This window comes from Pleurodeles waltl, chromosome 1_1 (assembly GCF_031143425.1).
Source record: "Pleurodeles waltl isolate 20211129_DDA chromosome 1_1, aPleWal1.hap1.20221129, whole genome shotgun sequence".
Classification (NCBI taxonomy): domain Eukaryota; kingdom Metazoa; phylum Chordata; class Amphibia; order Caudata; family Salamandridae; genus Pleurodeles; species Pleurodeles waltl.
The window spans coordinates 720,825,175-720,897,263 of NC_090436.1; positions in this window are offsets into that span (position 1 = coordinate 720,825,175).

Here is a 72,089-nt window from a genome sequence, read left to right on the forward strand (position 1 = left end):
GATGGGGGGCCACTCACATCGAGCATGCAGAAGGTGATGACAATGTTTCTCTCCCTGTACATGTCACATAGGTCAGCGCCCACCAGAAAGTCGCTATTTGGTGTGCCATCGCCAAGGACATCCGGACCCTGGGGGTTCACAACAGACGGGGCACCCACTGCCGGAAGAGGTGGGAGGACATCCGAGGCTGGAGCAGGAAGACAGCAGAGGCTCAGCTGGGGATGGCCTGCCAACGTAGGAGGGGTGCCAGTCGACATTTGACCCCCCCTGAAGTCCCGGATCATGGCGGTGGCCTACCCCGATTTGGATGGGCGCGTGAGGACATCACAGCAGACACAAGGGGGTGAGTACAAATACATTCTGCTGACTTTGCGCGCAGTGGAGGTGTCTGGGTGGGGGAGGAGGGCTGTGGGTATCCCTAGGCCAGGGCAATTTCTGTAGGCTAGGCCCCTCCGTAAGGCATGGCCCTGTGCCCCCACCCCCCACCTCTGTAGGGTGCCAAGTACAGGTATCCATGGCCCTGTGTCATCTATTTGTGCAGTTGTCGTCCATAGGCTTGTAGGCCATGTCCCACGGATTGCGTAGTGGACCCCAAGTGCGCGGCGTAGTGCAGGGGGCTTCTGTGTCTGTCCTCTCCGCCAACGATGTCGCCAATGCATGCACTCAACATGTCTTTATTTCTCCCCCCGTGCAATCACCACCCCCACTACCATTTACACGTCCCCTGTGTCCTCGCCCAGTGTGTCTGTCACCCCCTCTTCCAAACTACACAAACGCAGGCAGCCACCCACCCAACAGCCATCCACCTCACGACAGCCTCCAGCCCAAACACCTGCACCCAAAGACACCAGACTTCACACTCCTACAACCACATCCTCTTACTCCACTCCCATACCCACTACACCTACCCGTCCCTCTCTTTCCAAATTGCTTTTCTTTTCCAAACTTGACCTCTTTCCAACAACTCCCCCACCCCGTCCATCTCATTAGACTCCAATCAGCACCTCAGCCACCACAAAACCGGGACCTGTAAAGACTGTTTGCCATGGACTGTGGAGTTCCCCACCCTCAAGGGCGGACAGTTTAGCTAGGAGCCAAGGCACGGCCAGCCCACCCCCGGAAAAGCATCCGAAGATTGCCAGTGCCCGGCGCGAGAGACCAATGACACCAGGGACAAAAATCCCTACATTGGCTCCGGCAGGAAGTCAGGTGCCATCTGGCACACCGCCAAAGGTGGGAAAGGGCCACAGGCGAACAGGGAAGGGTGGGAAGGGCAGCACGCCTGACAAGTCCGGCAGCAGGCCAGCTGCCCAGGAGGGCCCCACCAGCCCCATCCCAGGTGTGCAGGAGGACACCCACAGGCCCGGTACTGCAGCCCAGGAGGGCCCCGCAAGCCACGTCCCAGATGGGCAGAAGGACACCCACAGGCCCGGTACTGCAGCCCAGGAGGGCCCCGCAAGCCACGTCCCAGGTGGGCAGAAGGATACCCACAGGCCCGGTACTGCAGCCCAGGAGGGCCCCGCAAGCCACGTCCCAGGTGGGCAGAAGGACACCCACAAGCCCGGTACTGCAGCCCAGGAGGGCCCCGCAAGCCACCAGACAGATGGGCAGGAAGGCCCCGCCAGCCACATGTCAGGTGGTGAGTGACATCCATGCCAGGGCCGGATCCGCTGACCAGGATACTCATCTCAAGCACCGCTCCGCTGGGCACCGCCGTCTCAAGAACCGCTGAACAGGGCACCGCCGTCTCAAGCGCCGCTGAACTGGGCCCTTCATCTCATGCACCGCTGAACAGGGCACCGCCGTCTCAAGAACCGCTGAACTGGGCCCTTCATCTCAAGCACCGCTGAACAGGGCACCGCCGTCTCAAGCACCGCTGAACTGGGCCCTTCATCTCATACACCGCTGAACAGGGCACCGCCGTCTCAAGAACCGCTGAACTGGGCCCTTCATCTCAAGCACCGCTGAACAGGGCACCTCCGTCTCAAGCACCGCTGTACTGGGCCCTTCATCTCATGCACCGCTGAACAGGGCACCGCCGTCTCAAGAACCGCTGATGTGGGCCCTTCATCTCAAGCACCGCTGAACAGGGCACCGCCGTCTCAAGGACCGCTGAACTGGGCCCTTCATCTCAAGTACTGCTCCGCTGGGCCCTTCATCTCAAGCACTGCTCCGCTGGGCCCTTCATCTCAAGCACTGCTCCGCTGGGCACCGCCGTCTCAAGAACCGCTGAACTGGGCCCTTCATCTCAAGCACTGCTCCGCTGGGCACCGCCGTCTCAAGCACCGCTCGGCTGGGCCCTTCATCTCAAGCACCGCTCCGCTGGGCACCGCCGTCTCAAGAATCGCTGAACTGGGCCCTTCATCTAAAGCACTGCTCCGCTGGGCACCGCCGTCTCAAGCACTGCTCCGCTGGGCCCTTCATCTCAAGCACTGCTCCGCTGGGCCCTTCATCTCAAGCACTGCTCCGCTGGGCACCGCCGTCTCAAGAACCGCTGAACTGGGCCCTTCATCTAAAGCACTGCTCCGCTGGGCACCGCCGTCTCAAGCACTGCTCCGCTGGGCCCTTCATCTCAAGCACTGCTCCGCTGGGCCCTTCATCTCAAGCACTGCTCCGCTGGGCCCTTCATCTCAAGCACTGCTCCGCTGGGCACCGCCGTCTCAAGAACCGCTGAACTGGGCCCTTCATCTCAAGCACTGCTCCGCTGGGCACCGCCGTCTCAAGAACCGCTGAACTGGGCCCTTTATCTCAAGAACCGCTGGCCCATTGGCGGAAGGGGCAGGCCCGCATCTGTGTCGGGCAGGGCTGCACGAAGCACTCTGGGCACTAGTCCCCCTCCAGTACCAGTGGAGACTGTTATCCACTTGAGAGACTGTGGCTTTGCACTCCCCAGGATGGTCTAGTGGGCAACCCACCCACTGTAGAGACTTGAGAGACTGTGGCTTTGCACTCCCCAGGACGGCACAGTGGGCAACCCACCCACTGTAGAGACTTGAGAGACTGTGGCTTTGCACTCCCCAGGAGGCACAGTGGGCAACCCACCCACTGTAGAGACTTGGGAGACTGTGGCTTTGCACTCCCCAGGATGGCACGGTGGGCAACCCACCCACTGTAGAGACTTGTGAGACTGTGGCTTTGCACTCCCCAGGATGGCACGGTGGGCAACCCACCCACTGTAGAGACTTGTGAGATTGTGGCTTTGCACTCCCCAGGATGGCACAGTAGGCAACCCACCCACTGTAGAGACTTGAGAGACTGTGACTTTGCACTCCCCAGGATGGCACAGTGGCCATGGAGGCCCCTCGTGGATCTGGCGTCGTGGACTCATCTGGCTGAGGTGCCCCCTATTCCCTTCCCCCTGAGGTGCCTGTAGTTTTCCTATCTGATGCCCCTGCAATGTTCTCTCCGTTGGAGGCAGGTATCCTGTGTGGGCTTTGCCCATGTGTTTTGGCCCAGTGGCCCACGAACAATGGCTGATACACATATCAGACTGGACAATTTATGTATATAAAGTTATTGATGTGTGATATATTTTATACTCTGTCTTACAATATAATTCTAAATTTATAATCATTTCCTTTTGTGTTTGCATTCTTCGGGGGGCTTGGGGGGGGGGTAACTGTGATGTGTTGCTATGTATTGATGTGTGTGTTGTAGTGGGTGAGGGTGGGGGTGGGTGTGTCGCGTATGTGTGTCCCCGTAATATTTTCTCCTCCCCCCTCCCCTGTGTCGTAGGTGCAGTACTCACCGTTGTCTTCTGCGCTGGCGTTCGTGCTCCTGGTTGAGGAGCAGGAAGTCAATGGCTGGTAGGATGTGGAGTTCGGGTTCCATGCTGTCCAGATTCCTCGTGGGGTGTATGGAGGTGAGCGTTTTCCATTTGAAATGGCTGTTTCCGCAGTGTTTTTATCGGCGGGGCTACCGCCCCGGAAAAGGTAGCGGATTGGTGGGTTGTGATAGGGTGGGCGGTACATTGTCTGCCGCCTGTCTGTTGGCGGTGACCGCCGCACTGTTTGTTTGTCCCGCCGTGGCGGGCGGTGTGTTAAAGTGGCGGTCTCTGTTGGCGGTTTCCGCCAGGGTCGGAATTGCATTTTTTTTACCTCCAGCCTGTTGGCGGTTTTGCCGCCGCTTTAACACCGACCGCCAGGGTTGGAATGACCCCCTATGTGTCAACTTGTGACAAATGTCAAAGAGGGAAATCAAATAGAACAGCTTCACAAGGTCTGTTAAGACCTTTGCCCACTGCACCCCATGCCTGGCATACTGTTACTATGGACTGACGTTCATCATCTCTCTGGCAGTCTCTCTACAATCCCATTCCCCTTTCCCCCTCCGGGGTACTCAGCATGAAGGATTAAACTTCGTTGTGAGTAGCTCGGGTCGGGACTGAGGAGTTATCTTCTGCTTCTGAGGAAATCGAATTGAAGTATCCTGACACCTGGGCACATGTAGTGCTCTTTACTGGGGACTTACAAGTAGATTAAATAAGCCAATTGGGTATGAACCAATGTCGCCATGTTTTAAGGGAGAGAGCATATGCACTTTAGTACTGGTTAGCAGTGGTAAAGTGTGCAGTACTAAAAGCAGCAAAAACAGTATCCAAAAAGTGGCTAGGGGTGACAACCCTAAGGCTGTCAGGTATAACACTACCCCCAAACCCTGCCCCATACCCAGCCCTATATACCTCACTGCAACCTCTCCCAATCCTTACTGCACTTATCTCTGCACCACTAGACCACTCTCTTCCTTATCTCTGCCTTAACTATGCATATGCATGGTTTAGGCACATGCGTGTTTAAGACAGAGAAAAAGGCAGTTGTGGTTTATGCAAGCGTTGTTCCGCTTGCGTGGTAAACATCTGTGTGGCTTAGACAGAGTTAATTAGGATGTTTCTCCTGGCTTTGCCAAACTGTTGTCTGGACGACATATCATGACTCACTGTGTCCTTCAGGTTGCCACAAAAGCCATGAGCCACATTGCTGATGGCCACATGATTTGCTGTCATGCATGGAAGTGATAGAAATATGAGTGTCATGTAGGTTCTATATGCTCAGCCTGCAAAGACCAGGGCCTATCGCTTGTATCTCCCAGTATGGTACATACCCCAGGCTGTGAGAGTCTCACTGTGGCTATGAAACTATGGCTCTGTGCGCACTCCCTGTAGACCTGCAGATCCTGTCATGTGGCCAATATGAGGCTCTATTGGCAAAACTTGCCCTGAATACCTCAATCCATAGACTAGATTTGGAATGGGTACTGAGGTAAATCCATGAACCAGTTCATATGTGCATTTTGAGTCATTGTCAATGTGTGTCTTTGACTCATGAAAGGTCCTTTACTCCCACAGCTCTGCTGTCACCTTCGCATAAGTCATAGTTGTCTAGTACAGGTGTATTGCACAACTGATAAACCCACAAAGCAGATAGTGTGTAGATTCCAGGGAAGACATGACATGTGGCTCAGTAGCTTGGTTACATAGCAGGAATTGAAACAAACATACCTTTGTATGTTGGATGCCACCTCTGCAGGTTTGCCAAATATGTTCAAAGATGTGTTCTGTGTTACAGATACATACCACAGAAACCAATCCTGAAGTGGCATAAGTCAGCATTTGGTAGACCATATTTCAATACATGAACAGGCTAGAGACTTTCAGTTCCCACAATGCCAGCCCTATCATTGTCACGTAAGTCTTAAGATAAAGTCTCTACTATGGTAGTTGCCGTTAGGGACTTTATGCAGTGAGTCAATGTTGCAGAGTGTAAATATATTGGACCAGTCAGGCCTAAGGAGTTTACCCTTCAGAAACCACATTAGTGTGCAGTGTTTCATTGTGGCTTGCATCACAGTACATGTTGCTAGAGCATGGGCTACCTGATGTCAGTATGCCAGCTTAGCGATTGTAGGTCATGAGCAGGATAGTTGGTTATTCTGCAGATAACTCCTTGAGTGTTTAATCCATGTCAGCATGTGTGCCTTACACTTGTGGTGTGTTGACAAATTGCCCATTTTGTGCTTTGTGTTTCTGACATGTGTTTAACACAACCATTTGTGGCAAAACTTATGTTTGTAATCTTTTGATTTGTCTCTTGCATCCATACAGGTCAACAACAATCAGAAGATAGGTATTTCGAAAGACATTATCCGGAAAGTGGGGACTCTGATGAGTCCATACCTGTCAGAAGAGGTGGAAGGACCTGAGACGTAGGGCCCGGAAGATTGCAGAGGCCCGGAAAATAACAGAGGTACAGCTGGGGCTGTCCTCCCAAAGTAGGTGGGGTGCACATCAGAGCCTGTTCACTCTAGTGGGGCAATAGCCCGCTTTCTGGTACTGGCCTGCCGCAAATTGATGGGTGTTTGAAGAAAGCACAGCAGCCGCAAGGGGATGGGTACAGGGCACATTCCTGCCTGTCACATAGCCAAGTTGATGTGTTAGGTCCTGACATCTCCTCCTGATGACCGGGATGGGCCATGTGTGAAATACAAGATGATTAACTACTTGTGTAGGTGTGGAATCTGGTGCATACTGATGTGCCTTGCGTATTAGCCCAGGGACCTAGGAAACAACCAAGTACAGTCCACATACAATTTGCTCTCCAGGGCCAGCACATGGCTGTGTACAGTTATCAATCAAGTAATGTTGGTTGTTGTTGTGGGTCTAAACTATACACAGCAGTCCACTACACCTCAGTGTTAGAGCCCATACAAAATGAAATGATGGATCAATGTCCTCAGCCATGTGTCTGCTCAAGTGAGTAAATTGGCGTCTGCCTTCCAAAGGCCACCTGTCTTCAGTGTTTAATGAGTGCTTGTGCCTCACTACTGTCTGTCATGTGAAGGTGGGCATCATTCATTTGACAGAGCATACATTGTTCTTTGGGTGCAGCTACAAATCAATACTTCCCTTTGTAAGTGGGGAATGTTAACTGGCATGATTTGTGTGACATCACCGTTGCTAACATTCCTTGTGCCTACATGTTAGCATGTGTTTCTTTCACTTTTGATAAATTATCCTCAATGCTGTTTCATGCATGTTCTTCCTGTGTTCATGGGATGATTTCTGTATTCCCTCACATATGTGCATGCCAACATGTGTTTGGCATTGAACATTTGTGATGGGGCTACATTTCGTGTGGCGTCACAGACAGGAGTGTGTCACCATTGATTGCTGGCTCACACATTCCCTCACCCATCATTGCATTTCATTTGGCATGTACAACTGCAGTACAAATGAGTGACATGACAGGTAGGACTATACATTTTAACCACAAGGTGCATTTACATGGCATTGATGTGGCATCATGTAGCAAAGTGCTCTGCAGATGTGAAATGGGGAAGGTTCATTACCTGACTGATGGCATGCATCATGGAGTGAGTTGCATTTATGTGGGAATCATATGTGGCTGTGTATGACCATTCATCCACAGAAATCTGGGTTTGCAGGACCAGAATGTTGACAGTGATTTAGCTTCCCATTAGACAACATGTTGAGGGGCTTTTACAAGTACTTGAGAAACCTTGGGCCTCTCCAACATTCAAAGGACTATTGGCTACTACTGATGCAATCAGAGTATGTAATTGTACGGTCTGCCATACAAGAGAGGTGATTTCCCTGGGCCTAGCTGATTCATTGTGCTGTGGAAGACTTTGGAGACATATCTCCCTGACAGTTTGCACAATTTGTCTACAGTGTACATTTCCATGCTAGATAGTTTTTCTGAGCAACATTAGTGCAACCTACATGAATCCATTATGACAACTTACTCATGGTGAAGTGACCATTGTTGATTTGTTTCCAGTGTGGCATGGGTATTTCCATGACTCCTTCAGGCTACTGTACATCTGTCCGCAACATGGCATGATTTTGGACCAACATTTCTTATTATTGTGGTATTAGGTATGTGGCAAATAGATGTATTCATGACCTGATGTGGGTTCGGTGGGAATTAACTTTGGATCGGCCTACTGTTATATGGCATATGTTAGTATGCTACATGAGGCAAAATCATGTTTCCTACTTGTTCGATGGTTACTGTGTTGCATAACTTCACCCATGTAGTTGGAATTGCCTGAGATCCTGATTTACCTGTCGGCAACTGTTGACAGTTCATGTGGCATGAATTCATATGGTGTGGTAAATATAGGAGACACTTTGATTGAGTTTGCTGCTGGGTTCTACTTTATGTCCTGATGTTGCTAATCACAGCTGTTGTTCAAGTGTGATCAGGTTCATGTAGTGACCCTATTTCTCTTTGTATTTGCAGCATACTCCCAGGCAGGCAAAGGAGACAGGGCAGAATAAAGTGGGGAATCATAAATCCCTATTCTCCTACCTGTCCCAAGCACACAGCCACATCCACACACACCCACCTAAACACACACAAGCAGCACACATAGACACAGGCACCACAAGACAGACCAGCATTCAAGCACTCAACAGTCCCCCACAAGCACCACAACGGCCACCCTGTCCACAGACACCCCTACACCCCAACACCTCCACTGACTCACACACCACAATCACCGTACCCACAGACACCACCACAAAACCCAGTGACATCCAGCACACCCACCAAACACCCAGATAACACCTCACAACCCACAGACCCATACACCTCAGACACCATACCCCCAGACACACCACAACACCCACAAAAACATCCACCACATCAACCATAACCCCAGACACCACCCCAACACACACAGACACATCCACCACATCCACCATACCCACAGACACCACCCCAACACACACAGACACATCCACAACTGCCACACTCACAGACACCACCCCAACACACACACATACACATCCACCACTCCCACATCCCCCAGAACCTCCACCTTCCAGCCCCAAGACACTCAAATGCCCACACTCACACACGCAACAGACAACACCCAAATACAAGCATACCTCAAACACGCACACACCAAAGGCATCAACACCCAAAGACAATACCACAACTCCTTCAACCTCCAAATTCCCAGTCCCTTTTGATGACCCTACCCTTTTTCCAAATGAACGTTTCCTTTATGACTGTGTCCTTTCCTCTGTTACCTCTATCCCCCTTTCAAAACTCGAGGCCCCCACACACATCCTATCCCATCCCTCCCACATCCACGTCCTCCCCTGTCACACGTGCCCCTACTGCAAGCACTCATACCTCTTCCCCCAAGAAGAAGCCCACTCCCCTGAAGAAACAGCCTCCCTCCCAAACCCAAACCACCCATCCCAAATGTGACCCTACCCAACCATGATCCCTGAAGTGCCTGCATGCTCACTTGATGTCCCTTCTTGTGGAGGTTGCCTAGCAGTGACTGGAGTGATTGAGCCCAGTACTGTGCTGGGACTAATATCGACTGGATAACGGCCTTTGAGCTATATTATTTGGTGTTAATACACCCAAGTTGTGGTTTTGTTTGGTGCACATTTGCCCTACCATTATGGTTCTACCTGTTTGTTGTTCCCTAATGTTAGATCTGACTGCCTTAGGGTGGTCACCCCCAACTTTTTGCCTGCCTCCCTCCACTTTCTGACACTGTTTGTGCTGATTCTAGGACTCTGCAGACTTTACAACTGCTAATCAGTGCTAAAGTGCATATACTCTTGCCCTTAACACATGGTAACATTGGCTCATACCCAATTGGCATCTTTAATTTACTCGTAAGTCCATAGTAGAGTGCACTACATGTGCCCAGGGCCTATAATTTAAATTCTACTAGTGGGCCTGCAGCACTGATTGTACCACCCTCATAAGTAGCCCTTTAACCATGTCTCAGGCCTGCCACTACAAGGCCTGTGTGTGCAGTTTCACTGCCTCTTCGACTTGACATTTGAAAGTACTTGCCAAGCCTTAAACTCCCCTTTTTCTACATTTGTCACCCCTAAGGTAGGCCCTTGGTAACCAATAGGGCAGGGTGCTATGTAGGTAAAAGGTAAGACATATACCTGTGTGGTTTATATGTCCTGGTAGTGGAAAACACCTAAATTATTTTTCCAGTCCTGCGAGGCCTGTTCCTTTCATAGGCTAGTATTAGGTCTGCCCTCATGTACTGTTTGAGTGGTAGATTCTGATCAGAAAGGGGTAGACAGGCCATATTTAGTATGGCCAGAATGCTAATACAAAATCCTGCTTACTGTTGAAGTTGAATTTTATATTACTATTTTAGAAATGCCACTTTTAGAAAGTGAGCATTTCTCTGCACTTAAATCCTTCTATGCCTTACAATCTACGTCTGGCTGGGCTTAGTTGACAGCTCCCTTGTGCATTCACTCAGACACACCCCAAACACAGGATACTCAGCCTCACTTGCATACATCTACATTTTGAATGGGTCTTCTTGGGCTGGGAGGGTGGAGGGCCTGACACTTGCATGTCAAAGGACAGTAGCCTGCCCTCACACAATGGACTGCCACACCCCCTACTGGGACCCTGGCAGACAGGATTGAACTGAAAGGGGACCTTGTGTACTTCTAAGCCACTCTTTGAAGTCTCCCCCACTTCAAAGGCCCATTTGCGTATTTAAACAGGGCTTCTGCCCCTACCAACTCATACACTTCCTGGAGAAGAAATCTGGAACCAGAACCTGTATCCTGCCAAGAAGACCTGCCTGGCTGTTCAAAGAACTCACCTGTCTGCTTTCTGTGAAGGACTGCTGCCTTGCTGTTGCCCTGCTGCCTTGCTGCTGTCTGGCTGTGGTGAAGAATTGATCTCCAAGGGCTTGGATAGAGCTTGCCTCTTGTTCCCTGAAGTCTCAGGACCAAAAAGACTTCCTCTCCTCAAGAAAGACTCCTTGTGCAGCGAAATTCGACGCACAGCCTGCCAGAAACGATGTACAGGCTGTACTGCAGTGAAAATTAAAAAGTGAGCATTTCTATGCACTTAAATCCTTCTGTGCCTTACAATCCACATCTGGGCTGGGCTGGTTGACAGCTCCCTTGTGCATTTCACCCAGACAACCACAAACACAAGATGTTCAGTCACACCTGCACACATCTGCATACTGAGTGGGTCTTACTGGGCTGGGAGGGTGGAGAGCCTGACACCTACATTTCAGAGGACAGTGGCCTACCCTCACACAACGGAATGCCAAACCCCATACTGGGACGTGGAATACAGGGCTGTACTGAAAGGGGACCCAGTGCACTTCAAAACCACTCTTTAAAGGCTTCCCCACTTCAAAGGCACTTTTGGACACTGTGACCCTACCAATTTAGACACTTCTGGACACTTCAAGACGCTTCCTGGTAAAGAAACTCTGAACTAGAACCTGCAACCTGCCAGGAGAAGCTGCCTGGTTGCCCAAAGGACTCACCTGGAGTGCTGTGCTGTAAAGGACTGCTGTCTTGCTGTTGCCATGCTGCCTTGTTGGCCTCTGGCTCTGCTGAAAAGTGCTCTCCAAGGGCTTGGATTGAGCTTGGCCCCTGTTGCCTGAAGTCTCAGGGGCAAAAAGACTTCGGGGGTCATTCTGACCCCGGCCGGCGGCAGAAGCCGCCGGCCTGGCTGGAACCGCCAGAATACCGCTGTGCGGTCAAAAGACCGCCGCGGGTATTCTGGGTTTCCCACTGGGCTGGCGGGCGACCGCCAGAAGGCCGCCCGCCAGCCCAGCGGGAAACACCCTTCCATGAGGATGCCGGCTCCGAATGGAGCCGGCGGAGTAGAAGGGGTGCGACGGGTGCAGTTGCACCCGTCGCGATTTTCAGTGTCTGCATGGCAGACACTGAAAATCTTGGTGGGGCCCTGTTACGGGGGCCCCTGCAGTGCCCATGCCATTGGCATGGGCACTGCTGGGGCCCCCAGGGGCCCCACGACACCCCATACCACCATCCTGTGCCTGGCGGCCAAAACCGCCAGGAACAGGATGGCGGTATGGGGGTCGGAATCCCCATGGCGGCGCAGCAAGCTGCGCCGCCATGGAGGATTCCCCAGGGCAGCGGAAAACCGGCAGAAAACCGGCGGTACACCGCCGGTTTTCCGTTTCTGACCGCGCCTGTACCGCCGCGGTCAGAATGCCCAAGGGAGCACCGCCAGCCTGTTGGCGGTGCTCCCGCAGTCGTTGGCCCTGGCGGATTTTACCGCCAGGGTCAGAATGACCCCCTTCATCTCTGCAAAGAACTCCTTGTGCGATGAAAAATCAATGCACAGCCTGCCGTAATCAATGCACAGCCTGCTTAGCGGGGAAAGAATCCCCACATCGCCGAACCGGAATGACGCAGCCCGGCTCCCCGAGTGGAGATCAATGCAGCGCCAATTTTGTGACTGAAACTTCGACACACAGCCCATCGGATCAACGCATCGCTGAGCCGGAATGATGCAGCCCGACTTCCTGAGAGAGAAATTGATGCAGCGCCTGCCGTGAGACAGACACTCCAACAAAACATCTACTGGATCAATGCAGCACCTGTGACTTCATTCTGCGTGCCCCTAATTTCCACGCATCATCCCTGGGCATCAAAAGACCCCGCATTGTGAAGTGGATTCAAGCCAGCACACCGGAATTCGCCGCAAGGCCCTTGCCATGTGGAAAAGAATCAATGCATCATCTGTGTGCACCTGGAAATCTGGCGCACACCTAACTTTTTCAACGCATCTCCTCCTCTACGGTCTTCGCACGTGTTATTGTGACGCAAACCAGATACTTTGTGCTTCCAAGTGACCATTGTTGCTTTTAAGAACTTAAAACTCATCATTACAAAAGTGATATTTCAACTTGTATTTATCCAATCTTGATCATTTTGACCTTAATCTACATAGCTAAATATTCTATTTTTTTTTTTTTTACTAAACCTGTGTGGTTTATTTTTGTGGTGTTTGCACTGTTATTGAATGATTTATTAAACAAATACTTTTCACTTTGTCTTCTAAGCTAAGCCTGACTGCTCAGTGCCAATCTACCAGAGAATAGGCACAAAATAATTTGGATTGTGTGTGACTTACCCTGACTAGAGTGAGGGTCCTTGCTTGGACAGGGTGTAACCTGACTACCAACCAAAGAGCCCTATTCTTCCATCGAGTAACTTATGTTATATGCCTACAGTTGTGTGTGTTTCACCCTGATTGCTGTTCCATTTTCTGTTGTTTGCCAAATCTGACTTTGTGGGCAGTGCTAGTGTCACCCAGGACAGGTGTAGATGTTCACTGTATGGATATGTGGGTGGTAATCCAATTGGGGTGATATTGCACTGTGCTCCCCCCTATGTGGAGCAGCAGTGGTAGGTCATGTGTGATCGGGCCCATGGTGGCAAAGGGCATGTGACGCTACCTGAAGGTTAGTTCCTTCCTTTGCACTTTCCATTTCCGCCTGCTTGGAAGTGGTGGATGGACCCCAAAGGTAAGCCTCAGCGTAAGGCAACATCATAATTTGTCTGGCAGAAACAATATCTCTGTCAGCCTCACTAATCTGTCTCACCACTGCAACAGTCTGGACTGCCTGGCAGTGCCGGTGGGACTGTTGGGTCTTTCCCCTATGGGACCGCATGCATAGTAATAAGGTGGTCTGACCGCCACCACCATCGTGGTCCATGGACCACCAAACTCATAATGAGGCCCTTAGTCATAGGTGCTGGTTTTGATAATAGTTTGATGTCACTCTGTAGATGCTGTAGCACAGTCATCAAAGTATGTGGTCCACCAAGAGGTGTTCAGGCCTGAATCATCAGCCAAGGGATGGGTTTAGTTACTCAAGCATCTGAGTGACCATCGGGCACTTGGGGCCTGATTCACAGAGGTAAGATTAAACTTTTGTATAAATGTACTATTTTTTGGCTATTTTCAAACTGCAAGTTAATAGTAAGTTTATGACTGCGGAGATTCCGCAGTTGAGGTGGAGAGCTCTGCAAATAAAAAGAAAGGACATGCCTGTCTTTTTATGTGCAAAGTTCTCCACTCAACTGTGACGTCTCTAAAGTCAAAAACGTACTAATAATGTGTAGTTTGTGAATAGCAAGAAAGTAGAAAACTTTCACAGACGTGTAAGTTTTCCTTTGTGAATAAGGACCTAAGTCACTAATGAAGAATCAATAAATTGTACGGGGTATCATGGCAACCAGACCTTAGAAAGTTGGAACATATGAGCTGATACTTAAAAGTGATGATGTTGTAAAACACTAACCCATAAAACTATGTAGCTAAGTTTAGGTGACCATATAGAACTGCTCACTGTTAGAGAAATGTTAAAAATAATGAGGAGTGGGTCAAAACCTGCAGTGCAAAGAATAAGACCCGAAGTCATTAATGAGGGATCCATAAAATATACGGAGTTTCATGGCATCCGGACCTTAGAAAGTTGAAACACATGAGCTGATACCGAAATGTGATGATGGTGTAAAATACTAATAAATAAAACTATGTAGCTTAGTTTAGGTGACTATATCGAACTTCTTACTTTTGTAAGGGAAATGTTAAAGATAATTAGGAGTCGGTCAAAACCCGCGCTGTAATGAACATTTTTAAAACAGGTAATTCTACCTAGCAATCTGATAAAATGGTAACATGCATGCATATCGTTTATTAACCTGCACATACTTTATAGAGTAAGATTTCTGCTTCCTTGAAAACAGGGATTTTTGCTTTTGCGTTCATTTGATGTCATGACTAATGTGCAATGAGAAGATCTGTGCATGCTTTTGTCAAGTTCTTTTAGTGAAGAAGACAACACAAATTACTTGCCAGGGACGAATCATCAAACATTCCACATGCTACAGAAGTGTTTAATCAACCTGTAAGTTATATTCGAGCCAAATGATATGCTTAGCTTGGAACGTTCATGAGAGCTCCCACTAGAAATCGTTATCACTAATTGAAACTGATCACTGTGAAACTTGAGAAGGACTGTGTAGCGATAATGACGCTGATGGCGATGTCTAGTGGCATCTGGTTCTTTGAAATACACCCTCTTATCAACATGTCCACCTGAATTGCTTAAATACATTTCCCAGCAGCAAGCATATTGTTTATCCTCAGAACAAAACGTGTTGAGTGACATAGCAGATCACACTCTTTAAATCTTTTTATTATGTGCATTTGTGTGCAGCTTAATAATCATGGTTCCTCAGGGCACCTTTGATTCAGGCTTAGATACAAGGTAGAACCATGTGAAACATCAATCACAAGTCTAAACTGGAAACTGACAGTACAATGTGAGACGTTATAAATACAACAGCAACTCGGCAGCAGGTTACTGGGGTTTAATGCTTCACACAGAGACACGTGACGTGGATGCAACACTTTGAGCTGAAGTATGGTGAAAGGTGTAAATGACTGATCAGTGCTCTTGGCCATTGACATTCCATATCCTACTTATTTTCTGGGTCTACCATCTTTTAATATTAATATCAATCCAATGAGTCTTTTTCTTCTTTCTAATATACCGCTCAAGTAAGGAAATGTCGCTTGTATTATTAAATCTATTCATCCATCTAAAAAAGCTATATCACATAGTCAAACTAAATTAGGTAGAGTGAAAGGAACTCAAAAGTTGGAAGCGATAAATCCACTTCCAGGTCGAAATCAGAAGACTGATTCAACCTTCCTTGGCTAAGCCCCACCCAATTTCCTCATCCCTTCTCAGCAATACCTCACACCAACTAACTCATTTTAGGGAGTATCCCATTTTTTGATTCTTCCTAAATTGTGACAGTCCACACCCAACCGCAAAGACACTTTTTGGAGGTAGATGATGCCTGTTAGAAATGGGGTCTTTGGTTGGCAGTCAGGTTACCTTCTGTCCAAGCAAGGACCCTTACTCTAGTCAGGGTAAAGAAGAATCAACCTCAGCTAACCCCCGCTCACCTCCTTGGCAGCTTGGCATGAGCAGGCAGGCTTAACTTCAGAGTGCTAGGTGTAAAGTATTTGTACCAACACACTTAGGGGGTTATTCTAACTTTGGAGGAGGTGTTAATCCGTCCCAAAAGTGACGGAAAAGTGACGGATTTACCACCAGCCGTATTACGAGTCCATTATATCCTATGGAACTCGTAATACGGCTGGTGGTATATCCGTCACTTTACCGTCACTTTTGGGACGGATTAACACTCCTCCAAAGTTAGAATAACCCCCATAGTAACTTAATGAAAACACAACAAAATGGAACAACACAGGTTTAGTAAAATAGAAACTATTTATCTAAATAAAACAAGAAAAAAACTACAAAAATCCAACATACACAAGTCAAGTTAATAATCAAAAGGCAAAAACAGTCTTAAATCCTTGAGAAAACAGGCTAAACACTGTTAGCAATGAAAAGTACATGGGTAGAGTCAAAATAACACACACAGGTGAGTGTGCGTCGAAAAAGGTAATCAGTGCGTTGATTTCTCACCCACAAGCGAGACTGTGTGTCGTTTCTCCTTCTCCGGTTGGGTCGGCATGTGCTGTTTTTACTCCCCTCAGGGGAGCGATGCGTCGATCCGGGCAGCACCCGGGTCTGGGCAGGCATTGCATCATTTTTCCATGCCCACCGAGAATTGCATCGAAACTCCTGCTGCACGGTATCAGCAAAGGCGCACAATGTGGGTTGACATTAACAGCCTCCGTCAGCAGGTGCTGCGCATCGTTCTTCCAGCTCCGTGTGTCGATTTTCCAGCTGCGATGCCGGTGGAGCGTTAATTTCTGCCACAAAGCCGGTAGTGTGTCGTTTTTCAGCCACGTCTCGGAAGGTGCATCAAATTTTTTCCAGCACGGCGGTCTGTGTGTGGGTCTGCCAGCTTCAGCTTCCAAGGCCCTAGGAACTGGATAGGGCAACACTTGGCAGGGCAGGATTCACAGCAGAGAGCCTAGGTGCTGGCCTGGCAGAAGAAGTCTTTGATGGTCCTGAGACTTCAACATCAGGAGGCAAGCTCAGGAAAAGCCCTTGGAGGTTTCTTCACAAGCAGGAAGGCACACAAAGTCCAGTCTTTGTCCTCTTGTACAGGCAAACACAGCAACTGCAGGATAGCTCCACAAAGCACAGTCTCAGGCAGGGCAGCACTTCTCCTCAGCTCTTCAGCTCTTTTCCAGGCAGAGGTTCCTCTTGATGTCCAGAAGTGATCTAAAGTCTATGGTTTTGGGTGCCCTTCTTATACCCATTTTGGCCTTTGAAGTAGGCTTGCTTTAAAGTAAAGTCTCTCTTGTTTGTGAAATCCTGCCTTGCCCAGGCTAGGCTGCAGACACACACCAGGGGGTTGGAGACCGCATTGTGTGAGGGCGGCACAGCCCTTTCAGGTGTAAGTGACCAGTCCTGCTCTCCCTCCTAGCACCAATGGCTCATCAGGATATGCAGGCTACACCCCAGCTCCCTTTGTGTCACTGTCTAGAGAGAGGTGCAAACAGCCCAACTGTCAAACTGACCCAGACAGGGAATCCACAAACAGGCAGAGTCACAGAATGGTTTAAGCAGGAAAATGCTCACTTCCTAAAAGTGCCATTTTCAAACACACAGGGGGTGATTCTCACCCTGGCGGGCGGCGGAGGCCACCCGCCAGAGTTCCCCCCTCCAAAATACCGCTCCGCGGTCGCAAGACCGCTGAGGGTATTTTGGGTTTTGCACTGGGCTGGCGGGCGACCGCCAAAAGGCCGCCCGCCAGCCCAGTGCAAAACAGCCTTCCCACTAGGATGCCGGCTCAGAATTGAGCCGGCGGAGTGGGAAGGTGCGACGGGTGCAGTGGCACCCGTCGCGTATTTCAGTGTCTGCAAAGCAGACACTGAAATACAAAGTGGGGCCCTCTTACGGGGGCCCCTGCAGTGCCCATGCCATTGGCATGGGCACTGCAGGGGCCCCCAGGGGCCCCACGACACCCCATACCGCCATCCTGTTCCTGGCGGCAGAGCCGCCAGGAACAGGATGGCGGTATGGGGTGTCAGAATCCCCATGGCGGCGCAGCGAGCTGCGCCGCCATGGAGGATTCTACAGGGCAGCGGAAAACCGGCGGGAGACCGCCGGTTTTCCCTTTCTGACCGCGGCTGAACCGCCGCGGTCAGAATGCCCTGCGGGGCACCGCCAGCTTGTTGGCGGTGCTCCCGCCAACCCTGGCCCCGGCGGTCCATGACCGCCGGGGTCAGAATGACCCCCACAATCTTAAAATCAACTTTACTAAAAGATGTATTTTTAAATTGTGAGCTCAGAGACCCCAAACTCCACATGTCTATCCGCTCCCAAAGGGAATCTACGCTTTAATCATATTTAATGGCAGCCCCCATGTTAACCTATGAGAAGGATAGGCCTTGCAACAGTGAAAAACTACTTTGGCAGTATTTCACTGTTAGGACATATAAAATACATTAGTATATGTCCTACCTTAAACATACCGTGCACCCTGCCCATGGGGTTACCTAGGGCCTGCCCTAGGGGTGTATTACATGTAAGAAAAGGGAAAGTTTAGGCCTGGCAAGTGGGTACACTTGCTAAGTCGAATTGGCAGTTTAAAACTGCACACACATACACTGCAGTGGCAGGTCTGAGCCATGTTTACAGAGCTACTATTGTGGGTGGCACAACCAGTGTTGCAGGACAACTATTAGTATTTGATTTACAGGCCCTAAGCACCTCTAGTACACTGTACTAGGGTAAATACCAGTACCAGTAAATCAAATATACCAATCAAGGAGGTCCAATTACATACACATTTTATATAGGAGCACTTTCACTTTAGCACTGGGTAGCAGTGGTAAAGTGGCCAGATTAACATAAACAGCAAAAACAGAGTCCAGCACACATCAACAACCTGGGAAACAGAGGCAAAAGGATAGGGGAGACCACACCAATTAAGAAAAGCCTATCATGTGACCCCTCAGCTGAAAGTGGAGAGCAACTACCCAACCTCATGGGAGTTCTCATCACTAAGGTGGAAGAATCCGGACAGACCATCAGCATTGATGTGTTTTGTGCCAGGGCAGTGTTCCACCATAAAGTCCATCCACTGTAGGGAAATGAACCACCTCAACACTTTTGAATTCTCACCCCTCATCTGCATTAACCATCTGAGGGGCTTGTGGTCGGTGTGAACCTGGAAGTGAGTCCCAAACAAGTAGAGTCTTAGCTTCTTCAGTGCCCAGACCACATCAAAAGCTTCACGTTCTATGGCACTCCACCTATGTTCTATGGAAAGTAACCGCCTGCTAATGAAGGCTACAGGTTGATCTAGGCCCTATTCAATAAGCTGTGAGAGTACTGCTCCAATACCATTCTCTGAGGCATCTGTTTGCGCAGCAAACTCCTTGGAGTAGTCAGGTGCCTTCAGCCCAGGTGCTGTGCACATGGCAGCCTTCAGGGCATCAAAAGCCATCTAGCAAGACTCAGTCCAGAACACCTTTTCTGGGCTGCTTTTTGGATATCAATTCAGTCAAGGGAGCAACAATTGTGCCAGACCCCTTGACAAACCTCCTATAGTATCCTGTGAGCCCTAAAAAGGCTCTCACCTCTGTCTGAGTCTTGAGGGACTCCCAAGCCAGAATGGTATCAATCTTTGGCTGTAGAGGTGCCACCTGGCCACTGTCCACCTGGTGTCCCAAGTACACCACAGTACCCTATCCTATTTGGCACTTGCTTGCCTCAATAGTGAGTACTGTCTTTTGCCGGGCCTCTAACACTTTACTGAGGTGTTGCAAGTGTTCCTCCCATGTGGAAATGAAGACAGCAATGTCATCCAGGTAGGCAGCACTGAACTCATTTAGGTCAGCCAACATCTGGTTGACCAACCTCTGAAAGGTGGCAGGGGCATTTTTCATTCCAAATGGCATCACCTTAAACTGAAAGTGCCCATCTAGGGTAGAAGAAGCAGACCTCTCCTTGGCCCCCTCAGTCAAGGCAATCTGCCAATACCCAGATGTTAAATCAAACGTGCTGAGGTATTTGGCAGCTCTCAACCGATCTATGAGCTCATCAGCTCGGGGGATGGGGTGCGCATCAGTTTTAGTGACGATATTGAGACCCTGGTAGTTCACACAGAATCGGAGTGCTGGGGTGGCACCAGGAGCAGCAACCTTTGGGACCAAAACCACAGGGCTAGCTCAAGGACTGTTGGAATGCTCAATAACCCCTAGTGTTAACATCTTGGATACCTCATTCTTGATGCTAGCCCTGACCATGTCAGTTACCATATAAACCTTTTGTTTAATGGGTGTACTGTACCCAGTGTCCACATCATGTGTGCACAGGTGTGTAACCCCTGGGTTAAAGTAAAACAGTGAGGCGAACTATCCCAACACCTGGCGACAGTCCCTCTGCTGCTCTGCAGTCAGGAAGGGGGAGAGGTCTAGTCCCTCCACAGACCAATTTTTCTCTCCTGCAGACAGTAGGTCAGGAAGAGGCTCACTCTTGTCCTCTACGCCATTATCTGTCGCTAGGAGCATGGACAACTCTGTCCGCTCAAAGTGTGGCTTGAGCCGGTTAACATGCAGGACCCTTAAAGGGTTCCTGGGTGTCTGCAAGTTCACCAGGTAGGTGACTTCACTCTTGCACTCCACCACCTCAAATCACCCAGTCCACTTGTCCTGGAGCACTCTATGCTCCACTGGTGCCATCACCCACACTTTTTATCCAGTTTGAAACTAGACCAGAGTGGCATTCTGGTCATACCAGCGTTTCATGTCCTCCTGGCTTGCTTCTAAGTTCTCCTGTACAAGACTCCCAAAGCAGGCAGTCTGGTTTCTCAGAGCCAGCATGTAACATCCTTGGTGGGTTTAGTAGGAGCTTTTTCCAAAGCCTCCTTGACCAGACGTAAAGGTCTCCTCACAGAGTGGCCATAAATCAGCTCAAAAGGACTAAAGCCAAGTCCCTTTTAAGGCACCTCCCTGTAAGCGAACAAAAGGCATGGCAAGAGGATGTCCTACTTCTGCCTCAAGGGCACTGACAAGCCCATAATCATGCCTTTCAAGGTGAGGTTGAATCTCTCAATCTGACCATTACTTTGGGGGTGGAAAGGTGTGGTGAACTTATACGTCACCTCACACAGCTTGCGCAGAGACTTCATATATGTTGATATGATGTTGGTACCCCTATCGGACACCGCTTCCTTGGGGAACCCTATGCGGGTAAAAACTCCCATTAAGGCATGGCTCACTACAGGGGCAGTGATTGATCTTAAAGGAATGGCTTCTGGGTACTGGGTGCCATAGTCCACCAAGACCAGGATAAACCTGTTGCCCATAGCTGTCTTTGGATCCAGAGGCCCCACAATGTCAATGTCAACCCTTTCAAAGGGGGTACTGACAACAGGAAAAGGTAGGAGGGCAGCCTTACATTTCCCACTCACTCTTGCCACTTGCCTGACAAGTTGGGCAAGACCTGCAATGAGCATCAAAGTGCCTGCGCATTTGGGGCCAATAGAAGTGGGTGACAAGCCGCTCAAAGTTCTTATCCTGCCCCAAATGACCAGCTAAAGGCACATCATGAGCCAGACCCAGTAGGAAGGCACTGAAGCACTGGGCTACCAGCAGCACACGGGATGACCCAGACTCAGGAACCTTAGGCTCGCTATATAGGAGGCCAAACTCCCAGTAAATGAAATGTGGTCCAGGCTCCTTGCCAGACGCCTGGTCTGCAGCCTGCTGCCGCAAACCCTCAAGAGTAGGGCATGACTTCTGTGCCTCACAGAATGCTTCCCTGGTGGGCCCCCCTTCCTGCTGCCACTTTGACAACTCAGGGACCTCAACCAGTTCAGCCACCTGTTTCCCTATGGGCTCCAGGGCCTCCTCCTCAGGTTTAGCCTCCTCCTTGACCGCCAGAACTTCTGGGCCGGTTTCCCACGCCCTTTGCCCTTTCTTGTTCTGGCAGACACCTGGGCAACTCTTTCAGACTCCAGGGTCTCATGATCACCCTGACAGGCTGCCATAGACCTGGTGGAAACGCATACCCAACATCTCCAAGTGTGACATGTGTTCCACCTCCTTCCAAAGGATATCCTCCATGTCATTGCCAAACAAACAATCTACAGGCATGGTTGGACTCATAGCTGCCTTCAAGGAACCTGACACTCACTCCATTCAAAGAGAGCCTCTGCCACTCTGTACAGGCGCTCTGACTTGTCTACCGCAACTACTTGGTAAAGTACTCGGGGATCTATCTGCTCTTCAGACACCAGGAGACTCCTCACTGTTGTCACACTGGCTCCTGTGTCTCTCAGAGCATCCACCCTCTGCCAATTGATGGTCACCCACTGCCTGTACTTTTTAGTGTTCTCAGGCACTAGAGTTCTGTGGACCATCTCACTGTCCCCTAGTGAGACGAGGGTCATCTCAGCTGGCCCCGCCTCGAGCGCTACACTAGCCAAACCATGGGACTACGCACCAGTGGTGCCAGTGTATGCTTGGGGCATTTGGGGTCCCCCTACACATGACCCACCTGGTCACATGCATAGCACTTATGTGTGTTAGAAATGGAGTCTTTGGTTGACAGTCAGGTTACCCTCTGTCCAAGCAAGGCCCCTCACTCTAGTCAGGGTAAAGGAGAATCACCCTCAACTAACCCCCGCTCACCCCCGTGGTAGCTTGGCACGAGCAGGCAGGCTTAACTTCAGAGTGCTAGGTGTAAAGTATTTGTACCAACACACACAGTAACTTAATGAAAACAATACAAAATTACACAACACAGGTTTAGAAAAATAGAAAATATTTATCTAAACAAAACAAGACCAAAATAACAAAAATCCAACATTCACAAGTCACGTTTTTAATTAAAAAGCAAAAAGAGTCTTTCATCCTTGAGAAAACAGGCAAAACACTGTTAGCATTGAAAATTACTTGGGTAGCGTCAAAATAACATCCATGGGCGAGTGTGCATCGAAAAAGGTAATCGGTATGTCAATTTCTCACCCGCAAGTGAGACCATGCGTCATTTTGCCTTCTCCGGTTGGTTCTTCATGAGTCGTTTTTCCTCCCCACAGGGGAGCGATGCGTTGGTACGGGCAGCACTCAGGTCCGGGTAGGAATTGTGTTGTTTTTGCGTGCCCAACAAGGTTTGCGTCGAAAATCCTGCTGCACGGTATCAGCACAACTGCGCAATGTGGGTTGCGACATTAACAGCCTCTGTCAGCGGGTGTAGCGCTTCATTCTTCCAGCTCAGTACATCGATTTTCCAGCTGTGATGGCCGTGGAGCATTGATTTCCGCTGCGAAGCTGGCGACGTGTCGTTTTTCAGCCACGTCTCAGAAGGCGTGGCAAATGTTTCCCCGCACGGCGGTCTGTGCGTGGATTTTCTGTCTTGGTCTGCCAGCTTCACCATCCGAAGCGCCAGAAAATGGATAGGGCACCACTTGGCAGAGCAGGATTGTCAGCAGAGAGCCCAGGTGCTGGCAGAAGTCTTTCATGGCCCTGTGACTTCAACAATAGGAGGCAAGCTCAGGACAAGCCCTTGGAGATTTCTTCACAAGCAAGAAGGCAGACAAAGTCCAATCTTTGTCCTCTTGCACAGGCAGAAGCAGCAACTGCAGGACAGCTCTACAAAGCACAGTCTTAGGCAGAGCAGCACTTCTCTTCAGCTCTTCTCCAGGCAGAGGTTCTCTTGATGTCCAGAAATGATCTAAAGTCTGTGGTTTTGGGTGTCCTTCTTGTACCCATGTTGGCCTTTGGCGTAGGCTTTCTTCAAAGGAAAGTATCTCTTGTTTGTGAAATCCTGCCTTGCCTATGCCAGGCCCCGGTCACACACCAGGGGGTTGGAGACTGCATTGTGTGAGGGCAGGCACAGCCCTTTCAGGTGTAAGGGACCACTCCTCCACTTCCTCCTAGCACAGATGGCTCATCAGGATATACAGACTACACCCCAGCTCCCTTTGTGTCACTGTCTAGAGAGAGGTGTAGACAGCCCAACTGCCAAACTGACTGTTAGAAATGGGGTCTTTGGTTGGCAGTCAGGCTACCCCATGTCCAAGCAAGGACCGTCACTCTAGTCAGGGTAAGTCACACACAATCCAAATTATCCAGTGCCCAACCTCTGGTAGCTTGGCAATGAGCAGTCAGGCTTAACTTAGAAGGCAATGTGTAAAATATTTGTGCAATAAATCATACAATAAAACCACATAGCACCACAAAAAATACACCACACGGTATTTAGAAAAATATTTAATATTTATCTGGATAAATGCAGGTCAAAACGATTAAAATGCAATAAGTAAATGTTGGGATATCACTGAAAAGTGATACAAAGGGCCTGATTCCGATAGAGGCGGGCGGCGGTAGCCGCCCGCCTCGCGGGAACCGCCATATGGCCGCTCCGCGGTCGAAAGACCACGGAGGCCATTCAGGCTTTCCCGCTGGGCTGGCGGGCGACTGCCAGGAGGCCGCCCGCCAGCCCAGCAGGAAACCCCTCCCCACGAGGAAGCCGGCTCCGAATGGAGCCGGCGGAGTGGGTATGTGCGACGGGTGCAGTTTGCACCTGTCGCGTATTTCAGTGTCTGCATTGCAGACACTGAAATACACAGTGGGGCCCTCTTACGGGGGCCCCTGCAGTGCCCATGCCATTGGCATGGGCACTGCAGGGGCCCCCAGGGGCCCTGCGGCACCCCCTACCACCATCCTGTTCCTGGCGGGCGAACCGCCAGGAACAGGATGGCGGTAGGGGGTGTCAGAATCCCCCATGGCGGCGCAGCAAGCTGCGCCGCCATGGGGGATTCCAAGGGCAGCGGAAAACCGGCGGGAGACCGCCGGTTTTCCTTGTCTGACCGCGGCCAAACCGCCGCGGTCAGAATGCCCTGCGGGGCACCGCCGGTCTGTCGGCGCTACTCCCGCCGACCCTGGCCCCGGCAGTCTGAGACCGCCGGGGTCAGAATGACCCCCAAAGTGTCTTAAGTCTTTTAAAATCAAACAAAGTCTCTTTGAAAAACAAAGTATCTGGTTCGCGTGAAAAATCTCCACAAAGAACCGCAGAGGAGGAGATGCATGGAAGCAAAGGGGTGTGCATTGTTTTCTCAGGCTGCACACAATGATGCGTCATTTAGTTTTCATGCAGGGACAGCTGTGCGTTGATATCTGGTGCTCAGTCGTGGATCCTCTTCGGCTTGTGGGGTTTTCAGATGCCCCGGGGATGATGCATGGATTTCCAGTGCTGCTAGGATGAAGTCACTGGAGCTGCGTCAATCCAGTAACCGCTGTGTCAAATTTTATACTCCATCGATTCCTCTCTGGAAGTCGAGCTGCGTCGTTCCGGCTCAGCTGTGCATCGATCTGGTGAGGCCATGAATCAAATTTCCGGTTGCTACACTGGCGCTGCGTCGATCTTCTCGTTGTGAAGTCGGGCTGCGTCATTCCGGTTCGGTGTGTGGTGAAATTCTCACTGCGGTACAGCCTGTACATCGTTTCTGGCAGGCTGTGCGTTCGCTGCACAAGGAGTCTTTCTTGAGGAGAGGAAGTCTTTTTGGTCCTGAGACTTCAGGGAACAGGAGGCAAGCTCTATCCAAGCCCTTGGAGATCAGTTCTTCACCACAGCCAGACAGCAGCGAGGCAGCAGGGCAACAGCAAGGCAGCAGTCCTTCACAGAAAGCAGACAGGTGAGTCCTTTGAACAGCCAGGCAGGTCTTCTTGGCAGGATACAGGTTCTGGTTCCAGCTTTCTTCTCCAGGAAGTGTATGAGTTGGTAGGGGCAGATGCCCTGTTTAAATACGCAAATGTGCCTTTGAAGTGGGGGAGACTTCAAAGAGTGGCTTAGAAGTACACAAGGTCCCCTTTCAGTTCAATCCTGTCTGCCAGGGTCCCAGTAGGGGGTGTGGCAGTCCATTGTGTGAGGGCAGGCTACTGTCCTTTGACATGCAAGTGTCAGGCCCTCCACCCTCCCAGCCCAAGAAGACCCATTCAAAATGCATATGTATGCAAGTGAGGCTGAGTATCCTGTGTTTGGGGTGTGTCTGAGTGAATGCACAAGGGAGCTGTCAACTAAGCCCAGCCAGACGTGGATTGTAAGGCACAGAAGGATTTAAGTGCAGAGAAATGCTCACTTTCTAAAAGTGGCATTTCTAAAATAGTAATATCAAATTCAGCTTCACCAGTCAGCAGGATTTTGTATCACCATTCTGGCCATACTAAAAATGACCTTCCTACTCCTTTCAGAACAGCAGCTACCACTCAAACAATGTATGAGGACAGCCCGATGTTAGCCTATGAAGAGAGCATGCCTCACAATAGTGTAAAACTAATTTAGGAGTTTTACACTACCAGGACATGTAAACTACCCAGGTACATGTCCTGCCTTTTGCATACACAGCACCCTGACCTATGTGTTACCTAGGGCATACCTTAGGGGTGTCTTATATGTAGAAAAAGGAGAGTTTTAGGCTTTTTAAGTACTTTTAAATGCAAAGTCGAATTGGCAGTGAAACTACACACACAGGCCTTGCAATGACAGGCCTGAGTCAAGGTTAAAGGGCTGCTTAAGTGGGTGGCACAATCAGTGCTGCAGGCCCACTAGTAGCATTTAATCTACAGGCCCTGGGAACATATAGTGTATCCTACTAGGGACTTAGAAGTAAATAAATAGTCCATTTGGGTATGATCCAATGTTACCATATTCAAAGGGAGAGAGCATATGCACTTTGGCACGCGTTAGAAGTGGTAGTGTGCAGAGTCTTAAAACAAGCAAAAACAGTATCTAAAAAGTGGAGGGAGGCAGGCAAAAAGTTAAGGGTGACCTGACCACCCTAAGGCTGTCAGGTCTAACATGTGTCCCCCCAGCTGAAAGTGGGGAGAGCTACACAACCTCCTGAGAGCTTTCATCGCTAAGGCGAAAGTATCTGGTGAGACCATCACTGTGCTTTATCTCAGGTGGGCTGTCTGAGACGTCTATCCCAACCTAGAAACTTAAAGTATACATTGGAAGACTCAGTACTTAAGGTGAAACTAGCGGAGGTGATACATAATTATTCTTCTAAAAATGTGAGGACAGTGTCATTACCGCTACCAGGGAGGGGAATGTTTAAGGTTGTATTAAAAGCAAATTATGGTGGTCATAATGAACATGCCGGTCCAGACCGCCATGCCTGCGGTGGCGGAAATCACCACCACTGGCATTTCGGTCTGGACTGCCATATTATGAACAAAGGAAGACCGCCACAGGCGGCCCTCTGCCACTGCCAGGCTATCCTCGACAGGCAGCTTGACGATGGCGGATTTCTCTGTCCGGCAGGGCAGCACTGCAAGCAGTGCTGCCCTCTGGATAAGGAACCTGTGTTCCTCCACACTTTCCCTGGCGGTTTCCCCCCCCAGGGAAAGGCTGGCGGAAGGGTTGCTCCTGGGCCCCCCTGGGGGCCCCTGCACTGCCCCTGCACTTGACATGGGCAGTACAGGGGCCCCTGTGCACAGCCCCGTCATGCATGTCACTGCCCGATTTACAGGCAGTGATATGCATGATGGGTGCTGCTGCACCTGCCGCTCTGCGGCATTGACAACGGCTCCAAGTCGAGCCATCAGCAATGTCCTGGCCCAGCATTCCTCTGGGCCGGCTGGCAGAAACAGTGTTACCACCTGCCGTCCCAGTGGAATGTTTATCCCGCCATGTTCATAATGACCCCCTATATATTGACCATGGTGGGATGAAGTTACATTTACGTAATGAGATATGAAGGGAAGGGGATCTCGTCAATGACCAGGAGAGAGAATCAATTCACAATCCTGCAACTAAAATTCAGTTAAGAGATGAAAGAGAACAATTGCTATCACTGAAAGATTGATTGAAAGAGTAAAAACACTATCTTTCTAAAGACATGATGAAAAGGATAAATCTGGGAAATTGCTGGTGTGGTTATTGACCCAGGAAAGAAGCAATAAGTGATCATGGTCATCGAAACTGAGGCAGGCACATTATTGCTCCCTCAGACTGAAATTAATGATGAGTTAAAACCTATTATGATGCTCTCTATTGTTCAGGTTGTGATGCTGTTTCAGCAGATTTGCAGGACTATTTGTCCAATATTACCATAACTCAGTTGTCCCAGGAGGAAGTAGCATCTTTGGGTTCAAAAATTCAGGTACAGGAGCTCAAGGCCACTGTTAAAGAATGAGCTTGGGGTAAGACACCTCGCTCAGACAATTACTCCTTGAATATTAGGCAATCTTTTGGCTACATTATCCCCTAAATTGATTGAACTGTTTTTCATTGCCAGGGAAAAGGGTTGTTTTCACCCTACCATTAGAGAAGCAATTATTTCTATCCATAAGAAGGATATGGATTATATAAATACCTCCTCCTTTTTACATGTTAAAAGTCTCTGTCTCCCCCACTACAGCACTGCTGAGTGTCTAATGCCACAGTAATACTCGAGGCCCCCAGGCCCCAGTCAACCACAGGGTCCCATCGATATACCGAAACATCCCATCCCAACATGCAAGAGAGATTCTTTACATAGATCTTTCCAGAAGAGCTCCACCACTGGACACTCATAAAACATATGAATATCAGAAGCAAGCTGTAAGTCACATTTAGGACACTTAGGCCCTCATTACAACCCTGGCGGTCGGTGGAGAAATGGCAGTAATACCGCCAACAGGCCAGCGGGGAAAAAAATGGCATTACAAGCATGGCGGTAACCGCCATGCTAAACCGCCACTTCTCCACTCCAACCACCAGGGTGGTAACGACTTCTGCCCTGGAGACTTCAGTCTCCAGACCAGCAGGTGTCACTACACCGCCGGCAGTATCACAACCCCGCATACCGGCATGGATTTCGTGGGGTTCTGTACCGCCACGAAATCCATGGCGGTAGGCACTATCAGTGCCAGGGATTTCCTTCCCTGGCACTGATAGGGGTCTCCCCTACCCCCGAATCCTCCCCCCACACCCCTGACCCCCCTGCCGCCCCCCAAAAGTGGCAGGAATCCCCCTCCCCACCCCCCCAACATTGACACACACACACCCCCCTACACGCACACATACACTACAACTACATATACCTGCACACATACAAACAGACATTCCAACAGACACACACACAGACATATACGCACACATACTCGCAGACATATACGCACACATTTTCAAAACACACATTACACCGCCCGCATGCATACACGCACTCATACCCCCCCTCTACACACTCACATGCACACAACACACAACACCCCCACACTTCTCCCCTAACGGACGATCACCGTACCTCCGTGAGGGAATGTGATCCATGGGGGCTGCTCCACCGCCAGCTCCCCATCACCATAACACCGCCACACCGAATCATGAGATGTGATTCGGTGGGCGGTGTTCTGGTGACGTGGCGGTGGAGGTGGAGCAGCCTCCACTTCCCCGCCGACCGCCAGTATGGCTGCTGGCGGCTATACGTTTGGAAAAGGACGGAGAGCTGCCAGCAGTCATAATACGCTGCGCGGAAAACTGCCTGCACTGGCGGTCTTCAGCACAGAAGTACCCCGGCGGTCTTGCAAAAAGACCACTGAGGTTAAAATGAGGGCCCTAATTACCTTGCTACTGCCTATTTTAGAGAGCCTTCCTGGGGATAGGTATGCTCTATGTATCTTATACAAATGATTTCTCTGCAACGATGCCGGCTTTGCTATCCTAAACAGAGTTAACATAGAAGATTCCCACCACTGCACAACTTTTCCTTGTGGCATAACCTTCCTCCAGAGGGAGATGGTCAGTGTAAATTCCCCATCCAAACCTTCTGATATCTCCCAATACCAATTTGAGACCTGCTTCAGTCTAGGGGGCTCTGCTAACATACACTCCTCCAAAAAGCCAGCAGTCCCACATGATACTCAGGATTCCTGTAACCAACGTTTTATTTGAGCATACATCAGTCTAGAGAAAGCACCCCCTAGCTTAACCTCAAGATCCTCCAGAGAGATTACCTCTCCTTCACTGAATAGATCCCCCCAAGACACTATACCTGCGTTCTTCAGTGGCAGTGCTAAGACGTTCCTTAAGCATTCAGGAGTACCTGGGGAGTTCCAAATCGGAGCATACGGGCTGTAATAGCTGACTCTTGCCCCCACCCTCTAATGGTACCAACTTGCCGCAAGATCGCAGAGGATTTAAAATTTTATTTTTTTAAAGAATTTTGGATCTCCAAACTTGTAAAGATATCCCTTAGAGGCTCCCTTAACAGTGCCCAACATAGCTTTATACATTATGCCAATAGCCGAGGAGTCAGGAATGGGAAACAGCATTTTTACGGGGTTCAATTGGAATGCCCAAACATAATAGTTTAAATCCGGAAGTGCCAACCCCCCTTTTTCTCTCTTTCTCCTCAATTTTTTCCATGAGATCCTAGAGCCTTTTGATGCCCAAATAAAGGAAGTAATAGCCTGTTGAAGCTTAAGCAAATACTGCTTATGCATTAGTAAAGGTATAGAGCTATGCAAAAAATTAAGTTTAGGCTGAATCATAATTTTTACCAAATTAACCCTCCCTACCAATGTCAGTGGGAGATACATCCATCTCTGAAGAGATATGCACCCTTCCTCTACCACTGGTTTTAGATTTGTCATTGCAAGCTGATCAATGTCTTAAGTAACTGAAATCCCTAAATATATGATTAATCTCTCCAGTTTTATTTGTCCCGCCGACATATGATTCCAAGCCATAGCCTCTGTTTTCTCCGTATTCACCCGAAACCCCGAAACTTTACCAAAGTCTTCAGCTAAGGTCAGCAGCATAGGCAAGGCGGATAACATGTCCGCCGTATATACTAAGAGGTCGTCAGCATACAGGGCCACCTTTTTCACCCATCCATTACACTTGAAGGGTACAATAACCAAATTCCCTCTTATTTTCCTAGCCAGTGGCTCTATATACAAGTCAAACAACAGCGGGGAAAGAGGGCATCCCTGCCTAGCACCCCTCATAATCTTCAAAGGCTCAGTAAGATTGCAGTTTACTAAGACTCCAGCAATGGGGTCTCTATATATAAGACCTACTGCTCCACACAGATTATCTCCTAGACCAACTGATCTCAAAATGAAAGACAGGTATTTCCAGTTCACCCTATCAAAGGCCTTCCTTGCATCCAAGTTAACCACAGCCAAAGGCATTTCAAAAGATGTGGCCATGTCTATTGCCCCCACCAAATTATACGTCAATTCATGTACAAACCTACCCTTAATAAATCCTTTCTGATCAGGATGAATTAATTGGCCCACCACTCTGCTGAGTCTATCAGCAAGAATTTTAGCAAATATCTTATAGTCGCAGTTCAGCAAGGAGATAGGCCTATAAGACTCACACTTAACCGGACTCTTACCCGATTTCAGAATTAAGGCAATCGTAGCCTCATTCCATGAACCCAGGATAGGGGCCCTATCTTCAAAGATCGCTGCAAATAACTCTACCAAGACTGGAATTATTAACTCATCCATCGTTTTATAGAATTCCATAGGAATGCTAACTGGCCCCGGTGCCTCACCATCCTTAATACCCATCAACACCTTCCAAATTTCCCCAGCTGAGATCAGGCTATTAAAAGCAACTTGCTCTTCTTGTGAGATAGTTGGGAGTATATCATCTGCCAACCATTTACCAATGCCCTCCCTCTTACCTCAGCCTCTTCTTTATACAATTCAGAAAAGAAAGACTGAAAAGCTGCCTCCATTTGCTCGCTATTTGATGATCTCTCACCTGCTTGATTTACCTCTACTTCCTTGATATAGTTCTTCACTAAATCCCGCTTACACTTCCAGGCTAGTAACTTCCCTGCATTCTCACCGTACTCAAAGTGAGCTAGTTTAGTAGCCTCTGCTCTTTTGACGACCCTGGCTTGTAATACCTCGTCCAACTGAAATCCCAACTCCTTCAACCTGTTCTCCAGAACCTCACCCTCCTCCTTCTTAGTATTCCCCAATAATTGACTCCTTACTTTGAGCATTTCCTGTTCCAACTGGGACATAGCAGCCCTAAACTGCCTTTACTTATAACTGGCTATATTCATAATTTTACCTCTCATAACTGCTTTAAAGGTATCCCATACCATTGCCATGGAAGCTGAGCCCAAATTAGCTTTACAAAACACCTCCGTCTCTGTTTTGTAACTGATTGAAGGCCTCCAAATCTTGTACTAGCTTACGGTTGAATGTTCATCTACTAACACCCGACCCTCCCACCACCCTTAAGTCTAAAATCACCGCTGTATGATCTGAGAGGTGGGTGGGCAGATTAGTAATGTTGCCTACCAAGCCCTCGAGCCTCAAGTCATAAGAAAATAATCTATACGAGAGGCATGTTTATATTTTTTATTGTAAAAGGAGAACTCCCTTAGATCTCTCTTTCTCTGCCGCCATAAATCCCTTAACCCCCACTCTTTCATCATTCCTTTAAAAAAACATTGAGATTTTGGAGTCCCTAGTGACCAGCACTTCTCGGATCTATCTGGTTTGTTATATAGCACAACATTAAAGTCTCTGGTGATTAAAACTGGATCCGGAAAATCTACCAGCTGTGAGAAGCATTTTTCGAGAAGGCCAATATCGTCACAGTTCGGGCCGTAGAACCCCGCCACTGTGAATCTTCTGTTTTAAATTTGTAATTTAACTATAAGCCATCTTCCCACTGAATCAGATCGTACCTCTAATAATCCTGCCTTGATCCCATGCTTAACTAAAATAGCCACTCCCTTAGTGTTGAAATTGTGCTTGGTGCAGGCATAGGAGTGTAACCATGTTTGATTTTTAAAGAGTTCAACCCCCTCATCTCTGGTCAAATGGGTCTCCTGTAGAATTAAAAGTTCAGCTGGGGAGTCTTTTAGATATTTTAAGATTTTATCTCTCCTACCCTTTGTTCTTAAACCATTAACACTCCAAGAAAGAATCTGGAAAGAACTGGGGTCCTGTCATTCACTACTCTCACCAGCCATTATCCCCTGGGTGCCACATTGATTGAGGTGAATGAGGTACCTTTATTTTGTTTTTTTCCCCACATGCTCCCCACCCTGTGACCCACCCCCTCCCGCCTCCCACCCTTTCCATGGAGACACCCCTTCGACTAGTGGACCGAAATATGTCCACAATTAGAGAACACGTCTCTCCTGGGCAAGGGCCACAGATGTCACTTTCCAGTCGCACTGCCCCCTGACTTGAACGCTGCCAGCAACTCATCCGCAGCCTTCCTATCCCTCACGTTGTACATCTTATTATTAAACATGAACCTTAAGAATAGCAGGGAACTTAAGTTGTGAATAAGCTCCCAATGATCTAAACTCCTCTAGCTGTTGCCCCAACTCCCACTGCCTGTTGATGGTGATTCTGTAGAGGTCTGATTTGATCTAAAAAAAATAAATCCCGTGCTGAGCCCTTTTTTGGCTATTTGGGGTAGTTCACGCTTAGGCCTTCATAACTTTTTGTCCACATAAGCTATCCACATCAAATTTGCATCTCTTTTTTCCAACATCCTGGGGATTCTAAAGGTACCCAGAGTTTCTTGGTTTCCCTGGAGGAGACCAAGAAATTAGCCAAAATACACCTACATTTGTGTTTTTTTCAAACAAATGGGAAAAAAGGGCTGCCGAAGAAGGCTTGTGGTTTTTTCCCTGAAAACGGCATCAACAAAAGGTTTGTGGTTCTAAAATCACCATCTTCCCAGCTTTCCGGAAAAGGCAGACTTGCATCAGAAGACCACATTTTTCAACACAATTTTGGCATTTTACTGGGACATACCCCATTTTTACTATTTTTGGTGCTTTCAGGCTCCTTCCAGTTAGTGACATGAATGGGTGTGAAACCAATACTGGATCCCGGACAGCTAAGCATTTCTGAAAATTAGACAAAATTGTGAATTCAGCAAGGGGTCATTTGTGTAGATCCTACAAGGTTTTCCTACAGAAAATAACAGCTGAAAAATAAAAAATATGGAAATGGAGCTGAAAAAAACAGCCATTTTTCTCAGTGTTTTACTCTGTAACTTTTTCCTGCAATGTCAGATGTTTTAAAGCAATATACCGTTACGTGTGCTGGACTCTTTTGGTTGCAGGGATATATAGGGCTTGTAGGTTCATCATGATCCCTAGGTACCCAGAGCCAATAAATGAGCTGCACCTTGCAATGGGTTTTCATTCTATACCGGGTATACAGCAATTCATTAGCTGAAATATAAAGAGTGAAAAATAGGTATCAAGAAAAACTTTGTATTTCCAAAATGGGCATAAGATAAGGTATTGAGCAGCAGTGGTAATTTGCCCATCTCTGAATTCCGGGGTGCCCATACTAGCATGTGAATTACAGGCAAATCTCAAATAGACATCTTTTTTACACACTGTCTTACATTTGGAAGGAAAAAATGTAGAGAAAGACAAGGGGCAATAATACTTGTTGTGCTATTCTGTGTTCCCCCAAGTCTCCCGATAAAAATGGTACCTCACTTGCGTGGGTAGGCCTAATGCACGCGACAGGAAAGGCAACATGGACACATCACATTTTTACATTGAAATCTGACGTGTTTTTTGCAAAGTGCTTAGCTGTAGGTTTTGGCCTCTAGCTCAGCAGGCACCTAGGGAAACCTTGCAAAGCTGCACAGTTTTGAAAGCTAGACACCTAGGGGAATCCAAAATGGGGTGACTTGTGGGGTTCTGATCTGGTTCTGTTACCCAGAATCCTTTGCAAACCTCAAAATGTGGCCAAAAAAACACTTTTTCCTCACATTTCAGTGACAGAAAGTTTTGGAATCTCAAAGGAGCCACAAATGTCCTTCCACCCAGCATTCCTCCAAGTCTCCCAGTAAAAATTATACCTCACTTGTGGGGGTAGGCCTAGTGCCTGCGACAGGAAATGCCCCAAAACACAACATGGACACATCAAATTTTGACAAAGAAAACAGAGCTGTTTTTTGCAAAGTGCCTAGCTGTGGATTTTGGCCTCTAGCTCAGCAGGCACCTAGGGAAACCTACCAAACCTGAACAGTTTTAAAAACTAGACACCTAGGGGAATCCAAGATGGGGTGACTTGTGGGGCTCTGATTAGGTTCTGTTACCCAGAATCATTTGCAAACCTCAAAATGTGGCCAAAAAACACTTTTTCCTCACATTTCGGTGACAGAAAGTTCTGGAATCTGAGAGGAGCCACAAATATCCTTCCACCCAGCGTTCCTCCAAATCTCCAGATAAAAATGATACCTCACTTGTGGGGGTAGGCCTAGTGCCCGCGACAGGAAATGCCCCAAAACACAACATGGACACATCACATTTTGACAAAGAAAACAGAGCTGTTTTTTGCAAGTGCCTAGATGTGGATTTTGGCCTCTAGCTCAGCAGGCACCTAGGGCAACCTAGCAAACCTGCACAGTTTTGAAAACTAGACACCTAGGGGAATCCAAGATGGGGTGCCTTGTGGGGCGCTGATCAGGTTCTGTTATCCAGAATCCTTTGCAAACCTCAAAATGTGGCCAAAAAAACACTTTTTCCCCACATTTCGGTGACAGAAAGTTCTGGAATATGAGAGGAGCCACAAATTTCCTTCCACCCAGCGTTCCCGCAAGTCTCCCGATAAAAATGGTACCCCACTTGTGTGGGTAGGCCTAGTGCCCGCGACAGGAAATGCCCCAAAACACAACATGGACACATCACATTTTGACAAAGAAAACTGAGTTGTTTTTTGCAAAGTGCCTAGCTGTGGATTTTGGCCTCTAGCTCAGCAGGCACCTAGGGAAACCTACCAAACCTGAACAGTTTTGAAAACTAGACACCTAGGGGAATCCACAATGGGGTGACTTGTGGGGCTCTGATTAGGTTCTGTTAACCAGAATCCTTTGCAAACCTCAAAATGTGGCCAAAAAAAACACTTTTTCCTCACATTTCGGTGACAGAAAGTTCTGGAATCTGAGAGGAGCCACGAATATCCTTCCACCCAGTGTTCCCCCAAGTCTCCAGATAAAAATGATACCTCACTTGTGGGGGTAAGCCTAGTGCCCACGACAAGAAATGCCCCAAAACACAACATGGACACATCACATTTTGACAAAGAAAACAGAGCTGTTTTTTGCAAAGCGCCTAGCTGTGGATTTTGGCCTCTAGCTCAGCAGGCACCTAGGGAAACCTAGCAAACCTGCACAGTTTTGAAAACTAGACACCTAGGGGAATCCAAGATGGGGTGACTTGTGGGGCTCTGATCAGGTTCTGTTACCCAGAATCCTTTGCAAACCTCAAAATGTGGCCAAAAAACACTTTTTCCTCACATTTCGGTGACAGAAAGTTCTGGAATATGAGAGGAGCCACAAATTTCCTTCCACCCAGCGTTCCCGCAAGTCTCCCGATACAAATGGTACCTCACTTGTGTGGGTAGGCCTAGTGCCCGCGACAGGAAATGCCCCAAAACACAACATGGACACATCACATTTTGACAAAGAAAACAGAGCTGTTTTTTGCAAAGTGCCTAGCTGTGGATTTTGGCCTCTAGCTCAGCAGGCACCTAGGGAAACCTACCAAACCTGAACAGTTTTGAAAACTAGACACCTAGGGGAATCCACGATGGGGTGACTTGTGGGGCTCTGATTAGGTTCTGTTACCCAGAATCCTTTGCAAACCTCAAAATGTGGCCAAAAAAACACTTTTTCCTCACATTTCGGTGACAGAAAGTTCTGGAATCTGAGAGGAGCCACAAATATCCTTCCACCCAGCGTTCCCCCAAGTCTCCAGATAAAAATGATACCTCACTTGTGGGGGTAGGACTAGTGCCCGCAACAGGAAATGCCCCAAAACACAACATGGACACATCACATTTTGACAAAGAAAACAGAGCTGTTTTTTGCAAAGCGCCTAGCTGTGGATTTTGGCCTCTAGCTCAGCAGGCACCTAGGGAAACCTAGCAAACCTGCACAGTTTTGAAAACTAGACACCTAGGGTAATCCAAGATGAGGTGACTTGTGGGGCTCTGATCAGGTTCTGTTACCCAGAATCCTTTGCAAACCTCAAAATGTGGCCAAAAAACACTTTTTCCTCACATTTCGGTGCCAGAAAGTTCTGCAATATGAGAGGAGCCACAAATTTCCTTCCACCCAGCGTTCCCGCAAGTCTCCCGATAAAAATGGTACCCCACTTGTGTGGGTAGGCCTAGTGCCCGCAACAGGAAATGCCCCAAAACACAACATGGACACATCACATTTTGACAAAGAAAACTGAGCTGTTTTTGGCAAAGTGCCTAGCTGTGGATTTTGGCCTCTAGCTCAGCAGGCACCTAGGGAAACCTACCAAACCTGAACAGTTTTGAAAACTAGACACCTAGGGGAATCCAAGATGGGGTGACTTGTGGGGCTCTGATCTGGTTCTGTTACCCAGAATCCTTTGCAAACCTCAAAATGGGGCCAAAAAAAACACTTTTTCCTCACATTTCAGTGACAGAAAGTTTTGGAATCTGAGAGGAGCCACAAATGTCCTTCCACCCAGCATTCCTCCAAGTCTCCCGGTAAAAATTAAACCTCACTTGTGTGGGTAGGCCTAATGCACGCGACAGGAAAGGCAACATGGACACATCACATTTTTACATTGAAATCTGACGTGTTTTTTGCAAAGTGCTTAGCTGTGGTTTTGGCCTCTAGCTCAGCAGGCACCTAGGGAAACCTAGCAAAGCTGCACAGTTTTGAAAACTAGACACCTAGGGGAATCCACAATGGGGTGACTTGTGGGGCTCTGATTAGGTTCTGTTACCCAGAATCCTTTGCAAACCTCAAAATGTGGCCAAAAAACACTTTTTCCGCACATTTCGGTGACAGAAAGTTCTGGAATATGACAGGAGCCACAAATTTCCTTCCACCCAGCGTTCCCGCAAGCCTCCCGATAAAAATAGTACCTCACTTGTGTGGGTAGGCCTAGTGCCCGCGACAGGAAATGCGCCAAAACACAACATGGACACATCACATTTTGACAAAGAAAACAGAGCTGTTTTTTGCAAAGTGCCTAGCTGTGGATTTTGGCCTCTAGCTCAGCAGGCACCTAGGGAAATCTACCAAACCTGAACAGTTTTGAAAACTAGACACCTAGGGGAATCCACAATGGGGTGACTTGTGGGGCTCTGATTAGGTTCTGTTACCCAGAATCCTTTGCAAACCTCAAAATGTGGCCAAAAAAACACTTTTTCCTCACATTTCAGTGACAGAAAGTTTTGGAATCTGAGAGGAGCCACAAATGTCCTTCCACCCAGCATTCCTCCAAGTCTCCCGGTAAAAATTAAACCTCACTTGTGTGGGTAGGCCTAATGCACACGACAGGAAAGGCAACATGGACACATCACATTTTTACATTGAAATCTGACGTGTTTTTTGCAAAGTGCTTAGCTGTAGGTTTTGGCCTCTAGCTCAGCAGGCACCTAGGGAAACCTAGCAAAGCTGCACAGTTTTGAAAACTAGACACCTAGGGGAATCCAAAATGGGGTGACTTGTGGGGCTCTGATCAGGTTCTGTTACCCAGAATCCTTTGCAAACCTCAAAATGTGGCCAAAAAAACACTTTTTCCTCACATTTCAGTGACAGAAAGTTTTGGAATCTGAGAGGAGCCACAAATGTTCTTCCACCCAGCATTCCTCCAAGTCTCCCGGTAAAAATTATCCCTCACTTGTGGGGGTAGGCCTAGTGCCTGCGACAGGAAATGCCCCAAAACACAACATGGACACATCACATTTTGACAAAGAAAACAGAGTTGTTTTTTGCAAAGTGCCTAGCTGTGGATTTTGGCCTCTAGCTCAGCAGGCACCTAGGGAAACCTAGCACACCTGCACAGTTTTGAATACTAGACACCTAGGGGAATCCACGATGGGGTGACTTGTGGGGCTCTGATTAGGTTCTGTTACCCAGAATCCTTTGCAAACCTCAAAATGTGGCCAAAAAACACTTTTTCCTCACATTTCGGTGACAGAAAGTTCTGGAATATGAGAGGAGCCACAAATTTCCTTCCACCCAGCGTTCCCGCAAGTCTCCCGATAAAAATGGTACCTCACTTGCGTGGGTAGGCCTAGTGCCCGCGACAGGAAATGCCCCAAAACACAACATGGACACATCACATTTTGACAAAGAAAACAGAGCTGTTTTTTGCAAAGTGCCTAGCTGTGGATTTTGGCCTCTAGCTCAGCAGGCACCTAGGGAAATCTACCAAACCTGAACAGTTTTGAAAACTAGACACCTAGGGGAATCCACGATGGGGTGACTTGTGGGGCTCTGATTAGGTTCTGTTACCCAGAATCCTTTGCAAACCTCAAAATGTGGCCAAAAAAACACTTTTTCCTCACATTTCGGTGACAGAAAGTTCTGGAATCTGAGAGGAGCCACAAATATCCTTCCACCCAGCGTTCCCCCAAGTCTCCCGGTAAAAATTATCCCTCACTTGTGGGGGTAGGCCTAGTGCCTGCGACAGGAAATGCCCCAAAACACAACATGGACACATCACATTTTGACAAAGAAAACAGAGCTGTTTTTTGCAAAGTGCCTAGCTGTGGATTTTGGCCTCTAGCTCAGCAGGCACCTAGGGAAACCTAGCACACCTGCACAGTTTTGAAAACTAGACACCTAGGGGAATCCACGATGGGGTGACTTGTGGGGCTCTGATTAGGTTCTGTTACCCAGAATCCTTTGCAAACCTCAAAATGTGGCCAAAAAACACTTTTTCCTCACATTTCGGTGACAGAAAGTTCTGGAATATGAGAGGAGCCACAAATTTCCTTCCACCCAGTGTTCCCGCAAGTCTCCTGATAAAAATGGTACCTCACTTGTGTGGGTAGGCCTAGTGCCCGCGACAGGAATAGATCACACAACAGTCAATTTTGGTACTTACATGAGGCAACTGTTGACCCTGGGGTGATCCATTCCTTACACAGGCACTAAGTATAGTCACTCAAGTGGGGTAGTGTTTTTTTCAGGACAGGTGAGGAATCACTGGGTGGTAGGAATTTTGTGGATCGCAGCATATTCCTGTAGTTCGTGTGACAGAAATGCAAGAAAAGTAGAGTTTTATTCAACATTTCAGCTTTGCGGGGTATTCTGGGTATGAAAACTTTGGGGAATCCACACAAGTCACACCTATGTGGACTCCCCCGGATATCTAGTTTCCAGAAATGTTTGGGTTTAGTATGTTTCCCTATATAGCCGCCAAACCCCGGACCAAAAACACAGGTGCCTGCCTTACAAAACCAGTTTGTTTTGTGATAGATAATTTTGATGTCTCCACAATACAATTTGGGCAGTGGAATTCGGGGCTGAACTAAATTGGGGAGCTCCCAAGAGAGCACCCTCTCTGTGCTTGCCCCCGCATTCACCTGCTCTCTGGGTTGGGCTAACCTACTATTGCCCTGTTGCACAGACTGTGCTTGCGAAGGGACAACAGGACTGCCCTCATCACCTCCCTCACAATTTACTGGAAGGAGTTATCCAATGGGACTCCTCCAACTGAAAAATCACTACCAGAGTCTGCACCATTGTCCTATCCCTCAGATGCTGTCTCAGTATCTGCTGTCTCATGTCTGATCCTATGTCAGAGCTGTCCTCTATAACCAGAGTGACGTCAGCAGCAGTCATCCATCAAGATGCCATCTCTGCTATTGGCTAAACTGTTGCTCTAAAACTCTAGCCTACATAGACAGTCACAAAATTGCTGGTGTGGGTGATATACGTGCAACAGTAGAGGCCACCTTACCTGCGCTTCTTCCCTCAATCAGCACGTTCTTTCAAGACACTCAAACACCTTGTCACAAACCATTCGTCACAGTCTTTAGCACCTCGTGCGCCCAGTCCAAGAATCATTATTGGTGCTACCACTCCCATGTCCTCCTCCTCAGATTCCCTCATTACCAACCAGCAAACGTGCTCTTCATCTCTCCATAGCAACCCCCCACCCCGCACATACATTTCATTTGTATTATAGCGCAGGTACTGGCTGACTTTACTAATGTACTCAGCTATTTACTGAAAATACAGATTTGCTCTTTGCAGTAGTCATATAAACCTTCTGCACTTCTTTATGGCACTAAAACTGCCACTAGACAAAAGTCTGATCCTTTTGTAGCAGAAACATAATCACAAGACTTACTTGACTTCTTTATTGCTGCCTAAAAGCTACAGTTGAAATGCGTCAGTTGAAGTATGTGCACTGCTTTGAAGGCGCAAGCTGCACCTGCAAGACAACTGGTGGCAACAGGGAAACCACATATGCACTGACAAAAGTGCTATATATATATATATCCACTCCAAAAGAAATCCAAACTCTGGCACTCCATGCAGATCACTGGCCTTTGTTTATTAAAAAAATTCCATTAAACAAAACATAGGGCAACGCGTTTCAACCATCACGGTCTTCTTCCTTGGCCCTTTTTACAAACATACAACAAAGAAGTGGCCCCTCCTACTTACTATATAAACCCTCATCCATAGACATAGAAAAAAATCCCTTTTTTTGTGTGAATAGAAAAATGCCAAATTCTAATGTTATATTTCTAAGTATCCATTTAATATAACCTACCCTGTTGAAGTAATACTAATATGCAATAAATAGTAATACAAATAATTGGATGAGCCACACTATAAACCAATAAATCATCAAATTAAAATTCATTTAGGCCTTTCAAAATAAAAGATAACCTAATCTGAAATTATTACAATTTTTCCCTGCCTTTACACCATCTGACTAACCAATATGAACAAAAAGTTCTTCGTCCTTGTTCAGTCCACAAGGATAGCGGCTATTTAGCTGAATAATATATTCAGACTCCAATCTCCTTAATTGTTTTTCTCTGTCCCCTCCTCTCGTAGTACCCAGGACCCTGTCAATACCAAAGAATTTCATCTTCTCTACTTTACCCTCATGTTTAAGATTACAGTGTCGCGCTACTGGATAAGCAGCATCCTTATTCAATATTGCTCTCCAGTGCTCAAGTATACGTTTTTTCAGAGGAAAGATTGTACTGCCAACATATTGCAATCCACATGGACATTCTATTACATAAATAGCGAAATCTGAGTTGCAATTTATATATTTCTTAATGTTCGCTCGCCTACCCTTGGGTAACTCATATTGCTTACGATTTGAACTATATCTGCACGCTTTACACTTGGCACATTTATAGAAACCTTGATGTTTATCTAGGAAGGTTCCTTTTGTCTTCCTTGTGTAACTATGTACGAGAATGTCTCTCAGAGAGCCACTTCTTTTGTAAGTTATCATTGGAGTACGACTTATTAGCTGACCAATTGTTCTGTCAGCCTTAATGAGATGCCAATGTTTCATGAGAATCTTTTTAACTTCTGAAGAATATGCATTAAATACTGTCACAAATCTCAGGGTGTTAATACCTTTTCCTCTCTTTCTAGGAATCAATAATTCCGGCCTTTGAACTTCTTCTGTCTTTCGGCATGCATTCTTTACTATTTTATATGGATATCCCCTAGATCTAAATCTCTGTATCATTATTAATCGTTCTCTCTCAAAACTTTGCTGGGTACTGCAATTTCTCTTAGCTCTTAACAATTCCCCATAGGGTATACTCCATTTGACATTGGGTGGGTGGTGACTTGAGGCGTGTAGAATGCTGTTCCCAGATGTACGCTTTCTGAACAGTTTAGTATGTAGCGTGCCTTCTTCTACACTGACCTCTACAGTATATCTAAAAATTCCATCACCTGTTTGTGTATTTTATATGAAAAATGCAAATTCAGATCCCTATTTGGTAACAAATTTAGGAAATCATATAATGTTGATTCTGGACCTTCCCATATCATAAATATATCATCAATATATCGTGTCCAAAATATGATATGTTGGAACCATTTCACATTTTCATCTGACATCACCAATTGCGTTTCCCACCACCCCATAAATAGACAAGCATAACTAGGAGCAAAGCAACTTCCCATCGCGGTCCCAGTTGTTTGTCTATACCATTGATCCTCATACATAAAGAAATTGTTTTCCAGACAAAATCTTAACATATTTAGAAGCAGTTCAGAGTGTTCTAAGAGTCCAATCGGTTTATCCCTAAAAAAGTGTCGACACGCCTGAATTCCCTTCTCATGTGGGATACAGGTATATAGCGATACTACATCTATAGTTACCATGATATAAGCAGTTTGCCAAGGAATGTCCTGTATCTTTGTTCGAAAATCTGTAGTATCTCTGCAATATGAATTTAAATTAACTACATAAGGACTCAAAAAATAGTCTAAATAAATTTAAGTGTTCTCCAATAAACGACCTCTTGCTGACACTATGGGTCGCCCTGGAGGGTTCTCAATATCCTTGTAAATCTTGGGTAACAAATAGAAGCAAGGTACCACTGGTTTCCGTACCAGTAAAAACTTGTACTCGTCATCTGAAAGTAGACCTCTGCTGACGCCTTCAAAAAGCAAATCATGGAACCTGCTTATAGAATGCCGGTAAGCTGACATTGTAGATATCTCATAACAGTCTGGATTTAGTAGTTGCCTCTTAACTTCCTGTTGATACTTAGTAGCGTCCCACAACACTACATTTCCCCACTTATCCGCTGGCTTTATCACAAATTAGGTTGCTTTCTTAAGGGATGTTAGTGCAGTTTGTTGGCCTGCTGCTAGATTTTGTGCAAAAACATCCTTTGTCCTCTTCCACAATTTGAACAACTCAAAGGTTACTGCTTCATGAAAAGCATCAATATTGTCATGTGGTAAGATTGGATTACATCTCGGTTTAGCGTTAAAACCGCTGCCACTGGCACAATCTGTTTGTAGGTCTAGGTCCTCTAATAATTCAATATCTGTCGCCCATGTTTTTTCTCCTATTTCCAGTTCTCGTAAGGCAGCTAAACCATCTATATCGCTGATCGTTAATTCTGGAGCAACCTCTAAGCTATCTGCTTCAGTAGTGTGTGTTGCGGTTCCATCCTTCTGTTGTGCAAAGATTTTCATTAACTTTAATTTTCTTATCAGATGATAGATGTCAATTCGTGTTTTTGTATGATTGAAATTGGCTGTCGGGCAAAACGATAACCCTAATTCCAATACCGATTGTTCCTCCTGTGATAGGGTATGAGATGAGATGTTGACTACTGTCAACTCTCTATCCTTCATTGTACTTCCTCCTGGTCTGTCGTGCACTCCTGCCAGCCAATTTTTCGTTTTCTTGTTGACCTGCCCCCTCTTCTGATCTTTTTGATATATATATTATTCAGCTAAATAGCCGCTATCCTTGGGGACTGAACAAGGACGAAGAACTTTTTGTTCATATTGGTTAGTCAGGTGGTGTAAAGGCAGGGGGAAATTGTAATCATTTCAGATTAGGTTATCTTTTATTTTGAAAGGCCTAAATTAATTTTAATTTGCTGATTTATTGGTTTATAGTGTGGCTCATCCAATTATTTGTATTACTATTTATTACATATTAGTATTACTTCAACAGGGTAGGTTATATTAAATGGATACTTAGAAATATAACATTAGAATTTGGCATTTTTCTATTCACACAAAAAAAAAGGGATTTTTTCTATGTCTATGGATGAGGGTTTATATAGTAAGTAGGAGGGGCCACTTCTTTGTTGTATGTTTGTAAAAAGGGCCAAGGAAGAAGACCGTGATGGTTGAAACGCGTTGCCCTGTTTGTTTAATGGAATTTTTGAAATAAACAAAGGTCAGTGATCTGCATGGAGTGCCAGAGTTTGGATTTCTTTTGGAGTGGATATAAAATGGGTCCTGTGCACCAACCTCGTCCGGCAAGCGCTGGAAGGAACACAGGACTGCTCTTTAGTGATATATATATATATATATATATATATATATATATATATGTATATATATATATAGATATATCTATCTACATGGATATATCTATATGTCTATATATATATATCTATATATATATATATCTATATCTATATAGATATAGATATATATATATAGATATATCCATGTAGATAGACATATCTATCTACATGGATTGAGATATCTATATATAGATATATCTATATCTATATCTATATCTATATCTACATATATATATATATATAAATATATAGATATATATATATCTATATATATGTGTATTTTTTTTTTGTCATTGTAAGGTTTCCTTGGAGCCTAAATGGCGGGTGGGGTGTGGTGGGGAGACACAGAAACTGTTCCGTGTCTCCCAGGGGTAAAAAAAAACAAAAAAAGAAAATCCTTGGGTGCGATTTTCAAAACCCCTCTCTGGTGTCGGCCACTGGTCGTGACCCGCACCAGGGAGGTAGTGGCCGACGCCCACATCAAAGGGGTTAAGGTTCTCAATTTAAGTGCCTTCAACAACATTTTTTCCTTCAAACCATATGTAAGAAAATTAATCAGGATTTTCCGAGGCTTGGTGTTGTTTGGATTTTTCCTGAAGGGGTCTCTATGTATCCTTTGAATGTCCCTCACAGTTTCTTCTTCGCTCTCCTCTAATGAGAGCATGGACTTCAAAAGTGATACTAGAAAAGCCTTCAAGTCATCTCCTTTTGCCCCTTCCGTAACATGCAGAACTCTCAAGTTATTTCTCCTTGAACTATTTTCTAATTCTTCAGGTTTACTCTGGAGGACCTGTTCAGAGTCTTTCACTTTGTCACTTCAATTTCCTCTTTCATAGTTCCCACCGTAGCTTCCAAAACCTGTGTTCTCAATGACAGATCAAGCTTCCTTTCCAAAGCCTCACTGGCATCTTTAATTTCTGCCTGATTTTTTTCCGATATGGAAAAACCTTTCCAGATATCCTTAGAAAGGGAGAGTAGCATCGTTTCTACTGAGGGATTTTCGCCAGAAGCGCATCGAGAGGGGTCCAACTAATCAGCCGGGACCTGACAAGGGACACTATCCTCCAAAGAGCTCTGTGTTACCTCCCCAGCAGGAGGAGCCTTGATGCCAGCTGCCTGAGGAGACCGGACCCCTTCGTCCCCCTGGGATGGCTCCTCACCAGTGCTTAATGGAATCTCTATTACTTGGAGGGGCTCCCCTAGTCCAGGGACCCTTATATCCGATTGCTCCTGCATCTCCGTAGAGCCTTGGGAGTACCTTTCCTGTACAGTCTCCAATTTTGTAGATGGGAAGACTTCCACCCCAGGCTTAAGTTTAAAGAAAGATCTCACAGAGGGGGTATTTTTAGGGGCAATGTTGCTATTTTTTTGTGCCGCACAAACCTCTAGTCTGTTTTTTTAGAGCCTGGCCCAATACATAGGTGGTAATGGCTTCATCCCAGGGTCCCGGGGGCCCTTCACCTAAGCAAGCAGAGTTAGAAAGATGACCAGCAGTCTCCAAATATAAAGGGTCCGAGACCCTCCTACCTTGTAGTTGAGCCCCACTCCACGTGTCCCACAGCAAGGGCCGTCCTTGTTGGCCCCCTGAAAGCTTTCTGATGTTCCACTCTTGCTCCTCACCATCTTGCAGCTTCCCGGAGGAGCCTTATGCTGGCCAGGGCTAAGCCAGCCTTTGCCTGTGCTGGCTCTGCCCCTGCCTGCTTCACCACGAAGGGGAGCCTGTTTGAAGCTCCAGGGCTGCTCTGTCCCACCACAGAGACCCTAGGGAGCCCAAACCAATGTTAGAGCCACCTCGTGGCTCACGCGACCTCAGGAATTCTAGCAGTTTGTGCCGACACATCGGCACGAACGGGGAGCTCTTGCCCCGCCCTTACCCAGAAGACACAGTGCTTAGCGCGTGGAAGCACCGCTGCAGCCCGCCATGTTCTCGGCACTCTTGTTAGCACGATTGAGAACACTGCCTGTGACATTCCTGCTGCCAAGCCGACTGTCACTTGGAAAGAACCAGTTGCCAGGAAATGGAGCACTGATATCACTTGCACAAGAGGGGGGATCCCAGTCGGTTGAAAGATAGCAGATATCAGGTCAGCCTCCAATTGGGCACACAGCTCTGTTATTGTGGCCCTGTCCAGTCTATAGATGAGTATTATGTGCCTGTCTTCCAGTGTAGCCAAGTCCAACAGGGGTCTGTACAAGGAGTATGTCTCCATCTCCTATTCATCCACAGCGGAAAGTATCTAAGGGACACAAGAGTGAGTAGGCCGTCACAAACTGAACAATGGAGCCACAACAGCAGTCCACAATGTTCAAACATGTTATGGGACAGTGCAATTATTTAAGTATGTGCCTATTGATCCTGTGATGCAGCATTAATTGATAGGCCTGTTCACCCCCCTGAAATGGCGACCGCCTGTCGTGTGTGTAGGGACAGGTGGAAGTGAGGTACTGCCGCTGACGTTGTGCGCCGTGGCGTTGTGTGGTCGTGAACCGTTGTGCAATTCCTTGTTGGTTAATATTGGGCCCTATGGGGTACAGTGGCCACTGGTGATCTACGCTGGCAGTGACGGTATGCACCACCGCGCACATGACCACCGTTTTCTATCTGAATCCTCACTTGTTTACTGACCTTCCATAGTAGAGGACCGACGCTGCTGTGACCTCTGTTTGGAACCTACAATGGCCCGTGTGACTGGAGAAAGGCCCCCAGCCTTCACTTCTGAGGAGTTGGAGTGACTGGTAAATGGGGTCCTACCCCAGTACGGACTGCTGTATGGGCCTCCAGACCGGTGAGTATACCTTGGGCACATGCATGTGGCATTAATGCATGGAGTTGTGTGTGAAGGCCTCATGTAAGGAGGTTGGGTGGATGTCCTTTTGGCGGTGTACATGTTGTGGGCTGAGCTATGTGTGTGCCAATGGTGATGCAAATGGGTATGGTGGGCCATTTGTGTGACAGGCTGGACTGTTTGTGTAATTGTGTTCGACTGCCTGTATTGCCTCTGCAGGTCAGCGCCCATCAAAAGAAGGGAATATTGTGTGCCATAGCCAAGGAGGCGCAGACCCTGGGTGTGTATGGCAGGAGGAGCACCCACTGTCGGAAACGGGGGGAGGACCTGAGACGCTGAGCACAGAAGACCATGAAAGCCCAGCTGGGGATGGCCTCCCAACGAGGAAGGGGTGCCTGTTGGACCCTGATGTCCCGAATACTGGTGGTGGCCTACCCTGAGCTGGATGGGCACTTGAGGGCATCACAGCAGCCACAAGGGGGTGAGCACAGCGGCTATCATTACAACTTAGGGCTGGTGGGGTGGTATCCAGGTGGTGGTTGTGTGCCCTTGGGTGCCCCTAGGCCAAGCCAGACATAGCAGCATAGGCCCTCAATTGGCTAAAGGTTTGAATGTGAAAAACAGCTTACCTAGCTTGTTAGTATTTACTCCTGGGCAGGGCTTCGTGGGTACCAGGTGTGCTGCAGTTGGCGGTGTGTGCCCCTCCTCATTCTTTGGTGACTAGCCATTTCACTGGTTGTGCCATGCATAGTGCGAAGGCCTGTTCCCTGTGTGTGAGGGTGCTGTGCATGCCAACGGTGGTGTTGGTGCAGTCATTGACCCTGAGTTTCCTTTGTCTCTCTCCCCCCTTTCTTGTTTTGCCATCCTGTTCTTATGTGCATTAGTATCATCTGGTGGAGGAGCAGAGGCACCAACGACAATGGGAGCTGCATCCCACAGGACCCTGGAGGCAGCGTTCACCGATGGTGAGGGCACCAGTGGGATGTAGGGCGAGGGGAGCATCACGGCAGAGACTGGAGGGGACAACACAGACTCTGATACCTCCTCCGATGGGAGCTCCCTGGTGGTGGCGGACACCTCTGATACCACCCTAGCTGCAGGTACAGCCCCCATCACCCGTACCAGCACCGCCCTCCCAGTAGCCCCTCAGGGAGTTGCCCGTGCCCTCTAACCCAGGAGGGTGGGCATCTCCTTCGCCCCAGGCACCTCAGGTCCTGCACCAGTGAGCCCTGCTGCCCCAAGTGAGGAGGCTATTGACCTCCTGAGATCCATCTCTGTAGGGAAATCAACCATTGTGAATGCCATCCAGGGGCTGGCAGCCCAGATGCAGCAATCCTATGCATTCCTGGAGAACATTCATGTTGGATTGGCGGCCCAACAGAGATCGATTCAGGCTCTGGCCTCCTCTCTGATGACAGCCATTGTCCCTGTGTCAAACGTCCCCCCCCCCCCCAACTTCCACTTCCCGGTCCCATTCTCCTCAACCCCAACCCATCCCAAGCACACAGCCAGATGAGCAATGCACACAAGCCAACACCCAAGAGTGTCACAGGCAAACACAAGCACCACACTTTATTCTACAGGCACACACGCACCATTCAGTTGCAGAGACAACAAGATCCACTGTCTCCATTGTCTCCCCCTCCTCCTCCTCCTCCCACCCAGTTATGTCTACACTCACACCTACATCCACTACATCAATATCCACTACCAGCATCATCTCCACACCAAGCAGAGCACACACCTCACTGGCAGTCACCTCCATAACATCCATGCACGAGTCCTCTCCCACTGTGTCTGTCCTCCCTCCTAAAAGACACAAATGCAAGCACTCAGACACCCAACAGCCATCTACCTCACAACAGCATAGAGCCCATGCACCTAAATCCAGCAGACAAACACCTCCAACAACCACTCCCTCATCCTCCACTCCCATTACTCCTCCCTCTTCCTACCTCAACGCACCTAAAAAGCTTTTCCTTTTGATGATTGACCTCTTCCCTACCCCTCTCCCCATCCTTCATGTATGGCCAGGGTAGCAAGGACCCAGCCCAGCACCTCAGCCCCGGGGCTGCACCATCTACTTGTGGTGGAAGGGATTCCAGACCAACAATACTGAAGAGGAATGAACCTGCTCCAGCTGCAAAGAAGGAAAAGGAGCCTGCATCAGCTATGAAGAAGGGGAAGGAGCCTGCACAGCTATGAAGAAGGGGAAGGAGCCTGTACCAGCTACGAAGAAGGGGAAGGAGCCTGCACCAGCAGGAAAGAAGGAGAAGGAGCCTGCATCAGCAGGAAAGAAGGGGAAGGAGCCTGCACCAGCAGGCAGAGGGGGGAAGGACCCATCCACCACTGCCAGGAAGGTTAAGGGTTCCCCAACCCATGACCAGGAGGAGAGGAACCAATCTATGCCAGCGGAAGCTGCCAGCAAAACACCGCCACCACCAGCAGCTGTCACAGGGCCCCCACCATCAGCCGTGGTTGTCCTTGCATTATTCTGCGGTTTTTCAGGCTCAACTTGTTTTTGTAATGCAAATGGTTGTGTATATGGCATGTGTGTGTATCGGGTGTGTGTGGTGCATGTGTGGTGTGTGTGTGTGTCACTCTCCATTTCCTCCCTCCTTCCCTTGGGGGCTGTACTTACCGTCTTCGTCTTTGCCGGCATTGGTGCTCTAGGTGGAACATAATGTAGAAGACCATTGGGAAGTCTTGTATTTCAGGTTCCATGGTGGCGTGGTTCTTCCCTGTGTCTCCAATGGTAAGTCGTTTGACTTTTGTGCTCTGTTTCCACCAGGCTTTTGATGGCGTTGGTACTGCCGCAGAAAAGGTGACGGATTTGTGTGTCAAAATATGGTGGGCGGTACTTTGTCTTCCGCCTGGCTGTAGGCGGCAACCGCCGTGGTGACTGTTGTTTCCACCCTGGCGGTCGGTATGTACATTGGCTGTCTATCGGAGATATCACCTCTATGGTCATAATTTGGCAGTAATTACCGCCAGCCTGTTGGCGGTGTTACTGCCACTTTATCACCCACCGCAAGGGTCAGAATGAGGGCCTATCTGTTCCACAACATCCATATTTTGGGGACATTTTCATCACTAAGCAGATTTATCTAGTGACCACCTTCCCACTTTGTTTTTTCTTCTTTCAGGAGAATTCTCTCAATATTTCATGTCTCTCAACTAAAATCTTTTGTGGCTCACCCTTTTCATCAAATACTTCTTTCTCCTATGGTTATCGCTGCTAGACAAACTGAATATGACATTAGTGAAATATGTGATTCAAGTTTCTTTTAGGACCACTTTCAATATATTGTCCACTAAAAGGTTTCCTACATAGTGGGCATTGTTGTGTTCTTGGCTTTAATGTCAACACTCAAGTACTGCTCCAGTACTGGGTTCTCAGTTATTGGTCTCCTTTTTGGGCCAAGCAGGGGCACCAGAAGGGAACTGTTGTACCTTTTCTGATTGTTCCTGCTAGGCCAGTCTGCCTCAACACCATTGTGAACCCCCAATTAATTTGTTACCGCTTACTAGTTTGGAGGGAGGGCCAGTAAATCAGTTGTAGCAGTCCTGTTGGAATCGCAGACATGGGTTGGGGCGTGGAGATTGCAGGGGCATCGTAGCTCCTACTTGTATCGATGCTGGCTAGCCAAGTGCAGTGATTGTGTGAGGTTGGCAGGCCATGCATTGCCCTAGGCCGCTTTGAGGGCAGCAGCAGTTTAAGGCAATACTCAAAACTTCTAAAGGGATTACACTCAAGCCTTATTATTAGTTTTACCTGCTAGACCAATAGAAAATGGCTAATCTACCAATATTCTGATTTCAGAACCCTGTCCAAGATGGCAGCTGCTGATTCCATATGACCAGGAGTGGGTATTTCTCATGTAGAGTAATTTTGTGTGGCGTAATCATGCAGAATTACCTATGTATTCTGTGAGATTATGAGAAATTAAGCAAGAAGAATGATTCTGCATTTAGTGCTATTTCTTAGATCAAAATGTCCCCTTGCATCCAAAATGGGCGTGGGGTGCATTTTGAGCTAAGAATCCATACTAAATGCAACAGAGCATGAACAGCAAACATAAGATTCACACTTGTGCTTCATAAATGTGCTTTTGGGGTAGGAGTTTTCTCCCAGTATATTACTGGCATTTAGTACTATATTCTTAGTAAAAAATACACCCTTGCATGTTAACTCTACACAAAGATACATTTTGTGCTGAGAAACAGAACTAAATAACCAGAACACGAATAGCGAGAGTGAGTGGCCGCTCATGCTCACTAAATGTGCTAATTGTTTAGGATTCTTCCCCCAAATTACTCTTAATTATGCACGGAGGAGTAATCACATAATTATCTGAAATGCTGCATCACAGAATATCACAGAATTACTGAAATTACGCTGGCAACTCTGGAATAATTGAAATTCTTCCCAGGCCTACATATAACCTCCTAGATCCTGTTTCATGTACACCCCTTTAAAAAAGGTCAAAAGATCTTTTTGCTATGTCTCAGTGCAGTTAAAAAGTTTTGAGCAACATTTTCATCCTTTAGAATCCTTTTTTGTCCCACTGTGTTGATTTTATATGTACTTTTTCTGCCTCTCTATTTTTCACTGCTGTGATATGCTTGATCTTGCCTGAGTCTCCTTCCATCTGTGCTTTGCATTTTCTAACAATCTTTTCCTTGTATTTGTATTTGGTATTTATAGAGCGCATTCAGACCAGAGGTATCGAAGTACTAAGGTGAGCAGAGACCACGACCCTCCCCGAGTCTATTGAGAAAACAGCCAAGCTTTAAGTTACCTGCAAAATTAAGGCAGTGACTCACCCCTCTAATCTGAACTGGTAGGGAGCTCCAGAGTTTAGTCGCAGCCACCGAGAATACCTGATCTCCCCATTTAGCTTTAGAACAATGCGGCACTAGGGCCAGCCTGCGGTGTGGAATCCTTAGCGGACGATGTGGACAGTACCATTGAGAACTTCTTGAAAATTTCCTGAACCATTAGAGTGTAATGCCTTATGGGTCAGGCACAATGCCTTAAAGGAAATTTGTTTCCTTAGGGGCAACCAGTGAAGCTTCTTAAGCCCCTCTTTGATGGCAGAATACCTTGGCAAGCCTAGTACCAACAAGGCAGCTGCATTCCGGATCCACTGTAGTTTATTCAGTGAGGATTGATTCATATTAAGAAACAGTGCATTGCAATAGTCCGTTTTTGATGTTATAAGAGCAAGAACCACCATCACTCTGAGCTCTAGTGGTATGAATGGCAAAAACAAATTCAGAGTATTCATCATCCAAAAACATGCCGTCACTATTTTATTGACGTGTATATCAAAAGTCAAAGAGGAGTCAAACATTACCCCCAATTCTTTTGTCAGTGTTATGGGGTTAGGAAGAGTGCCACAGGACTCGGGCCACCATCTGCTACTTAAAATTGATGTCTTGGTCCCAAAAATCAACCTCAGTTTTATCTCAGTTTATTTTCAACCTATTCTAACTTACTTCCCTCATACAGGCCTGGAATCTTATCAACCATGGTTTCCCAGTAATCCTTAATAGAGACAATGTGCTGGTTATCATCTGCATATAAGGACACTTGAAATCTAAAAGTATGGAAAAGTTCTGCCAAGGGAGCCACGTATAAGTTAAATAGGGTCGGACTAAGCAACGATCCTTGTTGGACTCCGCAAGGCAGTTGAAAGTGAGCAGATCTAAAGTCTCCACACCTAACCGTAATTGATCTGCTGTGGAGGAATGATTCCAAAATCCTTAGGGTCGATCTGTCGTCACACCTGCCTGATACAGTCATTGTACCATCACCTGGGGAAAGATGGTATCAAAGGCCGCCAATAGATCCAACAACACTAGAATTGCAGCCTACCTGCCTGCGGATAATGTCTGCAGTGACATTCAAGGCAGATTCCGTGCTATGATTCTTCCTGAACCCGTGTTGTGTAAGATTCAGGCAACCAAGGGAAAGCATATAACTGGCAAGCTTTCTATTGATGTGGTTCTTTAAAACCTTGGCAAAGACAGGGAGGAGGGACATAACCTGTAAATTTTTTAGATCACAAAGAGCCCATCCCAGTTTCTTTTTTAGGGGTTTCACAATTGTCTGCTTCCATGTTAGTGGAAACACCCCTGATTTCAAAACATCTCTATACACCTTCTCCAGTCCCTCTGCAATGGGGTCTGTGGGCATGTGTAGTACCCATGGTGGACAGGTGTCATCCAGTGACCCCGAGTTGATTCCCTTAATAAGGGTCTTAATTTTGTCTGCAGGTAGAGGACCAAGTTTTTTCAAAAACAAACCCTTATCTTTCTCACCCTCTGGCACTCCTTCTGACTTGGCTGACTCTATTGTCAGAGTGGGAAAGTCTGCATGAATGCTCAGAATGATATCTCTGAAAATAGGAGATAGGGGGCGTAGTGAGGAAGCTTATTGCTTTAAACAGCTCTTTAGGGACGTTTTCTGGGCCCATAATCTTCTGTGTGTAATACCTTGTCTTCCCCTCTCTGACTGCTAGTTTGTTTTACCCCAAGCTTCCCTGAGCCTCACTTTTTCCTCCAATTCAGGGTCTTTGGAGCTTCTTGAGCTCATCTGTATACCATGGGACTGGTACTCTTTTTTTACCAGTGGTTCTCGCTTTTCTGAGTGGGGCTACTTCTACTGATATCTTGACCCACTTATCAAACTTCTCCACCACTGATCAGGGCCCCCCCAGAAGCCTTTGTTTATGCATACCTAAGGCTGTTTTCAAATCCTTCTCCTCTATTCTGTCCCAATTCCTACTGTTTTAGAACTGTTCTGCCTAGGTTCACTCCCCTTTTCACATCCAAGTTCAAAAGGGATCAGGCTGGTATCTGATCAGTCTGGAAGTATACGGACTGTGATGGTAATATGCCCTTGCTTAGGAAAAATACCAGCAAGGATGTGCCCTCCAATAGGAGTGATGCCTTCCACTCCTTGATTCCAACTGAAGCAGGACATGAAGTCTAAGAAGGAATATGTATGCCTATCATTTTCATCCTCCAAATGGAGGTTGAAGTCCCCGAGGACTATACCCTGATCAAGAACCAGCAGATGTTCGATCGTTTAATGAAGAGTCTCTAGGAATGTATTTTTTGGACCCGGTGGACGATATACCAAGATACCTTCCATGCATGACATATTACCATGTCTGAGCTTAAAAAAGTCTCCCTCACAGACATCTTGGCTAGTATTAATAGAATCTAAACTGACATTTAGATCTTCTTTAAAGATACTCCACCTCATTTGCCCTCCGTTCAGGCCTGTCAACCCATAATGCCTCATACCCTGGTGGAGTGGCTAAGACTATTTCTGCTTCTTCTTGTGTAAGTGGCAGGCCTGTAATGCAATGTTTGAGCAGTACAAAGAAATAGTGTATTCCAGAAGGCTTCACCTATACCTTTGGTGCGCTAAATCAAGGGCAAAAGAAGCACTCATCCAGCCCTTAGCATATTAGTGCAAAAAATAAATAATATATATATATATATATATATATATATATATATATATATATATATATATATATATATATATATATATATATAAATATATATATATATATATTTATCCTCCAACTCTCCTCCAAATCACAGGAGACCCAGGACACCTCCAAGGTGCAAATCAATTTATTTCAGCACACAAATCCAACGCGTTTCGGCAGCAGCCTTACTCATGGATACATCATTGTTACAGTGCCCCAAGTTAAAAACCATGCAATCCTAGACATAAAAAACAGACAAAATCTCAAATCCCCACCAAAAGACACAAAATGTGGCGGCCATCTTAAAGTGCATCTATAAATAAGTTTCACAGTAGTTTGTACCATAGTCCTATCAAAATACAACTCAAATTATTGTTCAAATCCATCAGAATCTTTAAATTAATGTGATATCATATTTCGCGCAATAAATAGAGTAAAATTCAATTGCCAAAATACAAAAATTGTAAATAGAATAATTCATTGCATTATAAAAGTTTGTTAACTATGAATGTTTTCAAAATTTAAAATTCAATATATCACTTAAATCCTGAACATTATTAACTATGCTTGAATTGATTACATATCATCCTATACCATCCAAATAGACCTGTACACTTACACAAAACTTTTGGGGGATCTCATATTTTTGGGGGATCTCATATTGGTATATGGAGCTTCTCTACCCAAGTGGGTAGACGAACAAATTCTTCTACTGTAGAAACCTTATAGACCCCAACACCTGTACCCTTCTACTAAGAATCAAATAGGATTAAAAAAATCACCCCTACTTCACATTCTCTATCAGATGACCACCCACCAAACAAAGTATCGATTACCCTAGATGGATGCTCAGCTCCTCACTCAAATTTAGCCCTACAGGTTCCAACGTTTCGAAGTCTATTATATATTTAGACTCTAAAACACGTAACAATCTCTCTCTATCGCCTCACCTTTTACTCATCCTTACTTGGTCTATGACTACAAACTTCAGCAGATTCTCATTGCCAAAATGAGACAGGCCAAGAAGAGGGGGCGCAGGAGACGATACAAGACCCCAGGGAATGATAACTCGAGCACGCAAGTGAAAACTATGAATATTATAAATCTCTCCAGCAGAATGTTGTCTGCTGTTGAAGAGGACCTCTTATCTCTGGGCCTGTCATTCTGCCCAACTAGTTGTTTTAATTACACTCAGACTAGGATTGACACTTTTAAGTTCATTAGGAAGTTAAAATTGAAAAAGTGGTACCACACTAAGGTTAGAAAGGATAAGAAAGTGGGGGTGGAAACAAATGTGAGCAATCTATGTATCTCTGATATTGATGTATTACATACAGCAATGGATTTATGTGAGTGGATGGTTCCCCATGAAGACCCTATCCTCAATCTGATGGGAACTGGTATTGCTTTAAACAGCAACTGTCTGAGTAATTTCAAACCCAAATCTACCTTTCTACCTGCCATTCATTGTGATGCCCTTGAGGTTTTTGAGCGAGAAATGACCAAACAATTGAAGAAGTTGAGATATAGTGTGACGAATGTGAAAAACAGTAATTTATCAGGTGAACAGTGGCAAGCCCTTCGGAAATTGAAAGAAGACCATACCATTGTGATTAGACAATCCGATAAGGGGGGTAATGTAGTCATTCAAGATACCACCAAATATGTGTCAGAGGGAATGAAACAGCTAAGCAATACTCTGTGTTATGAAGAAGTGAGTTGGGGAGATGTTAAATCAATGAATGAGAAATATATTGATATGCTCATTGATTGGAAAGATCAAGGGATGATAGAATGGGATGAATTCCTGTTTCTTAAATGTGATCATCCGAAAATTCCAGTTCTGTATCTTCTCCCCAAAATTCACAAGGATACGGTTAACCCACCAGGGAGGCCTATAGTTTCGGCTATGGAATCGCTCCTGGAAAATACATCAAAATATATTGACTTCTTTTTACGTCCTTTTGTGGAGTCAATACCCTCTTATGTTAAAGACACCACACATTTTTTAAAAATCATTGAGGATATCGTATGGGAAGATGACTTCTTACTGTTAACCCTAGATGTGACTAGTCTGTATACGAGCATAGATCATGGCTTGGGGGTGAGAGCTATTAGACACTTTCTCAGAGCAAGGTCACTGTCTTTTTTCTTCCATTCGGAAATGCTATGCACTATGATCGAGTTCTGTCTTAAGAACAATGTATTCATCTTTGATGGTCATCTGTACAAACAGCTTCAAGGGACAGCTATGGGCACCTGTTTTGCCCCCAGCTATGCAAATTTGTTTATGGGCTGGTGGGAGGAACAGGTGTCAGAAGAAATTACCCAATTCGATACCAATGTGGTCTTGTGGTGTCGTTTTATTGATGACATTTTTGTAATTTGGAGGGGTAATGAAGAAGCAGCTATGCAATTTGTGCGAGATCTGAACACCAATGAGTGCAACCTAAGATTTACTGAGCATTTGGATTCAAAGTGTATAGAGTTCCTCGATGTGGAAATTTCTGTGAAGGGTAGTAGATTAGTGTCCAAATTGTATAGGAAGGCAACAGCCGGTAATAGTCTACTAAGTGCTCACAGTGCACATCCGGGGACTCTAATACGGAGTATTCCGTTTGGAGAATTGTTGAGAGCCCGGAGGAACTGTAGCGAAGAAGCTGATTTTCACCAAGAGTGTAATGTGATGTGTGAAAGGTTCAGGAACAGAGGCTATGGGGCTAAAGTGATCGATCAAGCCAAACGCAAAGTGGTGACATTAAGTAGAGATGATGTTTTGTATGGAACTAACAGAAGGCAAGAGAAGGAAAGTGAGTCCATTAGATTCATTACAACCTATAGTAATCAGTCGTACAAAATACGCTCACTACTTAGTAAGAGTTGGCATATCTTGCAGACGGACCCTGTTTTGGCAGACTGGATCAGTGATAATCCCCAAATAACTTTTAGGAGAAATAGATCTCTCAAGGACAACTTGTGTCGCAACGAGATAACATCAGTAGGACGGATACAGAATACGGGAATGGAAGGTTTCTTCTGTTGTATGAAGTGCAAAGACTGCAAGACCAGCAATAGTTGCAGGACATTATATGTTCCAGGAAGGTTAGACAGATTTGTAATTAGAGGTAATTACAATTGCAATACATCTTACTGTGTGTACTGTCTGATATGCCCATGTGAAAAATTGTATGTGGGCAGCACGATACATAATGCAAAGAAAAGAGTTTTAGAACACAGACGAGCCATTAGAAATCAGGATAAAAACTATCCAGTAGCTAGGCACTTCTTCAGCCATCATTTTGGCAATGAGAATCTGCTGAAGTTTGTAGTTATAGACCAAGTAAGGATGAGTAAAAGGGGAGGTGATAGAGAGAGATTGTTACGTGTTTTAGAGTCTAAATATATAATAGACTTCGAAACGTTGGAACCTGTAGGGCTAAATTCGAGTGAGGAGCTGAGCATCCATCTAGGGTAATCGATACTTTGTTTGGTGGGTGGTCATCTGATAGAGAATGTGAAGTAGGGGTGATTTTTTTAATCCTATTTGATTCTTAGTAGAAGGGTACAGGTGTTGGGGTCTATAAGGTTTCTACAGTAGAAGAATTTGTTCGTCTACCCACTTGGGTAGAGAAGCTCCATATACCAATATGAGATCCCCCAAAAATATGAGATCCCCCAAAAGTTTTGTGTAAGTGTACAGGTCTATTTGGATGGTATAGGATGATATGTAATCAATTCAAGCATAGTTAATAATGTTCAGGATTTAAGTGATATATTGAATTTTAAATTTTGAAAACATTCATAGTTAACAAACTTTTATAATGCAATGAATTATTCTATTTACAATTTTTGTATTTTGGCAATTGAATTTTACTCTATTAATTGCGCGAAATATGATATCACATTAATTTAAAGATTCTGATGGATTTGAACAATAATTTGAGTTGTATTTTGATAGGACTATGGTACAAACTACTGTGAAACTTATTTATAGATGCACTTTAAGATGGCCGCCACATTTTGTGTCTTTTGGTGGGGATTTGAGATTTTGTCTGTTTTTTATGTCTAGGATTGCATGGTTTTTAACTTGGGGCACTGTAACAATGATGTATCCATGAGTAAGGCTGCTGCCGAAACGCGTTGGATTTGTGTGCTGAAATAAATTGATTTGCACCTTGGAGGTGTCCTGGGTCTCCTGTGATTTGGAGGAGAGTTGGAGGATTTATTAGGGCCTCTCGGAGCCCACCCGGGACCGCTGTGTGGTGTTCCTGCAGTCCGAGTGTTTTATGTGAATTATATATATATTTATATATATATATATATATTTATATATATATATATATATATATATATATATATATATATATATATATATGTACATATGCCTTAACGCTATGCCCCTTGATATTTTTGTAGCCATGATATTTTAAACATGATATTTAGGGGCATATTTATACTCTGTTTGCGCCGGAATTGCGTCGTTTTTTTTTACGCAATTCCGACGCAAAACTAACTCCATATTTATACTTTGGCGTTAGACGCATCTAGCGCCAAAGTCCATGGAGTTTGCGTCATTTTTTAGCGTGGACACCTACTTTGCGTTAATGATATGCAAGGTAGGCGTTCCCGTCTAAAAAATTGACTCCAAGGCATGTGCGCCGAATTTACACTCCCGGGCAAAATTCACGCCCGGGAGTGGGCGGGTCAAAAAAAAATGACATACGGCCGCTTTTGCGCCGTTTTTTAGCGCCTGGTCAGGGCAGGCGTTAAGCGACCTGTGGGCTCGGAAGGAGCTCAGAGGTGCCCTCCCATGCCCCCAGGGACCCCCCTGTCACCCTTGCCCACCCCAGGAGGACGCCTAAGGATGGAGGGACCCATCCCAGGGACATTAAGGTAAGCTCAGGTAAGTGTTTTTTAAAAAAAAAGATTGTGGCATAGGGGGGCCTGATTTGTGCCCACCTACATGCCACTATGCCCAATGACCATGCCAAGGGGACAGAAGTCCCCTGGGCATGGCCATTGGGCAAGGGGGCATGACTCCTGTCTTTGCTAAGACAGGAGTCATTTCAATGGGGGTTGGGAGTCGAAAAAAATGGCGCAAATCGGGTTGAGGCGAAAAATTTGCCTCAGCCTGACTTGCCCCATTTTTTGGCGCCCAAGCTCCATATCCCCCTACGCCGGCGCTGCCTGGTGTACGTCGTTTTTTTTCACGCACACCAGGCAGCGCCGGCGGCTAACGCCGGCTAACGTCATTGAATAAATATGTCGCCCGCATGGCGCTTCAGAATGGCGTTAGCCGGCGCTAATTTTTTTGACGCAAAACTGCGTTAGCGCAGTTTTGCATCAAAAAGTATAAATATGGCCCCTAGTTCTTAAAGACAAGGCAGATATCAATGTTTAGATAGAAATCAAAGGCTTACTCTGGAGTAGGGATGTCAGTACAACAAAACATTTCCCTCCCTAAATAGTCTTCTTCTAATATCCAGTCTCTAAAAGGTTGGCCTTAGATGACAGTAAATCTCTGTTGGGGGTCCTTTTCTTAATTTCTGAATTTAGAAAGCATGGTGTGAGCCCATTTAGACATTTAAATAAAATGCATACGGCTTTAAATCAATTTCTCTATGAACTGGAAGCACATGTAGCTTCATTCGTGCAGCTTGGTTCTGAATAATCTGAAAAATCTGTTTTTGGCCTTCCGTGATTCTTCCATATAGCGAGTGCCATTAATCTAATCTGGATCTGAAATTGAAGGGATGACAGCTCGTCTACTTTCCTCTGAACGTAGTGAGGTGATAGGTCTCAGTTTATTACAGTAAAATGCACAAGCAGATACTACAGTTGAACTGTAAGTTTTAAGATTAAGATGTATGTCTAATTTTACTACAAATGATTTCACTCCTAAACTGGCAGAAAGAAAATGGCTTAAAGAATCTTCCATGTTTACTGTTAATTAGTTTTGGTCCGCCAACTTTTTATTTTTTGACTAGATAACTTTCAATATGAGAGTCAAATTCACTGAGTTGAAACAACAATTGAGTTCATCAGTGGGAGTATAGAAAGCACATCCATAATTCCTGATGAGCAGAGTCAAATGTAACTCGCACATATCAAAACGGAGGGGAGAAGAAGGAGTCCTTGACAGACTTTAATGCTAATCTCACTCAGTGTTAAAATGGATTGAATATTCATCACTTTCTGAGATCTACGAGATGGAAAATATTTAAAGCAGTTTAATGCAACATCTTTGATAACAAAAGGCATTAGAATATCGATGAAGATGCTATAATCTACAGAGTCTAATAACTCTGAGAGATCAAGTAAAATGAGGGAGCCGGTATCATTATTATCAACTGTCATTTTAAGATCTCCCAGCAATGCCAAAATTGCTGTCTCAGTATTTCGATTTGGCGTGGAGCCAACCTGTCCGTTCTGAAGTAAATCTAAAATTTTGTCTGCTGCTGAGAGAAGACTCATGGGTCAATACTTGGAAACCTCAGCTGGATCTTCAATAAGAGTATGACAATACCTTGTTTTAATGCAGAACAAACTACCAGTATCTGCTTGAGTAAGTGTATAACAATCCCTTATCTTAATTCACTAAAATCAAAGCCATCTTTTAAAGACGTGGAAATAATTTGTGGAACAAACTTTTTTTTATTGAATATAGATTTTTCTGCAGTATTTTGCTGGGTATCGAATTTACTGAAGAACCAGAGCTACCATTTTTGATGTATTCTTGCACCTGCTGCAGTGAAGGATTTTGAAGTTTTTCTAGCGAGAAGGGTATATTTTGTTTCTGAATACTTTGCAGAGAATAATCCTGGGAAAAGATAGGGTCAGCATTAGACTCAGACAGAGTTAGGGAACCATTCTTGTCTTCAATACTTATAGGAAAAGTGTCCGTTTTATCAAAAAATATTGAGATAGTTTGCCACAGTAATCTTGAGTATTAAAGGAGGTTTCAATAAGCCGAGAGCACTAACTTTTATTTTATGATTTTAAAGGCCCATATTTATACTTTTTAGCGCCGCATCTGTGTAATTTTTTGGCGCAAAAGTGGCGCAAACTTACAAAATACAATAGTCTTTTCTACGTTTGCACCGCTTTTACGTCAAAAAGCGGTGCAAATACACTGCTAAATAAAGTATAAATATGGGCCTAAATGTTTCTTTCTGTGAATTGGAAGATGATAGAAGATTAACAGAATTAAAGCCTTTACACGCATTTAATTTTTTTTAGAATCATAGTTTTTCTTTATTTGATGCTAAGCATTCAGGTGAATAATGTTGTTGCCATTTCCGTTTCCTTTTCAAATTGCCTGGGTTCATTTGTAATTTTTATGAGCTAAAAACCAAAGGGAACGCTGTGGTTTGTCTGCTTTCATACAGCTGATGGTAGGGCCAATATTATTTGTAATGGATAGTCATCCATTTGTAGACTTTCTGTAGAACACATTGTGACTTATAAGCTCTGGAGATGGAGCCAAAGCCTCAACAAGCATATTGTTTCTAGTTCTATGCTATTTCTTTACAAAAGGGATGACAGGAACAATAGGTCACCATACTTCGGGGATAAACATAGGAGGTGACATTGTGCCTGGCTCAAATCCCCTTTGATAAGGGACATGTGCATGAGTTGCAGGTGTTATATGTTGTTCAAGACCTAAGTCTTTTGAATGCCAAAGGACTTTAGCAGCTAAGGGCTCAATGGGATTATGAAAATGGAGGTTTATATCTCCCAAAATAATATATAATGTATGACCCATGAACAGTGCCATAATTGTTTCCAACATTTCTGTAATAAACAGAGCTAGAGAAGGTGGGGGGTGCAGGATGGACTATAAAATAGCAGAACACCTATATATCAGACAGGGGAGTCATACTTTGAAGCAGCCACTATAGCTGCCTCATGGATATTTAAAGTTCAGAATTTAATACTTTTGTGGATTTCCTTTTTTAGAGGGTCCACACCTCCAGCTCTCTTTTTACCAGGGTGGTCAGCATCTTGAAGTGTAAATTCTTTTATGTTGGATTCAGAGCTATCTTTCAGCAATGTTTCTGGGACTAACAGAATATCAACCTTGTGAACATTAATCATATCTTTCATTTTGACAGAATGCTTTAAACATAACCAAACATTTATAAGTACAATATCTTCTGTTTTATTCCAAGGTAAATTGTTAGAGATCTGATGTGGAAAATGCACCTTGGCCTCAAGGGCGTTGGTAACAAATTAAAGTTATCATCTAGCAAATCACAAGGTTTAAAAAGATTAAGGAGTATAAAAATACTCACAATTTAATTGTGTCATCATGAGTTGCCTGCATGTAGCTGTCTTAATTTCAAACAGGAATAAGATAAAAAATTTTGACTAACATTCATTAAGCCTAGATGTGCTTAAGAGGACAATCGGGTATTGTGACTGCCACCCAGAGAGGCATAGCTGGCTTGCCTTTGGCATGCCTTAGCGGAGCCATTGGAGTGGATACGCTAACATTTTGTGCTGTATAAATAGTGCCCTATAAAGAGATGCTGGTTTACTCCTGTAAGATTTTATACTCAAGATGGCTCTTGGGCCATAAAAATGGAAAATGGTCTAGTACCCAAAGGCTGATTCAAACTGGTGTTTTTTTTGCCTAAAACCAGAAAGAGAACAAGCAGTTGCAAAGCCAATAGGTTTCGCCTCTGCAAAATGTATTGGTTCTGTGATCTTTATTAGACATGTTACAAAACAGCGCGAGCTGCTGTACAGCATGTCCTAAAGTTAAAAGAGCGCCATGATGGACCCAGCGTTGATAGCGTAATAACACTTTTGTTTTTACTCTAAGACATGCTGCCGAGCAGCTCGTGCTGCTCTGTAACATATCTAGAAAAAACATTAACAAACCAAATAGAATAGCAATGCACCATAAGCACCATGGAGGAAAGAGGATGGCTTGTAGATGCACTCATATGGAGTGCTAGATATAGAATAAAAGAAAAAAATATGAGGGAGAGAGTCATTTTAAACAAAATGTACCATCAGAAACATCCAGCTGCCCCAAGTGGAAGGAGACGGTTACTAGAAGCAGTACTTGGGCTAGTGGCTAGTATCCACAGCATGACAACAGAGGCGAGAAGGAGGCCTTGACTATCAAGAAGCCAGCCAATGGTAAATAAGAAGCTGTGGAACCACGTGGGAACTTGGCAATGTTAAGTAATGTGTCACAGCAGCCACATGAGAGCCAGCCAATGGTTAGTCAAGGTAAGTGATGGATGGGCTCTAGGCCCCTTTTATGATTTTGTTTAATACAAAAGATTTTGCAAACACAGCACCATGCAGGCGAAACCTAAAAAGCAGTGTCCCATGAAGAGTAACTGGATCCTATGATTATACACCCAAGATGGCCTTGGGCATGAAAAATAGAAAAATGTTTTTCTATAGACAAAAATAGATAAACAACCTATCTCAACCAATTGAATTGATACTGACAAGTCAACCAGGTTTTAATGAAATGTACTCCTACACAAATTAGAGTTAACATTTAAATCAAAATAAAAGACGAATGCTGAGACATGCAGAACAAAACACAATTAATAAGATTTAAAAAACTTAAGCAGAGGTAGCAGATTCTTTTAGACTATTAGCACCTTCTTGGTGCTTTGTGGATACACCAAAGTGCTATTTATATAGTGTCCATTGAATAGTTACTAGAGCATTAATTCCCCATGAGATTTTACACTCAAGAGGTCACGGGGGCCAGAAAAATAGAAAACGGATTACTACCCCAGAGATACATTTAAATTGGTTAATGATTTCTACAAGCCAAATAAGGAAAAACAAATAATTGAAATGAAAGAGGAAGGCCAGCACAGGCATGTATCTAATTCTAGAATAAGAGCATGTCTCTAATGTCCTTATTACATTTGCTTTTTATGTAGCTGATGAAATGTAGTAGGTTATTACAGTTGAGTTGTGATGTCATAATGCCTGTAGCCAAAGCCAGCAGCCAAGGTAAAAGGTAGGTCACACAGCATCATTGCAGGTGCTGTGTTACTAAAGATAATGAGAACTGCCTTTTCATTTTTAACATATGTTTTCTTAAATAAACTGTTATCAGGAGAAAAAAGAGATTTATGGCAAAATATTTATGTTTAGCACATAGTTGTCTAGAGGAAAGAAATATTTTTTCCACCTATTGCCACTTTTTCTGAGCTTCGATCGTTATTGACCTGATGTACATTTGACTAATTATAATGGGGGTCATTATGACCCTGGCGGAAGGCGGAGAAGCGGCGGTAAGACCGCCAACAGGCTGGCGGTCTTACTTTGTGGAATTATGACCATGGCGGTCATCCGCCGGTTCTCCGTTCCGCCCGCCAGGGCGGAGACGACTGCCGGGCTGGAGACCAGAGTCTCCACCCCGGCGGCCGTCACTATACCGCCGGCGGTATTTAGAGCCGGCTGACCGCCATGGATTTCATGGGGTTTGAAACCACCATGAAATCCATGGCGGTAAGCACTATCAGTGCCAGGGAATTCCTTCCCTGGCACTGATACGGGGTCTTCCCCCACCCCCCATCCCGACTCCCTCCCCTACACTCCCCACCACCCCTGCCACCCCCCAAAGGTGGCAGGGCCCCCCTCCCCACCCCGACCCCCAACATAACATCACTCATACACACACGACACGCAAGCAGGCACCACCACCACACATATATGCACACACACCAACAAACATGCAAACATCCTCACACACAGTCAGACACGCACATCCACATTCAAACATACAAGCACACATCCATACAGACATACCTACAGACATACATGCACTCATTCCCAAACACACAACACCCCGCAAGCATATACGCACTCACACACCCCCTCTACATACACACACGCACACCCCCATGCACGCACACAACACACAACACCCCCCCAACCCCCTCCCCTCATGGATTATCGACTTAACTGGTCCGACGATTCTCCGTAAGGGGACGGCAGCCATGGGGGCTGCTCCGCCGACACCACACCGCCAACAGAACACCGCCACGCCGAATCACAGGACATGATTCGCTGGGCGGGGTTCTGTTGGTGTGGCGGTGGAGGTGGAGCAACCTCCACTTCCCCGCCACCTGCCAGAATGACTGTTGGTGGCTCTCCATCCGTAAAAGGACGGAGAGCAGCCAACGGTCATAATAGGCTGAGCGGCAAACCGCCAACACTGGCGGTCTTCCGCACGGAGGTCCCTTGGCGGTCTTGGAAAAAGACCGCCGAGGTCAAAATGACCCCCAATGTGTTTTTGCAAAACAATTACCAATGGTTTTATGTGATGTTTAATTGTACACCACTTATTACACTTATATTCTTCATGCCTTCATTCATACTATCTCTTTCTTATGAAGGAACAAGACCCCAAGTATTTGAGATGATTATGGAAAGAGTTATGGGGTGATCATGTGTTATGGGGAATAAATTCCCATCATCTATATTGTAACTCGCCTGTTCAATGACCTTACAAAGTAACGCAGCCTTTGCCTCGTCCCTCTCTATGGTCACAAAACTCATCATTGACTTGCAATATTCTTAACCCCTTCTGTGCCCATGATGTAATGGTTACGTCCTGAGGCACAGTGCTCGTGTGCCCAGGACGTAACCATTACGTCCTGGGCACAGAGCCCAGAGGGAGCACTAGCGCTCCCTCTGTGTGGTTCCCCCCCACCGCCCCAAGGCAGGGATGGAAGGGGAAGCCCTTCCCCTTCCACCCCGACCCCCCTACCGCCCCCGTGACATCAGCACAAAGAATTTCTCTTTCGATCACGTGGAGGAGGCCGGAGAGGCTTCAAAGGGAAGGGAAGGAATTTCCTTCCCATTGAAGCCTCTCTGCGCGTTTTAGCAGCCGGATTGCAAGCAATCCGGCTGCTAAAACGCCCACTAGACACCAGGGATTTCTTTTTTTTTAGGAAATTGGCATGAGGGAGCGACGCCTTGGGCAAGGGTTGCTCCCAGGGGGGGCATTTTTTTTAAGGCCTCTATCTATTATTAGGCTGATGTGCCCCCGGGGGGGGCAGAAACCTCTATGCACCAGAGATCATTTTTTTTTGTTTTTTTTGTGTTTTTTTTAGAGGTGTGGAGCGACCCCTTAGGCAAGGGTCACTCCCCTAGGGGGGCAAATTATATTTAGGCCATTTCTGCCCCCCTTGGGGGACGATTGGCCTATTTATATGAGGCCAATCTGCCCCCAAGGGGGAAAGAAACCAATAGACACCAGGGAGTTTTTTTCTGTGGATTTCACGCAAGGGGAGCGACCCTTTAGGCAAGGGTCGTTCCCCTGGGGGGCAAATTTATTTTAGGCCATTTCTGCCCCCCTGGGGGGCAGATCAGCCTATTTTAATTAGGTCGATTTGCCCCCAAAGGGAACAGAATCCACTAGGCACCGGGGATTATTTTTGTTGTTGCTGTTTTACAGATGGTGAGCGACCCCTTAGGCAAGAGTCACTTCCCTGGAGGGGCAAATTGTATTTAGGCCATTTGGCAGATTGGCTGATTTTAGGTCAATTTGTCCCCAAGGGGGGCAGAAACCACTAGGCACCGGGGATCTTTTTTTGTTGCGCCAATGTCACGCAAGGGGAGCGATCCCGTAGGCAAGGGTCGCTCCCTGAGGGGGGTTTGGGGTGCAGGGGGCAAATTCATTTAAGGCCATTTCTGCCCCCCTGGGGGCAGAAACCTCTAGGCGCCAGGGATTTTTTTTTTGTTTTTTTGGGGTTTTTTTCATTTTTTTTTAGAGATGGGGAGCAACCCATTAGGCAAGGGTCGCTCCCCTGGGGGGGGAAATTGTAATTAGACGATTTCTGCCCCCCTTGCGGGCAGATTGGCCGATTTCAGGTCAATCTGCCCCCAAGGGGGGCAGAAACAACTAGGCACCAAGGACTTTTTTTTTTTTGCGCCAATGTCACGCAAGGGGAGCGACCCCGTAGGCAAGGGTTATTGTTTTGAGGCCGATCTGCCCCCGGGTGGGGGCAGAAACCTCTAGGCGCCAGGGCTAATTGTTTTTGGTGTTTTTTTTTTTTTTTTTTTTTTTTTTTTTAGAGATGGGGAGCGACCCATTAGGCAAGAGTCGCTCCCCTGGGGGGCAAATTGTATTTAGACCATAGCTGACCCCCGTGGGGGCAGATCGGCCGATTTTTGTTAGGCCAATCTGCTCCCATGGGGGCAGAAACCACTTAGGCACCAGGGATTGGTGTGTGTGTGTATGAGTGTGTTTTCTTAAGGGGGCTGGCAGCCCCTTGGGTAAGGGTCGCTCCCCATGGGGGCACATTACTGTTGGCCATATCTGCCCCCCATTCGGGGCAGATGGGCCTATTTTTGAAAGCCCACCAGAGGCCAGGGACATTTTTTTTTTCAAAAATAAGAGGGTGGGGCTATGGCCATACCCCCACCCAAGGTAAATGTGGGGCCAAAGTTGTTCTGCCCACCAGTGGGCAGATGGGGCAATTACCCCTGATCCACACCCCAGGGGCAAAAAGTCTACTAGATGAAGGGGGTAACAGTCTTTCAGCTCTCCCCCGCACTCTAAAACATCTTATCCCACAGCAAGCAAGAAGACATTTGATTATTTTGGGGTTTAGTTTTACATTTGGGCCATGAGAACTTGGCTTACTCTCAAAATCGTCCCACTTGGAATGGTGAGGGCTGCACTTTATGGACTTTGGGACGCTGCCATGTAGAAAAATCCACAAGACCTAGACACATCAGAAAACTAAACATCTGGGTGATTCCAGGGTGGTGTGTTTCACATGCACCCCGCACCATTTTTGTACCCACAATCCGCTGCAAACATCCAACTTTGATGGAAATCACACATTTTTCCCACTTTTTTGTGATGGAACCTTCCGGAATCTGCAGGAATCCACAAAATTCCTACCACCCAGCATTGTCTCATCTATACCGATAAAAACTCTGCTGCACTTCTCAGCCTTAAAATGTTTTTTTGCAAACTGCCCTTTTGGACCCCCTTTGTTCCCCCTCAATATCAACATGTTTTTGGCTCTTCCCTTTTACAAGCACTTGGCCCACCTACACAAATGAGGTATCATTTTTACCGGGAGACTGAGGGGAACATTGGGGAACATTGGGTGGTATGGTGATCCCACACAGAAATGTGGGAAAATGTGATTTATTTTTTAGCTAAATTTGAGGTTTGCTGAGGATTCTGGGTAAGAAAACATTGGGGGATCCACGCAAGTCACACCTCACTGGACTCCCTCGGGTGTCTAGTTTTCAGAAATGTCTGGGTTTGGTAGGTTTCCCTAGAAGGCTGCTGAGCACAAGACCAGCAACACACGTGCCCCCCTGCAAAAACAGGTAGTTTTGCATTTGATAATTTTGATGTGTCCAGATAGTGTTTTATGGCGTTTCCTTTAGTGGGCGCTAGGCCTACCCAGACAAGTGAGGTACCATTTTTATCGGGAGACTTAGGGGAACGCTGGGTGGAAGGAAATTCGTGGCTCCTCTCAGATTCCAGAACTTTCTGTCACCGAAATGAGAGGAAAAAGTTTTTTTTGGGTCAAAATGTGAGGTTTGCAAAGGATTCTGGATAACATAACCTGGTCAGAGCCCCACAAGTCACCGCAGCTTGGATTCCCCAAAAAGTCTAGTTTTCAAAAATGCGCTGGTTTGCTAGGTTTCCCCAGGTGCCGGCTGAGCTAGAGGCCAAAATCCACAGGTAGGCACTTTGTAAAAAACACTTCTTTTTTCTGTGAAAAAATGTGATGTGTCCATGTTGTGTTTTGGGCCATTTCATTTTGTCGGCGCTAGGCCAACCCACACAAGTGAGGTACCATTTTTATCGGGAGACTTGGGGGAACACAGAATAGCAAAACAAGTGTTATTGCCCCTTGTCTTTCTCTACATTTTTTCCTTCCAAATGTAAGGCAGTGAGTAAAAAAGACGTCTATTTGAGAAATGCCCTGTAATTCACATGCTAGTATGGGCACCCCGGAATTCAGAGATGTGCAGATAACCACTGCTTCTCAACACCTTATCCTGTGGCCATTTTGGAAATACAAAGGTTTTCTTGATACCTATTTTTCACTTTTTATATTTCAGCAAATTAATTGCTGTATACCCGGTATAGAATAAAAACCCATTGCAAGGTGCAGCGCCTTTATTGGCTCTGGGTACCTAGAGTTCTTGATGAACCTACAAGCCCTATATATCCTGCAACAAGAAGAGTCCAGCTGACGTAACAGTATATTGCTTTCAAAAATCTGACATTGCAGGAAAAAGTTACAGAGTAAAACGTGGAGAAAAATGGCTGTTTTTGTCATCTCAATTTCAATATGTTTTTATTTCAGCTGTTATTTTCTGTAGGAAACTCTTGTAGAATCTACACAAATGACCCCTTGCTGAATTCAGAATTTTGTCTACTTTCTAGAAATGTTTAGCTTTCTGGGATCCAGCATTGGTTTCTCACCCATTTTGGTCACTAACTGGAAGGAGGCTGAAAGCACAAAAAATAGTACAAATGTGGTGTGTCCCAGTAAAATGTCAAAATTGTATTGAAAAATTGGGTTTTCCAATTCAAGTCTGCCTGTTCCTGAAAGCTGGGAAGATGGTGATCTTGCCACCGCAAACCCTTTGTTGATGCCATTTTCAGGGAAAAAACAACGAGCCGCCTTCTGCAGCCCTGTTTTCCAATTTGTTTGAAAAAAACAAAATTTTCACTGTATTTTGGCTAATTTCTTGGTCTCCTTCAGGGGAACCCACAAAGTCTGGGTACCTCTGGAACCCCTAGGATGTTGGAAAAAAAGGATGCAAATTTGGCCTGTGTAGCTTATGTGAACAAAAAGTTATGAGGGCCTAAGCGCGAACTGCCCCAAATAGCCAAAAAAAAGGCTTGGCACAGGAGGGGGAAAAGGCCTGGCAGCAAAGGGGTTAAAGGTGTAGGGTGGGGTATTTTATCCGATACGTAATACTGTTTTTATTGTCTTTATTATATTAATATTGATGTAATGTTATACTTTTTTTTAATTGTTATTTGTTTCAAAGAATTCTTCCCGAGTATGACCAAGTGTGTAAGGGGTATTGGGGGTCTAGTAAATAAATATACCTTCTTTTCTTTGCTCCCGTCTCTCTTTGTTTCTTTCTCTCGCTCTCTCTAGTGCTCTAATTGCTTCACAGTTAATAGGAAATGTGTTGACGTGTAGTGCGCATTTGCTCTGCTGTCCACCATATTGCAGATGGCTTTTGAACGCTAATGTAAGGACGAGGCATCTTGAGAAAACTCAATGAGCTGACGGGCGCACTGTGAATTCATTTTGGTGCCGCACCGTCAGTCAGCGCAGCCGTGCATTTGGTTTACTGTTTTGGTGTACGCCAAACCAACTAAATGATAGAGAATAATAAATAAACGTGAGACAGTATAATACCTGCTTGCAGCATATGGCATCTGTTCAGATAGCACACCACCTGTCAGTTAGGAATTATAATTTTCCTGAGTAGCACTGGGAGTTCAGAGGGAAGTGCTTTTGCTGTTAAGCATTTGTGTCCGGGTTGCATCAATAACAAGTGGTGAAAAATCAGCACACTTTATTTGTTACATGAGTAATTCCAGTTCTTATTGTAAAAACAGGATACATTTACTTTGCTCTAATTTGCTCTGGTGCAAAAAAAGAGTCATGTACTGAAGCAAATTCCATTTGATTGTTTCTGCATTAGGCACAAAGTACATTTCTGTAATTTGGTCCTTGAGTCAACCTCTAAAAAAATATTCTTTCTTTAAACTGCAAAATCATGCATATTATTCAAGATATAAATAAGTGCATTGAACTTTACTGAGGGGCAAATCGGAATATGTCAAAAGCATGCACATAAATGAAGGCCCATGGTATGGACCTACCAACGGGTAATACATAGTAGAGCTGGGTGATGTATTACAGAGGAAATCGAAAATACAAAATGTGCTGCTATTTTATCATCTCCAGGTGAAATTAGGTTTACTCTGCAGGTGAAAACAAAAAGTAAGCCCAACAGTGCTGTTGCTAAGAGCACGTGTGAGGAACTGGGCAATGGCATGTTGCAGTTTGCGGTCAGGCTATATAATAAGCGCTATGTAAATCTGAGCATTATTTTAACCCTGTAGTTATGTAAATGTTTCTCACTCAGTGATTTATGCAGACTAATTTCGAGCAGTGGCACATAGCCCACTCATCAAGAGTGCATTC